The 72,089-nt window shown below is 31.5% G+C and overlaps 4 protein-coding genes and 3 pseudogenes across 4 annotated transcripts in view; 2 read left to right on the top strand and 5 right to left on the bottom strand.

Moving 5' to 3' along the window:
* Window positions 1-1,902: 1,902 nt before the first annotated feature.
* On the bottom strand, window positions 1,903-4,742 carry LOC120135031. Its single transcript, XM_039151401.1, has 8 exons — window positions 4,534-4,742; window positions 3,794-3,896; window positions 3,369-3,703; window positions 2,801-2,924; window positions 2,579-2,715; window positions 2,426-2,485; window positions 2,267-2,335; window positions 1,903-2,178 (listed from the first exon to the last, which is right to left on the bottom strand). The coding sequence occupies exons 3-8, from the start codon at window positions 3,564-3,566 to the stop codon at window positions 2,101-2,103; spliced, it is 666 nt and encodes a 221-aa protein (XP_039007332.1). The 5' UTR covers window positions 3,567-3,703; window positions 3,794-3,896; window positions 4,534-4,742; the 3' UTR covers window positions 1,903-2,100.
* A 27,573-nt stretch (window positions 4,743-32,315) lies between these two features.
* LOC120135162 lies at window positions 32,316-36,506 on the bottom strand (annotated as a pseudogene).
* Window positions 36,507-47,952: 11,446 nt separating this feature from the next.
* Window positions 47,953-49,805, bottom strand: LOC120135045 (zinc finger protein CO3-like). The gene is made up of 4 exons (XM_039151412.1): window positions 49,218-49,805; window positions 48,469-48,654; window positions 48,237-48,365; window positions 47,953-48,130 (listed from the first exon to the last, which is right to left on the bottom strand). The coding sequence occupies exons 1-4, from the start codon at window positions 49,764-49,766 to the stop codon at window positions 48,026-48,028; spliced, it is 969 nt and encodes a 322-aa protein (XP_039007343.1). The 5' UTR covers window positions 49,767-49,805; the 3' UTR covers window positions 47,953-48,025.
* Window positions 49,806-52,324: 2,519 nt separating this feature from the next.
* LOC120135047 lies at window positions 52,325-53,902 on the bottom strand (annotated as a pseudogene).
* A 1,080-nt stretch (window positions 53,903-54,982) lies between these two features.
* Window positions 54,983-55,754, top strand: LOC120135048 (annotated as a pseudogene).
* A 2,587-nt stretch (window positions 55,755-58,341) lies between these two features.
* On the bottom strand, window positions 58,342-61,536 carry LOC120135046. Its single transcript, XM_039151413.1, has 2 exons — window positions 61,418-61,536; window positions 58,342-60,974 (listed from the first exon to the last, which is right to left on the bottom strand). The coding sequence occupies exon 2, from the start codon at window positions 60,683-60,685 to the stop codon at window positions 58,637-58,639; it is 2,049 nt and encodes a 682-aa protein (XP_039007344.1). The 5' UTR covers window positions 60,686-60,974; window positions 61,418-61,536; the 3' UTR covers window positions 58,342-58,636.
* A 9,749-nt stretch (window positions 61,537-71,285) lies between these two features.
* The window catches only part of LOC120135010 (ethylene-responsive transcription factor CRF2-like), a 1,759-nt gene continuing 955 nt past the window's right edge, over window positions 71,286-72,089 (top strand). The window contains exon 1 of the mRNA XM_039151376.1: window positions 71,286-72,089. This exon is cut by the window's right edge and continues 955 nt beyond it. Coding sequence (XP_039007307.1) covers window positions 71,862-72,089 — 228 coding nt within the window. The 5' untranslated portion in view covers window positions 71,286-71,861.

The following is a 72,089-nucleotide window of genomic DNA, read 5'->3' as shown; positions in this document are numbered from 1 at the left end:
AAATCAATGTCATCGGCTGTTAAACAAAATTTAAAAAAAAAGTTGAATTGATTAATAAAATTGACACAAGTTATACCTAAGAAAAAGAAGAAAGAAGAGGGAAAAAACGGCTAAGGTTTAGTGAGAATGCAATTTATTATAAATTAAGAATACAATAATTATAACATATACATTATTGGTTAAACAAAATTTAAAAAAAAAAGTTGAATTGATTAATAAAATTGACACAAGTTATACCTAAGAAAAAGAAGAAAGAAGAGGGGAAAAACGGCTAAGGTTTAGTGAGAATGCAATTTATACCCAAGAAAATAAATTCCTCGAGGAAAAAGTTTACTATAGTATTTTCAACCTGGACAAGGATTCGTCCGATCTCTATATAATAAAACCCATATACTTGTTGTTTGTTTATGATACAATTTTCGATTAGGGTTTGGAGTTAAACCTCTTCATTAATTCGTCGGTGCTCGGCCTGCTTTCAACAATGGAGGACGAGAACAAGGAGAAGCAATTCATTGCTTGGAATTTCATGTCAAAAGCGAAAAAACCCAGATTCCGAAGAGAGCAGTGTTTCATTGGACAAGGGAAAAGAAGAAATTTGTTACGATAAACTTGAACATACGATTATGCTCTGCATGGAAAAGAGCTGCACCGGGGATTTTCCGTCGGGATCAAGCGGTGCAGACGTTCCGATAGAACTCCCTCTCTTCTTTGATCATTATACGAGGGAACTGGATCATGCAAATAATATGCAATATTGCTTGGAGAAGAAGATTAGTCCACCGGATCTGATGAGTACAGATATGAATGCCGATGTTTTGACAGAATTGTCTCTTTCCATTGGTAACTTGTCCACCAAAACTACTAAAACTGACGAGACAAAACATGCGGTTCAATATACACTGTTGTGTGTGGAGAAGAGCAGTGGCGCTTCTTTGTCAGAGCCGACCGAGACCGAGACCGATGTCGATATTTCGTTAAAATTGTCTCGTTGGGATCATAAACCTACTGATTATCTTACGTCGGGGAAGAAGAGAAAAACAATGGAAGAGAACCGGGAACCTTGGACCACAAGTAACAAGAAGAGTAAAGAAACTATGAGAATGACCGAGTTGAGGCCGGGCAATGACCATGGCCATGGCGATGATCATGATCCTTGGCGCATCAAAAAGAAGCTTACCAGCAGCGATCTCGGCCACATGTCGAGGCTATTATTGCCATCGAAGTCGGTGGAATCCCATATTCTGCCGCACTGGAACGCAGATCAGGCAGCAAAGATTAACCAAGGGTTGCAGGTTTCATTCTTGGACTGCGATACCAACACTGAATATGATGAGATGCAGTTCAAACGGTGGAATAACGGAGCGTACGTTCTGATTAAGAACTGGACAGCGGTTGTGGAGGAAAGGCAGCTTGAGAAGAATGACGAAATTAGACTTTACTGGGATATTCATAACTCAAGCTTTAATTTTTCTCTTCTTAACCGAGCTCCGACGGTCTAATTTTTCCATAGGAACTTCAATTATATGGTGGTTATGTTCTTGGATGTGTAACTAGGGATAAACTTTTACACATTAGGTGTAATTTTTCCATATATTTGTCTAGGGATGTTATTGAACTTCAAAGTATAATTTTTTCCATTAGATTAACTTAGAATTTCGATATTTTTAAGGGATTGTAGAGTAAATTTCCCATTTTAGGAGACCACATTATCCATAACCTTCATTATTTTTTTCATTCCAACGATTTTAATGTTTCATGGTACGTTGGTATCCATCTTTTTTGATGATAGAAATCAGATTAAAGATGATAAACTAAATAAGTTTATCCCGGAATGAACATCATGCTACCATTTTTCGAGAAACTCGGAAGAGAAATTCACAGAACATATTAACGAATCCATCCGTTCTAACATCTACATATATGTGCACTACTGGAATGGTAGATATACTAGAACAGTAACAAAGGCCACAAGCTATATATTACAAGGTTAGAATCCCTGGACGACATCCGGGTGGTCCATCGACTACTCCCCATTAGTCTTTTAATTGGATCTAATCCGATGTTAGAATAAGATGTAGAATATAACTACGATGTTGCTCATTACACCGACTCGTCGGTTTTCATTCTCTTAGCAGCGGTGATGAATTCCATGATCACCTGAACGTCGTTGAGCAGTGGCTGTATCGAATAAAGGATGTTAGATACAGATAAAGGGAGCTTAAATGCGGCGTGTTTATACATATTTGCTCCCAGAGAAGGAATTCACCTGCGACATAAAATGCTGCTGCACAGTGTTAAGCATTAGTTCCCTTGGTGAATAAGCATCGATGCTACCCTGCAAATCAAAATCGAACCCCTTGCTTTAGATAAATATCGTTTTGTCAGTCGAAGAAAATTCATTGCAGTCAAAGTTTGCAGTGAATACGAGTTTGAAGTGCCTGCAATATTTTCTCAAGGAGTCGGTGTCGAGTGCTGCCAAATTTACCTTCAGAATCAAGAAACACATTACGAAAAAGGATTAGGTGCATGGTGTGATACGTTATAGGCTTAGGTGCACACTGCAAAGTTTGATACTAACCAATTGAGGTGCACGAATAATGGATTGAACATCTCTGTAACTGCTGCGATTGGCTGCTTTCAAGGATGCAGATGGATCCCATGGTTTCGTATGTTGAACTCTTGGTTTAGCAGGCCTGTGGAACTCAATGCTACTAGCTGTTCAAAGCGAAAAAGAAAAAAGGTTCAATCCCAATGCTGAAAGTACATGAATAATTTTAGTTGGGAATGTCCTTGTTCTCACCAATGTCCGAGCCACTGCTCGAATTATCAAACTCATGATCATCGTCTACTTCGTCCCCTGTCGGGTGTTCCAGCACACTCAAAGCATTCCTTTGCAGCTTTACTTCAACTCCATTCTTTAAAACCTTTGAAAACAAGCACCAGTCAATACAATTCATCGACAAACTTGGCCATAAAAGGTTCAACCTCGAATACATCAAAAGAAAAGCTAACCAAAAGTTAAAGCTACAAATTCTGCACAACATAAATTGAATGAAATTGTTTAACAACGAAGAGTCGAAGACATCAAAAGTATCATAAAGAATCCTACATTGGTCGAGCCATGGATTTCAACTTTTCTCGAGTGTCCAAATATTCGATCTTCGTAAAATTTCGAGCTTGAAGCAAGTTTGCATAATCGAAGTCATTCATGAATCATTGATCATAATAAGTTTGGTGGCTAAAACCAATAGAACTCTAAACATAGGCCTAAAAATCCAGGGCTCTATAAGTTAAACAGTATTAGGTACTTAATTATAAACAATCGACCAACAATCACATATGCAGATATGTATGGTTAAGGAGAATACCAGCCAATGCCAACCACCGAGGCCGACCGCCTTCTTGACGACGCCTTGCAAACCGACCAATACCGACTTTGTTCGATTGTTTCCGGTGATGATAACTTTCGTGTGTCTAGGAAGAACCGAAAGCTCATCATCACCGACATCCTCTCGAAATGGCGACAAAATCCGAGAGGAACACAGTTCATGCTGCTGCTGCAACATTTTTGTTCAGGATGTTCAACTGTTAAAACTAAGCTAACTTGATACTCCCTTAATCAAATTCCCAGAGTCTCAAAAGAGATATTGACTATGCAAACCAATAAGTCGTCAGCTCGATCACATTTATTTCAGTATTTTGCCTGTAAAAAGAAGGCAAGCTTTAAACAAAGTACACAGATAAAATCCCAGATTTTTATAAACAGTGATTGATTTGAAAGCGAGTCACTAACACGAATAGTTTGAGGGATGAGTTGACTGCCGAGTTTTGGCTGTGGAGAATCCAATGACTGATTCACGGACTTTGATTGAGTTCAATAAATGAAACCCAAAAAACTTTAAAAAGGAAGAAGAAGAAGACAACGTTATTTCATCATTAAGCTTTGCTGATATCAACTGAAACAAACACAAGTGAATTGAAAAAAAAAAACTAATTATTAAGAAACTTGAAATGATCAAATCTGACGAAATGTTTAATCAGCAACACGTGAAAAAACAAAATGAAAGCTTTTTAAAGGCTAAATTGTGCACCATATCAAAAGCCAAAGAAGAAAATAATTCATGTCTGGTTGCTGAGAGAATTTTAGCCGATAAAAGGAAATGGAATTCCAAACGAAAAGAAATTTTTTTAAAGTGAATAAAACCCATTTTACCATACAAGGTAAGCATAAGAAATTTTAGCTCCAGAACAAGAGATCAATAATGGCAACACAGTAATATTACAAAAATCCCATTATTTTTTAAAGAACAAAAACAACAAGAAAGTTAAAGAATAGCTAAAAAAAATTCTCTTTGCTGCATTTTCCGGGAAACTAGTTGAGGGAAAAAATTGAAAAAGGTCAAAATATTGGCATGAAAAGAGCAGTATTTGACACTATAAATTTCTGCTCAAATTAAACAACACTTTCATTGTATTATAAAACGGAATCTTCCATTGAATAAAAAAGAATAAACCCAGAAAAATCTAGTGTACCTGCAAATGAGAAACGATTCAAAGAAGAAAACAGAGTACGAGGAACTAGGGTTGTCGGGTCGGAAAATATTTGATTTGAGGCCAACAGAATCGTGTCTTGTAATGGATCTGAATTCCGAAATGAATGTTGTTCTTTATAAAACTAAGAATGGAATACAGAGGAAAAGGCTTGGTGTTTAATAGAGAGAAACTGGAAATACAAGAGAGAGAAAGAGATGAACTAATGAGAAATGAATTACGAATGAAAAATTTAATCCTGTTGGGAATTTTACCAATCCACTTATCTCGGATAAAATAATTTTTGGCCCCTGAACTTTACAATTTAATATATTCTGGTACGAACCCACTTAGTCCATATTAGTACTTAACTTCACATTGTGTCAAAAAAAAATAGTCCTCAACTTGACCAATTAATTGAGTAGATTAAGATATTTCAAAAAAAATATTGAGTAGATTAAGACTTCTACTCTTTTTTTATAAAATTTAAGTTTAAATATATGTGTCTTGTAAGAGTGTGTATTTCCAGTTTAATAAAAAGAACTAAATAGATAATATTATCTTATAATAAACTCGATTTTTTTTATTAAAAAAATCCTTAATTTTACTATGTGAATGAAATAATCATATTGAATATATATATACCCACAGAATTACTCAAATTCAATGACACGTAAAATAAAATTATATTATTAATTAATGAATTCAAATTATATAATAAATAAAGTATATAATTTTGATGTCTTGGTGATTAAAGAAATAGTTGTTATTCTTTTAAATTTTGGGTTTGAAAACCAGTAACTGAAACATAGGTGATTAAGCGTTAATTATTAAATAGTTAAAATATTTAAAACAGATAATACTTTGAAGTCATCATAACTAAATCAAATAATAATAATTTCGATGCCAAATTACGGAAAGTAAAAATAAAGTTTTTAATATTTTAAAAAATTAAATGGAAATGTATAATTTAAATATTCATTATTTAGTTAAGCATGAGAGAGCCTAAAGAAAAACAATCTAATTTAAGGTTAAGGAAATACGTGACGAAAAATGTTATGAAACAAATAATAATTTCGGTTAAGCACAAACTAAAATGTTAATTTTTTCTTAACGTTTTTCGGTTGCAAAACTTCTTCACAACAACATTTTCGGTTGGCAACAAAAAATATTGTATACTTCATAACATTTTCAATTTAATAAAAAATATTAAAAAGTTAACATTTTAAGTTGCGCTTAACCGAAAATATTATGATTTTTATATATTTTATCTTATACCCATTTTTTGTATTTTTTTAATCTTATATTAGACTAATATATATATATATATATATAGAGAGAGAGAGAGAGAGAACCATGTGGCATAGGCTCAGTCCTTTTGTTTTCATTCATATATCTTGTCTGCTTCTGGTATTATACTATTAGGGATGTAAAATCAGGTAATCGTTCAAGTTTCAGTCGGATTCTGTCTGGTCGGGTAAAATTATATACATGTCAAGTCAGGGTAATTTGATGCTTCGAGTAGAATCAGGTCGGGTCCAGGTCAAATCAGGTCGGGTCATTTTTCAGGTTGATTTGACATCAGATTCAGTTCGGGTTACTTTTAGTTCGGATCGATGTCGGTCATGTCAAAATAGTTCAGGTCCGGAGCAGTTAAAGACCAGGTTAATTCAGTTCGGATTGACTTCATGCGGATCTCGTTCAGATTAGGTCACATCTTTGGCAGATAAAATTTAAGTCGGATCTTTATCAAATACGGATTGAGTTCAAATCGGGTCAATTTTTATTTTTGGATTAATTATTTCTAATCTTTCACGAACGTTGAATTGCAATTTGTAATTGTATATGATTTTGAGTATATTACTAAGAATATAATAATCATGAATCAATTTTATGAAAAATATAAATTTAAGGATAAAATTGAACAAATATGAAATTACAAATAGAAATTTAAATAAATTAAACAACACGCATTGATGAGGGACCAAATTGAAATAATTTTAAAATGTGAGGTTGAAATTAATATAAAAGGAATAAATTATTCTCATTTAAAAAGTTATGGGCTAATTATAAAATAAAAATGGGTCAAATCATGCAACTATAAGTGTAATGACTAAATTGAATAAATATGAAAATGAGCGAATTAAAATTTTAACTAAAGTAAAGAACACAAAAGGATGAAATTAAAATATGTTGAAAACATTTTGATGTTTCGATATAACAAATTTAAATTAAAAGAATTTTAATTTTGAAAAAGATTTTTTCTAAGCATATTCGATATATTAAATCGTATATCAAAATATTACTCAAAGTATTTCAAAGTTCATTTTAAATCCTTACTTAAGTGTAAAATTAAGTTTTAATCTTAAAATAATTTCAAAACGATTTTACAAAATATTTCGAACCATTTAAAAGCCAAATATTCCAGATTGCTCAGAGGGAATCAATTCCCCCTGAATGTTTTGGCTTCGAGAATTCCAGTATGCTCGGAGGGAACCGATTCCCCCCACTGTTCAACGGTCGAAATATTTGAATTTTACACTTAGGGAACCGATTCCACATTAGGGGTACCGATTCCCCCCACGCTCTAAGCAGAAATATTAATTGTTTTCACACTTAAACGGCTCCAAAAACTTCATTAATGATCCCCAACGTTCAGAAGTAATTCAAGGTGCATTTAAGCAAGCTTAGAAGCCATTGATCAATAACAAGAAACAACAAGCAACTAGAATCAAGAGAGAATCAAAGAGAAAGCATCAAACCTCAAGTTTGAGCATTTCAAGCCTATTTTTCATTCATTATTCATTTTTCTTTCAAGAACACTTATTGTGCTCAATTGTATTCATTCTTGAGTGTTCTTTTCTTTGTTCTAGAATTGTGCAAACAATCTACCTTGTGAGGATTTCCTTGTAAAGTTTGCAAATTTGTATTATTCTCTTTGGGAGAGAGTGTTCTCAAGAATTTGGGGTATAATTCTTGAGGGTTTGTAAGGTTACTCTTTGTCCTCAAAAGAAAGACAAATTAGTGAATTTGTGGAAAATCCTTAGTGTGGATAGCTAAGGTAGTGGACGTAGACTTTGGTTGGGAAAGTCGAACCACTCTAAATCGCTGTGCAAATTTCTTTCAATTTTCTGCAAAAGCTTCCACTAAAATTTTAATTGCCAATTCACCCCCTCTTGGTCATATTCGTCAATCGATTAACTCAACAATTGACATCAGAGCCTAACTTATTTGAAGGTTTAATCGCCTCTTGAGTCGATTTGGGAAGAGTTACATCGATAATCAAAGTCATCAATGGCCTCTGCTTCAAACATCGACTCCGGTCTCGATTCGATGCCCGTCAACAAGCCTCCTTTCTTCAATAGGGCTAACTATGCCTATTGGAAAAATAGGATGATGTACTTCATTCAAGCAAGTGACATGGGAGCATGGAATGTCGTAGTAGAAGGATACATCAAGCCTCTCACTCATCCAAGATTGTGGAGTGAAGGAGAGACAAAAATGTTCCAGCTCAACTCCAAAGCCATCCATATCATATTTTGTGCTCTTAGACCAGATGAATACGGAAGAGTTTCATCTTGTACAACCGCCAAAGAAATATGGGACAAACTTCAAGTCACTCATGAGGGTACCGATGAGGTAAAGAAATCTAAAATTAGTATTCTAACGCATAGCTATGAAAATTTCAGGATGAAACCAAATGAAGATATCAAAGCTATGACGGATAGATTCTCAACGGTTGTCAATGGTCTCAAATCATATGGAGAGATCATTTCAAATGAAAAGCTTGTGAGGAAGTTAGTCTACTCCCTCCCAAAATCGTGGCAATCAAAGAAGACGACAATCATCAAGTCTAAGGATCTAACATCCTTAACTCTTGAAGAGCTAATCGGTTCACTCCTCACTCATGAAATGATGCTTGAAGATGAGGTGGACCTTGATAAGATTGAAGAGACACCAAAGGAGAAGGAGAAAAAGAAAAACATTGGAGTTGCTCTCAAATCCACAAAAAAATGAGAGTGATTCGGATGAAGATGAAGATGACGAGGAAATGACATTGTTTGCCAAACGATTCAGAAAAATGATGAGACCTTACCGAGGAAGAAAATTCAAACGAAATGAAGGCCTAAAAAATGAACCAAAAGAGAAGGACTCGATCATTTGCTATGAATGCAAAAAGTCGGGGCATGTCAAGTATGATTGCCCACAATTGAAGAGAAATGGTCAATCAAAGAATAAGCACAAGGCTCATGTGGCTATATAGAGCGATGAAGAAGGTTCCGATGAAGAGGAACAAGAAGTAGTAAACTTGTGCTTGATGGCATTCGGGGAAGATTATAAGGTAACCTCTAACTCATCTGATTTTGATGATTTATCCTATGATGAGTTATTAGAGGAATATAATGGGTTGGCTTCGTATTATGAGAAATTGTTTTTAAAATATAAAAATGATGTTTCAAAATTGAAAAATGAAAATAAACTCATATCCAAAACCAACAACGATCTTGAAAGTAAAATCAAAGATTTGCAAATCAAACTAGAAGAGTTTGAAAAGAAAATTTTGGATTTGCAAAATTTACTTTCAAAGGTCAATGATGATCATCAAAAGAAAATTGATGATCTTAAAGCCTCTTTTGATAAAGTTGGAACAAAACGTTTTGAAAATGGAGAAAATTCAAAATCCAACTTTGTTAGAAAAAGTTTTAAAAACTACAATCATAGAGGTCCCCAAAGAACCTCTAATGGAAAAATCGTTAGAAGTATATGGGTTCCTAAAGAGCTCATTACTACTAAAGATAAGGATATCCTACACAAATGGATACCTAAGGGGACTAGGATTTTTGGAAACTAATGAATATGGACCCAAAAGAATTTGGGTACCAAAAATTAGAAATTAATCTATGTTTGTAGGAAAATGAGCATTGCTACAAGGCACGGGAAACAAATCCAAATTCATGGTACCTTGATAGTGGATGTTCAAGACACATGACCGGAGACAAAAACCGGTTCATTGAGTTTAATGACAAAAATGGAGGAGAAGTGACTTTTAGTGATGATTCAAAAGGTCACATTGAAGGTATTGGTACTATTGGTAATACCTCTTCCATACAAATTAAGAATGTTTTATATGTGAATGGATTAAAGCATAATCTATTGAGTATTAGTCAATTTTGTGATAAGGGATTCAATGTTATGTTTGATATTAACGGTTGTAAAGTCATTTGACATTGCATCTAATAGGATTATGCTTGTTGGTCATAGAATAGGAAACATATACATGGTGCATTTAGATTCTATTGATATGACTAATTTGTGGCTAATTGCTAAGGATGAACATGATAGTTGGTTATGGCATAGGAGACTAGGACATGCTAGTATGAGTGTTTTGAAACGGCTAATTCAAGGTGATTTAGTTCGAGGGTTGCCTAAGCTTAAATTTGATAATGATAAAATCTGTGATGCTTGTGCTAAAGGAAAACAAAATCGAGTTTCTTTTAAATCCATTAATGACGTATCAACTAGTAGAGTATTACAATTGATCCATATAGATCTTTTTGGGCCAATTAGGACTACTAGCTTGGGTGGAAAATAATATGCATTTGTCTTGGTAGATGACTATTTTAGATATACTTGGGTTCTATTCTTAAATACTAAAGATGAAGCATTAGAAAAATTCATCACGTTTTCAAAAGTAATCCAAAACGATAAAGGTTACTCTATAACTAGTGTTAGGAGTGATCATGGCACTGAATTTGAAAATCTTGGATTTACTGAGTTTTGTAATTCTAATGGTATTAGTCACAATTTTTCAGCACCTAGAACCCCTCAACAAAATGGAGTTGTTGAGAGGAAAAATCGAACTTTAGAAGAAATGGCTAGAACCATGCTTTGTGAAAATAATTTGCCAAAATATTTTTGGGCGGAAACCACAAATACCGCTTGTTATGTTATAAATTGAGTAATGATTAGGCCTATTTTAAAGAAAACTCCATATGAAATTTTCAAAAATAAAAAGCCTAACATTAGCTATTTTCATCCTTTTGGATGTAAATGTTTTATTTTAAACAACGATAAAGAAAACCTTGGAAAATTTGATGCTAAAAGTGATGAAGGAATTTTTCTGGGTTATTCCTTAAATTCTAAAGCTTATCGAGTATTTAATAAAAGAACTTTAGTTGTAGAAGAGTCTATACATGTTGTTTTCGATGATAATCCCCTTCTGAGGAAGGATTCTTGTGTGAATGATGATGTAGGTGTTATAAATACAAATGGCGTTGGAGAACCATCATCAAATGAAGAAACAAAAAATGAGGAAACTCATGATCCTCTTGAAAATCCAACCATTGAAGAAAGGGAAATATCTTATCCAATAGAGTACAACTATATCAATGATGGTGAGATTATAGGTGATCCATCCAAAGGGGTAACAACTCGATCTTCTCTTAGAAATATTTGTAATTATATTGCATTTATTTCATGCATAGAGCCTAAGAATATTAAAGAAGCATTAAATGATGAACATTGGATTATGGTTGTGCAAGAAGAATTAAATCAATTTGAGAGAAGTAAAGTATGGACATTAGTTGAAAGGCCTAGTAATAAATCTATTGTAGGTACTAGATGGGTATTTAGGAATAAACTTGATAAGAGTGGTAATATAGTGAGAAACAAGGCTAGACTTGTTGCTCAAGGGTATACTCAAGAAGAGGGCATAGACTATGATGAAACATACACTTCCGTAGCTAGGATGGAAGCAATTAGAATGTTATTAGCATTTGCATGTTTTCATGAATTTAAATTATATCAAATGGATGTTAAAAGTGCATTTTTTTAAATGGTTTTATAAAGGAAGAAGTGTATGTGGAACAACCTCCAGGTTTTGAAGATTCAAAATTTCCGGATCATGTTCTTAAATTGAAAAAAGCGCTTTATGGTTTAAAATAAGCTCCTAGAGCTTGGTATGAAAGATTGCCAAACTTTTTAATTGAAAAAGGTTTTTCAAAAGGGAAGGTTGACACTACAATGTTTTTAAAGTATAAAGGTAAAGATTTATTAGTAGTTCAAATTTATGTTGATGATATAATATTTGGTTCTACTAATGATGTTCTTTGCCAAGAATTTTCTAAGCTAATGCAAAGTGAGTTTGAGATGAGCATGATGGGGGAGCTCTCATTTTTCTTGGGACTCCAAATCAAGCAAAGAAAAGATGGCATCTTCATCAATCAAGCTAAGTACGTCAAAGATATGCTCAAAAAGTTTGGACTGGAAAATGGCAAACCTCACGACACTCCAATGAGCTCTTTAACAAAGCTTGACTTAGATGAAGGAGGTAAATGTGTAGATGTTAAATTATATAGGTCAATGATTGGCTCTTTGCTTTATCTAACTGCAAGTAGACCGGACATTATGTATAGTGTTTGCTTATGTGCTAGATTTCAATCATGTCCTAAGGAATCACATTTACTAGCTGTTAAGATAATCTTTAGATACCTTAAGGACACTCCTAGTTTAGGACTTTGGTATCCTAGAGACTCTAGCTTTAGCTTGCATGCCTTTTCTGATGTGGATTATGGAGGATGCAAATTTAGATAGGAAAAGTACCTCTGTACTTGCCAATTCCTTGGAAATATGCTGATTTCTTGGTTTTCAAAGAAACAAAATTGTGTTGCATTATCTACCACTGAAGCCGAATACATTTCAGCTGGTAGTTGTTGTGCACAAGTTTTATGGATGAAACAATAACTTTTTGATTATGGAATTGAAGTATGTATCCTTCCTATCAAGTGTGACAATACTAGTGCTATTTGTCTCACTAAAAATCCCATCCAACACTCTAGAACTAAGCACATTGAAATAAAACATCACTTCATTAGAGACCATGTCACTAAGGAAGATGTAGTTCTAGAATTTGTTGATACTTTGCACCAATTAGCGGATATCTTTACAAAACCTTTAGACAAGGAAATATTTTGGACACTTAGGAGAGAATTAGGTTTAACCAACCTATCTTCACTTAGTGTTTAAAATAATTTTAGCACTTTTAAGACTAAATGAAAAATGCTTAGAATAGTAATTTTTGATTGCATTCATTGCTATTAGTTAGGGAGAGTTTATGATTCTTGATGAAAATTAACTTTATGTTCAAATATAGTTTAAAGATTAATTTGGTTGTTTGAACGTGATTAATTTTCAATATATGAGTTGTCAATACCACTAGAGAAAATTAATTTAGCATTTTGTGTGTTTAAAATCGGATTTTAGCATTTTGGTGCAGAGGGAATCGATACCCCCATGAGGGAACCGATTCCCCCTTTGAAGGGGAACCGATTCCCCCTAGGGGAATCGATACCCCCCTAGGGTTCTGGATTTTAACACGGGCAGAACACCCAAAAATCCTAAACCCTCTTCTTCTTCCTTACCGTCGTTTCCCCTCTCTACTCTCTCTATCTCCATTCTTGCCTCAAATTAACGTTTTTAATCGGAATTCTCTTCAAATATCATCTTCTAAACCTGCTAGCATCATTAAAATCGTGCAAACAACATCAAAATCCACTCAATCTCATCTTTCAAGGTAATTTTTTCTAAACTCTATATTTCATTAATTTTGAACATAAGACTAGTTTTAAATAGAAATAGTGATCGGGCATTGCTTATTAGTGTTTAGAAACTAAATTTTTACAACTAATTTCATCAAAAACACAAGATTTTTCCGAAATTTTTGAAATTTTTGAAATAAAAAAAATTATGTTTTGATTGAATTACGTTGTTATTATAAAAACTATACATATATTGATTTTTAAAATCTTATTTTTCAATAGTTTTCAAAAACTTTGCCCATTAGGATTGGTTTAGAGAACCTTGAAATATTGAGGACTCAATTGAGTTTTGGGATTGATTGAATTGCATACATGTGTTTTCTAAATTGCAGGTTATCCATTTTATTCTGACTTCCTAAAACATGTCCAATCCTAAACGTGCTAGGTCATCATCTAGTCGCTCACACCGTCAACCAAATCCACCTCCAAATCCTCCTCCTATTCCTGAAATTCCAATTCCTAATCCTAATCCTATTGATCCTAATATGACTATCCAAAACTCATGCTTCAATCATCCTGGTCCTAGAAATCATCGTTTTTGGTATTATCAACATTTTGACTCTTACAAAATTAGAGAAGACCGTATCCCTTCTCGTCAAGCTATGTTAGATATCGATTTTAGATATCTTTCTCTTTTACAAGAGTGGAAATTTGATAAACTTTGTGACATTGAACCTATAATTTACCATCAACTTGTTCCCATCTTTTACTCTAATGTCGTTTGTGTCAAAAACCGAGCTCAAACTGAAACCATATAAGTTCGTTCCTACCTCCTAGGACAATTCTTACATATTGACTTGGCTTACATAGCCAAAGTATTAGGATTAGATAATGATGGTATATCAAATAAAAAACAGGTTTTAGGCTCTCGTTATAAAAGAAGGGATAGTGCGATTGTCTTAGACCTTCAAGATCGTTTTCTTCATCTAATGATTTCTTGGTGGTTTCGACCATCCGGAGGTCGTTACTCTACTCTTCGTGCTTTAGATCTTTGGTGGTTACATTGTTTCCAAAACAGTATTAAAATAAACCTACCTCATATTATTTTTGTTAAAATCGTTGAAACCGTAAATCTTGTTCTTAACAAGAAACTCTGTTCATCTCTAGTTTACGGTTGCATTCTGAGTAATCTTTTTTCTAAAGTCGGGCTTAGAATAGGTCTAGATGTCGTGTAATATCCCTAAATCTGGGTCAATGACTAAAATGAGAATTTTTGAAATTTAGTGATAAAAGTAAAATAGTTTAATAGTTTAATGACTTATTGGAAATATAGTTGAAGGTTGTTTGGTAATTATTGAATGAATTAAAGGGCAAATTGGTCATTTGATAAGAAAGATATTTTTCCCCTTTTATAAGAATGAATCACGTGGGGGAAAGAAAGAGTTATCTGTGAAACTCTCTTCTTCTTCTTCTTCCTCCCGTATCTCCAAGCTAAAAGGTAAGTTTGTGATTTATTGATTATTTGTTGATTTAAAGGTTGGGTTATGATCACTATATGATAATTAAGCTTAAGGAAAGTTTAATTTGTTCTTAAACAACAAGATGAAAGATATATGAGAGATTAAAGATTTTGAGTTCTTGAATGAAATCTTGGAATAGAGTTCATTACTCATATTGGAAGACAAATTTGACTTGTCATCCACTTAATTAAGGGATATGAAGTGATGGAATTGAATTTAGAACAAGTAGAAAATTTAGTATGATTCTTGGATTTCATATGGAAGATAGAATTTTGAGTTTAAAGAAGTGATTATGGAGTAGAAGTGAGTTTAAGTATGTATATGAAAGTTAGGAATATTAAAGGAGGTGAGAGATGAAGAATTAAGCAGAAAGAGAGTGAATTCGTGCTTAAAATGTAAATTTTGGGTTGTGTGCATCGATGCATCTTCAATGTTCATCGATGCACTCTCAAATAATGAACATCGAATGCAATCAGTGCATCGATGCATAAGGAGTGCATCGATGCATCTGCTTAAAATATAAACATCGAATAGGATTTATGCACCGATGCATGGATAATGCATCGATGTACCTGTCAAGGGATGCATCGATGCATGGTGTAGTGCATCGATGCATCCCTTCATTAAAAGATAAAAATAGCTTTCTTATTAGCCTAAGGAATGATAGTTTAGAATATATCAATTAGTATATTGATATGTATCAATGTATTAATATGTATATTTAGAACGTGATCTCGTTCCGAAATAATTGAAGGATTAGAATCAAGTCAAGCAAGGCTAAGGTGAGTACATATTAGAAGTATAGTACAATAAGACTTGTGATAAGCCTAATTCATATATTGATTTTCATAGCACAATAGTTATGAACATGCATACATGATAATTATTATGATATATGAATAAAGTATATATGTTCATATGATTTGATAAATGATATATATGAGACCCAAATGCACATGTGATATGATAAGTGATATGAGCTACGTGATCACAAGAGAAATGACATGAACACGTGAACACATGAAACATAAGAATAATGCCCATGGTATACGATATGAGAGCTATATGTATAGTTGGCATGCCAAGAGTCGAGGGTTCTACGTGGTCCTTCGGGACATATATGTATCATTTGGAACATTTACAGTGTCTTTTGGAGACAGATCTGATCCACTAGAATATATATATGGTTCTTAAGGAGTGGTCCTTCGGGACAAATACAGTACATAGGTCCTTCGGGACAAATTTCATAGCCCCTAGTGGGACCCATACGAGCTGTGGTGATAGTATAGTGCACAACCTCAATGTACTCAAATACCTTGAGTTCTCAAAAATGTATATGGGCCTATAAAAGGTTATCAAAGGTAATTACATGGTTATAGTTATATGTTATCATATTATTATTGTTTACATTGAATTGTATACGACAAGATTGAATGGATAGATTGCATGTTCATATTCATACTGAATGCATTATTGTTATATTTATATGTCTCACTAAGTCTATGACTTAGCGTGTAAGTGATTTACACGTAGGTACCAAGAATCAAGAAGAGGGGAAATAGGGTTGCAAGAACAACATCACTGCTAGAATATCAGATCAGAAGTAACGGATAAAGTATGTCTTTTGTCGTGTATATGGTTGGCATGTAAGAAAAGTGTCTGTTACAAATGCTTTGATCAGTTTTGTCTTATTTTGGTTAACTTGTGTAAAGTAACAATGTTATTTTAATGAAAGTTTTAAATTTCCTTGATTTTTCGTCAATAGTCAAAGTTTGAAAAATCAATGTGACACCTCAGACTCGTATCTGGGTCGGGTACGGGTTGAGGGTGTTACATTTAATGGTATCAGAGCTACGGTTTAGTCGATTCTCAGCATAAACCGGAGTCTAGAGTGTCTTATAAAGTATTCATGCCAACAAAATAGTGAAAACTTCTTATATGATATAATAGTAAATATGTTGTTTTGCTAATAGAACGATATGGTTATGTTCTTATAGATGTCCGGACATGGTAGCTCTAGAAGTGAAGCGGGAGATGATAGGCCCGCTGAAAGTAGTAATTCACCTGCCCTGGCCAGGCAAGGTGAATAACAAGCACCTTCTGGAGTGCCTGTAATTGATCAAGATGTGTTATTTAGAACATTAGATACGGTATTGACACGTTTCTAACCTTCTGCTACTTCAACTCCGAGAATGAATATTGCAAAAGAGTTGAAGGGTTTAGGAGCTCCAGAGTTTAAAGGTGAAGCTGAGGAAGGTCCTGTTGTTGAAGACCTTTGGCTTAATGATGTAAAAATTATGTTAGATGGTCTCCACTGTTCTAATGTAGAGAAGTTAGATGGAGTGATCTCCTTGCTTCGTGGGTAAGCGAGAGTCTGGTGGACAAACGTCACTCTGAGAATGACAAGTGATGAAGTGACCTGGTCCTTGTTCTTAAAAGAGTTCAAAAATAAATATATAGGAGATCAGTTTATCAGGCAAATGAAACAAGAATTTTTGAACTTGAAGCAATTGGACCGCACTGTATATGAGTATGAGTGCGAATTTAATAAATTAAGTCGCTTTGTTGCAGAGTTAGTGCCTACAGAGAAAGAGGCTTGCGAGTGGTTTGTTGAGGGCTTACGCCCAAGTTTAAAAGAGATGCTGATAGTGTTGAACTTATCCTCATTTCAAGAGGTAGTAAATCGTGCTAAAGCCTTAGAGAGAGCTCAAAATGAAAGGTTTGGGAATCAAAGAACCCAACCATCTAAAAGAACTGGGGCTTCATCAAGTTTTGCACCACCTAAGAGAAGTAGAGATTTTGATTTCTGATCTCAAGCACAATTAGAGTCGATGGCATCCGTTGCAAGGAAATCAAATCAGATGAGAGCTAGACAGACTCAATCTGTAGGGTCTGGTGATGGACGAGCACAGCAGAGTCAAATTAGACAATGTGAAATTTGTGGAAGAAGCCATAGCAGAACGAGTAGGGTAGTTACTGGAGCTTGTTTCCGATGTGGTGAAGTGGGACATTTCATGAGAGATTGTCCATTGGGGACAGGAGAACCAGTACAGTCGGAGCGATCTGCTTCGATGTCTTAAAGGAGAAGAGGTAGAGGAAGAGGTAGAAGTCAACCTGAATCCTCTACTCAGCAGGAAATACGCTCCACTGCTCGAGTGTATAATATGAATACTAATGAAGATTTTGATGATCCAAAGATTATAACAGGTACTTTTTATTATGTAATAGATATGATATTGATTGATCTGGACTTGCATATTTATATATTAGTAGTGAATTGATGTGAGAATTAAGAATTCAATTAGAAGTTATTTATAGTGATGTGGAAGTGACAAATTTATTAGGGTACAGTATTGGGATAAATAAGATATGTTGAGAATGTTCCATTAGAATTTAGAGAATTGAATTCCCTGTTTAATTGATGGAATTACTATTCAAATGATTTGAAGTAAGATTGGAAACTGTAGAATTAGAGGATCTTTATCGTTCTGAAATAAAGAAGCTTCTTTACTTCAGTGACAAGATAAGGTATAAACAATGGGTGTTATTAGGGGAATATTAAAAGAATAAGTGATTAATACTGTTATTTTGGGAGAATTGGAAAATATGTGCATCAGTAATCAATTTATAAGACAAAGGTAAATGGAATGTTTGAATGCAAACCAAGGAAATTGTATTATGGATAAGTGAGAATGAAGGTTTAATAAGTTAAGGAAATGGAGGAAGAATTTTTTTTTTAGGAAGAATGTATAGTATATGAATGGTTTGATGGTGGGGTATGTTTTATTGGAAGAAATGAGTTTAATAATAAAGTGGTATGATAGTGATTTATAAAGGAGTAATAGATAGAGAAATTAAATGACAAGGGTGTAAAGTGTGAATTATAAGTGGATATGAAAGTAAGGAAATGGTAGACGGTGTTATGAAAAGATTGTTTGATTCTGTAAAATGTATGTGTAATCAAATTTGAAGAAGAGTTAAGGTTGTGCTTTGGTCAAATGATGATGGAATAAGAGTTTGAGTTATTATTATAAGGTAATTAGAGATTAATGAAGAAATAGATTGATTTATGATATAAAGTGATGAGAATGGAGGCAAAAGTAAGTCATTGGTTGGAAATTGATTTTCAATGGTCAAAAGTAGGTGTATAACCAAATAAGAGAAAAGATCGAAATGGATTGAGTTACTTGGAAATTGAAGGCAAATCATTAGTTGCAATTGAGTAAGGAATAAAATGGAGACAGCAGCACGAGAACATTAAAAGATATATTCTTATTAATATGTTCAGTGAAAATTCGAGAACGAATTTTCTTTAAAGGATGGGAGATTTGTAATATCCCTAAATCTGAGTCAATGACTAAAATGAGAATTTTTGAAATTTAGTGATAAAAGTAAAATAGTTTAATAGTTTAATGACTTATTGGAAATATAGTTGAAGGTTGTTTGGTAATTATTGAATGAATTAAAGGGCAAATTGGTCATTTGATAAGAAAGATATTTTTCCCATTTTATAAGAATGAATCACATGGGGGAAAAGAAAGAGTTATCTGGGAAACTCTCTTCTTCTTCTTCTTCCTCCTGTATCTCCAAGCTCAAAGGTAAGTTTGTGATTTCTTGATTATTTGTTGATTTAAAGGTTGGGTTATGATCACTAGATGATAATTAAGCTTAAGGAAAGTTTAATTTGTTCTTAAACAACAAGATGAAAGATATATGAGAGATTAAAGATTTTGAGTTCTTGAATGAAATCTTGGAATAGAGTTCATTACTCATATTGGAAGACAAATTTGACTTGTCATCCACTTAATTAAGGGATATGAAGTGATGGAATTGAATTTAGAACAAGTAGAAAATTTAGTATGATTCTTGGATTTCATATGGAAGATAGAATTTTGAGTTTAAAGAAGTGATTATGGAGTAGAAGTGAGTTTAAGTATGTATATGAAAGTTAGGAATATTAAAGGAGGTGAAAGATGAAGAATTAAGCAGAAAGAGAGTGAATTCGTGCTTAAAATGTAAATTCTGGGTTGTGTGCATCGATGCATCTTCAATGTGCATCGATGCACTCTCAAATAATGAACATCGAATGCAATCAGTGCATCGATGCATAAGGAGTGCATCGATGCACCTACTTAAAATACAAACATCGAATAGGATTTGTGCACCGATGCATGGATAGTGCATCGATGCACCTGTCAAGGGATGCATAGATGCATGGTGTAGTGCATCGATGCATGCCTTCATTAAAAGATAAAAATAGATTTCTTATTAGCCTAAGGAGTGATAGTTTAGAATATATCAATTAGTATACTGATATGTATCAATGTATTAATATGTAGATTTAGAATGTGATCACGTTCCGGAACAATTGAAGGATTAGAATCGAGTCAAGCAAGGCTAAGGTGAGTACATATTAGAAGTATGGTACAATGGAATAAGACTTGTGATAAGTCTAATTCATATGTTGATTTTCATAGCACAATAGTTATGAACATGCATACATGATAATTATTATGATACATGCATAAAGTATATATGTTCATATGATTTGATAAATGATATATGTGAAAAGACCCAAATGCACATATGATATGATAAGTGATATGAGCTATGTGATCACAAGAGAAATGACATGAACACATGAAACATAAGAATAATGTCCATGGTATACGATATGAGAGCTATAGGTATAGTTGTCATGCCAAGAGTCGAGGGTTCTACGTGGTCCTTCGGGACATATATGTATCCTTTGAAACATTTACAGTGTCTTTTGAAGACAGATCTGATCCACTAGAATATGTATATGGTTCTTAAGGAGTGGTCATTCGGGACAAATACAGTACATAGGTCCTTCGAGAACAAATTTTATAGCCCCTAGTGGGACCCATACGAGCTGTGGTGACAGCATAGTGCACAACCTCAATGTACTCGAATACCTTGAGTTCTCAAAAATGTACATGGGCTTATAAAAGGTTATCAAAGGTAATTACATGGTTATAGTTATATGTTATCATATTATTATTGTTTACATTGAATTGTATATGGCAGGATTGAATGGATAGATTGCATGTTCATATTCATACTGAATGCATTATTGTTATATTTATATGTCTCACTAAGTCTATGACTTAGCGTGTAAGTAATTTACACGTAGGTACCAAGAATCAGGAAGATGGGAAATAGGGTTGCAAGAACAGCAGCACTGCTAGATGATCAGATCAGAAGTAACGGATAAAGTATGTCTTTTGTCGTGTATATGGTTGGCATGTAAGAAAAGTGTCTGTTATAAATGCTCTGATCAATTTTGTCTTGTTTTGGTTAACTTGTGTAAAGTAACAATGTTATTTTAATGAAAGTTTTAAATTTCCTTGATTATTCGTCAATAGTCAAAGTTTGAAAAATCAATGTGACACCTCAGACTCGTATCTGGGTCGGGTACGGGTTGAGGGTGTTACATGTTGTCTTTCCTCTAAATAAACAAATTAATCTTCTTTCCTTAACGAGAGCGGGATGGATAAATGATAAGGAAACCGGTGAATGGGTTCGATCTTCTGAAAATACTCCGGGTGCTAGTTCTTCACGATCTCCACCAGAAGCTGACGACGATCCCGAGCTTGAACAATTAATGCGAGACATCGATGAAGTCGAAGATGAGCCTGAGCAGCCAGACGAGCAAGCACAACAAACAAATCAAATGCCTCCATATTTTTAATCTTTTATGGAGACATTCGATTTCCGATATGCTACCATAGATTCACGCTTTACTTCTATAGAGTCCCATTTATCCACAATGGGAGCTCAACAATTGGAAATTCTTCAGGAGATGCGTGTAAACAATGAAGCAACCAACGCTCGTATTAATGAACTCACTCATGAGATGACCGCTATGCGAGCTCGTTTTCCTCTTCCCGATCCTCCTACGGACGCTTGATTCTTTGTTTTGCTTTAGAACTTTGAACTTAAAGCTTATTGTTTCAACATTTTGAATATTTTGGAATGTTTGATTTTTGTGGATTGTTAAACTTTGGATTTGTTTGGATGTTTGAATATTTGGTTTAGTTACATTTATTGCATCATCATTTACATTATTTTAGCAATATGACCAATTTTGTCATGTCACATTATTTATAAATATTGATTATGAAACTAATGGCTAACGTTTCTCTTAATTGTGATCTTAGCAGCTTAAACTATATATATAATCAATTGGCCAAATGATTTCAAAATCTTGTTTAAATTCTTTTACGAATCTTTTTGATTTAACAAAAAGGGGGAGAAATGTTATTAAATTAAAAAAGGGAGTTTTTGAAGAGGAGTAGTGTTAAAGTAAGGGGGAGTAGTATTTTTCAAAATCAAAATTCATTTTGAAATTAGAAAATCTTAAAATGTTTTGTTATATCAAAAAGGGAGAGATTGTTGAAAACATTTTGATGTTTCGATATAACAAATTAAATTAAAAGAATTTTAATTTTGAAAAAGATTTTTTCTAAGCATATTCGATATATTAAATCAAATATCAAAATATTACTCAAAGTATTTCAAAGTTCATTTTAAATCCTTACTCAAGTGTAAAATTAAGTTTTAATCTTAAAATAATTTCAAAACGATTTTACAAAATATTTCAAACCATTTCAAAGCCAACAATTTCATATTGCTCAGAGGGAACCGATTCCCTCCCAAGTGGATACCGATTCCCCCTGAATGGTTTGGCTCCGAGAATTCCAGTATGCTCGGAGGGAACCGGTTCCCCCCAGGGGGTATCGATTCCCCCCACGCTCCAAGCAGAAATATTAATTGTTTTCACACTTAAACGGCTCCAAAAACTTCATTAATGATCCCCCCAACGTTCATAAGTGATTCAAGGTGTATTTAAGCAAGCTTAGAAGCCATTGATCAATAACAAGAAACAACAAGCAACTAGAATCAAGAGAGAATCAAAGAGAAAGCATCAAACCTCAAGTTTGAGCATTTCAAGCCTATTTTTCATTCATTATTCATTTTGCTTTCAAAAACACTTATTGTGCTCAATTTTATTAATTCTTGAGTGTTCTTTTCTTTGTTCTAGAATTGTGCAAACAATCTACCTTGTGAGGATTTCCTTGTAAAGTTTGCAAATTTGTATTGTTTTCTTTGGGAGAGAGTGTTCTCAAGAATTTGGGGTATAATTCTTGAGGGTTTGTAAGGTTACTCTTTGTCCTCAAAAGAAACACAAATTAGTGAATTTGTGGAAAATCCTTAGTGTGGATAGCTAAGGTAGTGGACGTAGACTTTGGTTGAGAAAGCCGAACCACTCTAAATCGCTGTGCAAATTTCTTTCAATTTTCTGCAAAAACTTCCACCAAAATTTTAATTGTCGATTCACCCCCTCTTGGTCATATTCGTCAATCGATTAACTCAACAAAATAATTATAAAATGTAAAGAAAATCTTAAAAATAATGTAAATTACATTCATTTCAAAAGTTAATAAAAAAATTAAAATAATTATAATATATTAATATACATATATAACAAGTATATATTATTATAATATATATAAACTATATAATTTATATTTATAATTTTATATCTTGTTTATAAACTATGTAATGTATATATGAACTATATATAAACTATATTATATATATATATATATATATAAACTATATGGTTTATTAATATATATATATTAATAAACTATAAAGTACATGCTTTATATACTTTATATAATTATATTAATAAACTATATAGTTCTTTGGTATATATAAACTATATATTATATAGTTCATTAGTACATATAAACTATATAATTTATTGTTTATTAGTATATATAAATTATATATTATATAGTTTATTAGTATATATAAACTATATAGTATAGAGTTCACTAGTATATATAAACTATATAGTATATAGTTTATTAGTATATATAATCTATATAGTTCATTAGTATATATAAATTATATATTAATTTATTAATATAAACAATTTATTAATTTATTAATATATATATATATATATATATATATTAATTGAAAGAATTTAAAAATATATAAGGATCAAATTGAACAAATTTAAAATATGAAGCTTAAATTAATAAATTGCATCATTAAATCTAGACTAAATTGTACAAATTTAAAACTATGGTACAACGCTACAATGAAAAATGAAGTTAAAAAACATGCGCACCAAAACCCAAACCCGAATTTAGATTGGACTCGTATATAAGCCAATATTTTTCCAATTTCAGTCATTTTCCTTTTTTTCTCATTTTGTGATTTTGCTCTCTCTCTCTCTCTCTAACTCTCTGACTCTCTAAAAATTCTTTGACTTCTCTATAGAAATTCATCCGTGTTCATCCCATAAACCTTCATTTGATCTTCACAAACACCAAAACCCAAACCATTTCTTATTATTTCCGATCAAACACCCAAAATTTAAACTGTTGTTCATCATTGTTCATCCTAAAAACCCTAATTTGATCTTCACAAACAACAAAACCTAAACCCATTCTTTTTTTCGATCAAACACCAAAATTTTCAACCCTTGTCCATCCGTGTTCATCCTTGATCTTCCCCAAACCATTCTTTGATCCTTACGAACACCCAAAACTTAAAACCAACATGTTTTTTGAGCAAACCCCAAATCTAAACACCAATTTACCCATTTTCATCCCAAAACCCTTATTTGATCCTTATAAGCATCGAAAACCAAAATCCAAACTATTTTTTATATTAAACCCACCATTGTGCACCTTCTTTAACCTAAACCCTAACTGAGCCTCTTCACTTTCTATCTCTATTCATTTTCTCTAATCTTAAACCCTAAATTAGTCTCTTTATCTTCTATATTTGTTCATCTTCTTTAACCCCAAACTAAAATTAAGTCTCTTTATATTATATCTTTGTCCATCTTCTTTAACCCTAAACCTAAACTGAGCATCTTTATCTTCTATCTTTGTTTATATTATATAACCCCAAACTTAAATCGAGTATATTCATCTTCTCTAACCCTAACCCTTACAGTTCATTATCATCTTCTTATTTTTCTGTACATATTCTCTAACCCTAACCGATATTATTCATCATCTTCTTCCTCTGTCTCTGTTCATCTTCTATAACCCTAAATATAACCAAGACTGCTATAAACTATTCAAAACCTTTATTTTTTACGATTTCATGGATATTTTGTCTTACGAGTTGAATTATTCAGGTATTTGTCATTCCTTTTTTATTTTTATTTTTTATTTTAATATTTGAATTAATATATTCTTCATTTGTTTTGTACGAGAAACCCCAACATATCAGAATAAAGAACATTCTGAAAGAGGTAAACTACCCATTCCTGTTTTTGTATATGCTTTATTTATATATATATTTAAAAAAAATTAATTTTGTATACTAACCCTAGTTTTTTTCCCAAGGTGATGTAAATGATCTATTGTCCGAAGCAGTTGATGTCAATAAATCCTCTAAGAGGAAGGTTACATGTTCAGCCGAGTTCGGGAGAAGAACTTCTCCTGTTTGGGAGCATTACATCTTCATCAAATCTGCCGATGGTTTTGTTTATGCCGAGTGTAAGTATAGAAAAATTAAAAGATATAAAGTTGATTCTTATATTGGCACATCTAACCCTAGAAGGCATACTGAGAAATGTCAATCCTATAAGGAACATCTTGATGAAAATCTTGTTTTGGTAAGTTATTTTGATCAAAACAAATATTGTGAATTGTTTGTTAAGGTTATTATGTGTCGTGGTTATGCATATAGTATTGTTGAGCATGAAAACTTAGGGATTTGCATCATTACCTTAATTCTCCTGTTAAGGATATATTTAGGTATAATATTACTAAGTATTGCATGTTAGAGTATGAAAAAGAATAAAAAATTACTACTTGATTCAATGCATTCTGTTTCAAGCCGTGTTTGTTTTACATGTAATGGTTGGTCTACTTGCACTTCACGTTCTTATTTTGCTATTATTGCTCATTATGTTGATAATAACTGGAAACTTCAGTCTAAAATACTTAATTTTTATCGTTTTCCTCCTCCTCATGATGGTGAGTCAATCTCTAAGTTTGTTAAAAAGATGATATGTTAGTGGGGTCTTGGAAAAAAAATTACCATTACACTTGATAATGCTTCTGCAAATGATAAAATGGTTAAGAGACTGAAAGATGATTTGAACGTCATTTATCCTCATCCCTGCAATGGTAAGTACTTTCATATAAGATGTGATGCCCATATTTTGAACTTGATAGTTCAAAAAGGTTTGAAGGTAATTGATTATTCTATTATTAAATTGCGTGAGATTGTTAAGTTTATTGATTATTCTAACTCTCGACTTTGTGCCTTTGAATTAACTGTTAAATATTGTGACTCTTCTTTCTCTGGTAAGGTAGTATTGGATGTTCCTACTCGATGGAATTCTACTTACTTGATGATTCATAGGGCACTTGAGGCTAGATTAGCAATTAACATGTTTGTTAATAGGGAAATGAGTTGGATATCACTACCGATCATGAGTGGGAAATTGTTCAAACAATCTATGATTTTCTTGAGCCTTTTTATAAATTTATTACTTTGTTCTCTGGTTCTAAGTATCTCACTTCTAACTTGTATTTGGCTAACATTGTTGCTATTGAAAAATTATTGTGTGATGCTCATAATGAACCTTGTTAAGGTACTTCTGCAATGGCAAGACCCCTGTTAGAACTATATGAGAAATATTAGTCTGATCACTCAATGATTATGACTTTTGTTGTTTTACTTGATCCTCGATATAAATTATACTTTTGAATGAGTTGTATAATGTTCTTTATGTTGATAATGAGGTACAACGAAGAGTAAGTCTCATTTATAATGAGTTTCTTGAGTTATATGTAATTTATTCAAAAAATGCACCTTGTGGTTCTTCATCTTCTTCTTCTGTCCAAAGTAACACATCCTTAGACAAAAGTCATTCAAGTTACAATCAGCCTCGAACATTTAGAAAATCATATTTATTTCAGGTTAGTTATTATAATTTTGAGTTGAATTTTATCTTATTTATTTCCTGTTTTCATTTACAATTTTTTGTCTTTTATTTTTCAGAATTTTGATGCCAATTTAGTTGCTTCAAGGAGTGGACGGTCCGATGTTAACTCTTACATCAGTTTGCCCCTTGTCCCTCATACTGGAGAATCTAACTTTGATATTATGGAGTAATAGAAAAATCAAAGTATTTCATATTCGGTACTTTCTCGCATGGCGAGAGATATATTAGTTATTTCAATTACTTCAGTTGCATCTGAATCGTCCATTAGTATAAGGGTCAAATTTTGAACGAATTAAGAGCTAAACTCTTACCTAAAAATGTTGAGATTTTTGTAACAACACGTGGTTGGTTGTATGATTTTGAGTCGGAGGATAAGGATGAAGAATACCTTATTATGGTTAATGAGTCTTCTACGTAAATGTATGTCAGATTGTTTTATTTTTTATGTTAATTTCATTAATATTTCAAATATTTTTATTATTTTAATTTTAATTTTAATTTTTTAGGGTGATTAACAGTAAGTGAAACCATTGGAATTGAAGATTTTGTCTTGTTTCTTCCCTTTACATGTAACTTCTATTTACTAATGACTTATTATATTTATTATGTTTAAGAGTAACTGAAACCATTGTTTAATAATGCTTCTGTTTTTTGTAGGGTACCTTGCAAATTACAACAAAGCATCATTCTAAATGCTTCTTACTATTTTTTTCTGATTCTGTTTGATATTGTTTATGTTATTATAAACTATGTTGAATACTTAATTCTGTAAGGGTTTGGTAAAGTCAAAAATGGCATTGTTGGCCATCGTATACCCTTTTGCTTTACCACTTACTGCATGCTTGTTTAATGCACAAATGTTGGTTGTTGGTGGCTGTTGGTTGTTGCTGCCAGCTGTTGCCTTGTAATTTATTTTGTTGTTATGACTTAAATATATTGTTATAACTTGTCATTTTTTCTATATTATTACTCATGTTAAATTATGTTGGTGACTTTAAAGCTGAAAAAGATGAAAAGTTGCCCGTAATTTAACAATGTTGGCAGCATGTAGATATTTTGATACAAAAGCTCGATGAATAAATTTCTAGTAGAAAAGTTAGGCTTTTAGTCTTATAAAACTTTTGTTATAAGATCTGAAAGCTTAAAAACACTTTGTTTTTGTTCATTTTATTGTATTCAACTTTGATAAATCAAATGTTATTCAAATTTTAGATCTTAAATTCATCTTTTATATTATGTTATATATATATATATATGTTATAATTGTTAGATAAATTTTCTACATAAATTAAACTATATAATTTACATTTAAAATAATTTTATTAATCATGTTCAATGCCAATAAATTATTCTAACTTGTAATCGTTATAATTAATTTAATTAATAATGTTCAATATATAAATTACTTAATAAAATAAAATTAATGATTATATTGAAGATTTATAACATAAGAATCATAATATAAGGATCATAATTAATTTAATAATTCTATTTATTAATTTAATTATCATAATTAATATTTTATTATAACATTTAAAAATTAATCATATTAATTAATATGATTAATTATAAACTCAAAATCTCACAATTTTATTAAAATCTTATAATTTCATCAATGATAATATATAAATCATGTAAATGTTAAGTCAAGTAAATATCATATCAGGTCAATAACAAGCCGGATCATTTACAAGTCAGGTTGAAAACATGTCAAGTTGAAAACAGGTCGGGTAATACCAATTATTTATTAGGTCAATTTCGGGTTCGGGTTGATATTACTCGGATGCAGTTCGGGTTCGCGTATCATATTTTTGATTCAATTCTGGTTCAGGTTGTTCTTAGGTTAGGTGCAGGTCGAGTTCAGATCCACAATTTCCATGTTCAACTCAGGTTTAAGTCAACACCAATTCCGAATTGAGTCAGTTTCTGATCGCCACAGCGCAGGTTAAAAACAGTTTTGACTCGAGTCGATTTTAGTCAGTTTTATAAGTCTGGTCAGCTTTTTACACCCCTGTCTATTATTTACTCTTGTTTTCTTCTTTATGGATAAATCACAATTTGCCCCTGAACTTTTCCGCAAAGATGAACTAACTTAATTTTGTAGGGTAGAAAGTTAAAACAATACTTTAAAAGGGTTAAATTAAATAATAATTTTTAGGAGGGGATTAAAACTATAAAATTCTATTTGACTAAAGTTATAAAATAATTAAATTAGATGTTTAATATTAGGGTAAACTATAATTAAAATTATTCATTGATATATAGGGGTCAAAGTATTTTCTTACCCCTAATGTATCTGTATTTATATATATTTTTTAATTTAATCATTCAACCTTTTATTTACATTGATCTTTAAATTTAATTTTTTATTATTCAATGACATAACATATTATTATTCTGCCATCTCAACATTAATATATATATAGATAAGGTGATGAGATGATATGATATCAAGGTATTGGGTCATGTAAAGGACCACAAACTTAAGTATAGGCCCTGATTTAGAAAAGTTTCGAGATTAAAATGGACTAAATATATAAATGAACAGAGTGTTTGACTAAATATTCGTGAATTATTCATGTAACGTTTGTTTATATTCGTTTATTAAGTTAAATAAATGAGTATGAACAAAATTTATATGTTCATTTAATAAACATAAATAGAGATATTTTTTGTTCGATTATGTTTACAAACAAGCTCGTTTATAAATTCATTTACTTTATTCTTTTTTTACATTTTAAATATTGATGAAGATAATGACTAAATTGAAAATAAGGTAAACTTAAGAGTTGAAATTGTAAAATCTAACAAACTTAAGAACTAGTGACGTAATTTCACCACTTGCAAAGGAAAGGATAAAAACAGTGTTGGTTCTCAAATATTAATCGAACGTTAAACGAATATGTTCATGAATATTAAAATAAACATGTTCATGTATGTACACTAAACGAACACGAACACCTACCAAAACAAACAAACAAACACGATACTAGAGATTTAAACAAGCACAAACCAAACTTGAACACCTTAAAAATAAACAACCGAAAATGAACGTAGTTTTGTTCGTTCTGGTTATTTACACCCTTAACATGGACCCAAACAAAAAGCTTTTAGAGGGCAAATTATAACAATCAGCCAAATTCAGGGGGGTAAAATGTAAGTTTATCATTTTTTTTCTTTATTTTCAGCTGGGTTAGCGGCCAAGACCTAGTGGAGCGGGTTGTAATTATTGGTTTTCTTTTTTATGTCAGCTTGTATTATTTTTGGGGTGGGGCCCATTCTAGCTAGGTTTGGCGCTGATAATATCTTGTGGGTCCCCTGAGAGCTGTTTACGAGATATCCGACAACTATTTTCAACGTCTGAGATTTACCAAATTCTCTCTGACACTGTGTACGTACCTCACTGTCATCTATGTAGAAAGAGAATGGGTCATAAGTTAATTTAAAAGTTTAAATTTAATTTTATTACTAAATTATTTTAAATATATAAAAACCAATTTCTAATTTTTAATTATATATTGAATATCTAAATTGATAAAAAAATTAAATCTATTAAAATAATATAAAAAACAATGCTTGAATATCTTTAAAAATTATTTTTCCAGAATTAAAATATAAATTAAAATAAAATATTAATTAGAATATAAAATTTTAAATATACAATAAATAATAATTTTAATATCTAAATTTAAAATTCAATAAAATTTCTAATATCTAAAATTGCAAGAATAATAAATATCTAAATCAAAATTATGTGCACTTAATAAATAGTCTAAAAACACAAATTAAGTGACCTTAATAATAAAAAATTTATTATTATTTCTTTTAGATTTGAGTACTATATATACTTAAAATGTAAATATTTAATATCAAAATATTAAGAATATTTAACCAACTACTGGCTTATACTTACGTAAGATTAATAATAAATAAATGGTCTAAAAAGACCAAGCGCAAGCTGCTGGTTTATCCCCCAACAAAGCCTAGCCAATAACCGGTTTTATTTCATCAAAAGAAGGGACCGTCGATTTACACGTGTCATAGATTCAGCTGTGGATCTTATCCTATCCTGCCAACAAAAATATCGTACTTTCATACTGTTATTACATATTTTTATTTATATAATAAATACTAAAAATATAAGAAGAAATCCATTTTAACAAAAAAGAAATTGAATGAAGTTGGAATTTGATTTGAAGTCCGCTCAGCTGGATCGCACTTTCAATCCCCGCTTCCGGATTTTAGGATTCAAACTGTGGGCCCTTTTGCCTAGCCCCACATATCCCACCCCCTCTCTCTTTGTGTTGCCTAGCCATTTTCTATTTATTTTTAAAACAAAAATTATTTAATATATAAATTACATAAATTAAAATTATTTAATATTAAATAGTTTATTTGGAATTTAGTTTTGATAATTTTAAGATTTAAGATTAAACTAGGTCATGCAAAAATTATTTTATATAATTTATGTATTAAATAATAATATTTTAAAATAACTGATACAATTTTTTTATAAAAAATGTAAGTTTTATTTACTCCTTCAATCATGGTTTTCAGAACCGGACCGGTTAGCGAACTGGCTATGTTACCGGTTCACTGGTTCAACTGGTCGAACCGGTTTGATCGATCGAAAGAACCGGACGACATCATAATTATTTAAAAAATTAAATAAAAATACCAAAAATATTTAATAAAAAATAATTTTTTATATCACAATTCATATTCAAAGCAAGTCATAACATATATATGTTAAAAACCATAAAATCAAGTGAAATAAAATGATTCAAATTAACTACAACATAATATTTAAGGTAAAGCATATTAAACAATAAATATAATTATATAACTATAATTAAAAAAATAAATTTGGGGCTAAAAAAATCATAACAAAATGATATTGTTTGGTTTAATTTTAAAAAAAAAAATCACACATGGCTAAGAAACATAGAAGATCATCCCAACTAACTTCTATAAATAATAGAGGTAATTTGGTATTCAAAATCATGGAGCCTTTTGGTGAGCATTGAGTAAATTATTCTTTCACTTCAATCAAGCACGAATTTTAGGCTTCAATCGAGCTTCTAATTTTTTTTTGAGTTCAAGCCTTTTCGAGTTCAAGTTTCAATATTATATTTCGAGTTCGAGTTAAACTTGATAATTTTTAGCTCGTGAGTTTGAGTCGAGTTGAGCTTACTTTTAAATTTTTCAAGTTCGAGTCGAGCTCAGCAATACTCGAGTTCGACTTGGCTCGTTTAACAAACGACGTCGTTTGGTTTAATTTTTTTTAAAAAAATAAAATTGGCGGTTTTTTTTTGTTTTCAGTCGGTCCGATTTGAACGGTTCAGCGGTTCCGGTCGGTTCACTAGTAACGGTTCAACCGGTCTAGATTGAACCGGACTAGACAACGATTTCCGGTTGAACTGACCGATCCAGTCCGATTTTTAAAACACTACCTCCAATCATTGCTTCATTCACTAAACTTGACATTCAAATTTCAAACAATCCCGGCAATGTCTAATATGCTCTAAGTACATTATAAAATGATAAAATCTTGTGTATTATTTATTACTTAAACTCAAAACTCGAAAGCCTGCTCAATATTGTAAAATTATTTGGCAGAAAATGACAATAATGATATAGTTAAACTCTCTTCAATAAGCATGTAATAAGCAGCCATCAATCGAGTTTAACTCAGACCACATTGACACAACACACTTGAAATTAATAGTCATATTGGAAGAGGAGATTAGCAAGAATGTGTGACAAAATTTCGAACGAATACTACAAAATAACACAAAGGGAACAATCATGACATGAGGAGTGATTCGATGGATTCAAAAAACATGGGTGCCATCTCAGGATTTGGTGTCTTGATTGCACATTTAACACCGGGGCTTCCGGTAACCGTCGTAAGTTTATACCTCGAGGGATCTTGGCAGAGAAGTAGAACACATCTTGATTGGCGTTTTTGCGCTTCGCTATAAAGAACATATTCGATGCAGCTAGCCGGCCTAGGATCGGTTCAGCACTGCTCACCATAATGCCTGGAATTCCTTTTGGACCTCATTGGAATCGGGTATCGACGACCATGTCTGCATAATGGGAAGAAATCGTTCAATGTAAATTGCTTTCCGTGGGGATCATTCTTTCCATCAGGTCGGGCTTCGCCGACTTCATACCATAAGAAACCAAAGTGTCAACTTCTTACCTCGAGAAAACTAGTTCGTTCCATTCTGCCATCCTCTACAAAGAACACGTGCAACAGGATTTTATCATTGAAGTACCATACCGGCTGCTGATTCACGGCAACCTGCAGAAGAGAGTCAGGAGGACCAGCAGACAGATTCTGGAACAATACCATCGGCAGCAATGTCATTGCCGATGCTCACGGTTGCAAAGGAGGAACCTAAGAGGCAGTACTAGTTATAAACCCCTGTAATGTAATAATAAACTCACAATTAATCTACAACCTTATTCATGCTTATTCATGCACTTTTAGATGATTTTAATCATCACTCATGCTTGAAAATTAATCTACAACCTTAATAACATAAAAATCTTCTATCAAATCTTCAAAATCAAACATGTTCTTCAACCACCCAATTTATAAATCTCAACATCTAAGCATGATTTCCATATAATTTTTATATCAAATGATAGAGAATTTCAAGAGGAATAATTCTCTATATAATAGCTTAATCCAAAAATCAATCGAATAAGCTTAAAAATCAATTTGAAAATCTTACCCCTTTAACCATAGAGGTTCACGGCAGCATTGAAAAAGATAGGCTGATTTTCTTCCTTTTGTTCCAATAATTATGGCTTAAAACACTTTGCATAAAACTAATATAATTAAATTTAAAATTTAATTAATGAGAAATTCCAACTTTGTCATTATTGAATCATGATACTTACCAATTGCCATTAAAATGTCTTTTATTATAAATTAACTTGAAGTTGACTTTCTACTTTAACCATGTAATTTTTGAAAAATGTAATTTAGTCACTTAATTTTCCCAATTTCAGCTAAATAGAGAAAATTAACTTCAATTCTACTGTTTCATGCTAAATTTCATTGTTTTAAATTATGGAAATAATATTTACAACTGTTATCTAACATCTTTCAAATTTTCGTAAAATTCCGGTTCGATCCAATTATCTAATTTCTTTCCGGATTTTACTGCTTAAACAAATCCCGAATCAAAATTCCAATTCCTACGAAAATTCTTATTTCGAGACAAACTATTAATTTACATGTCAAAATATATAAATTTTAAAAATAACATTCTTGGTTTAGATTTCAAAATTTATACTTTAGTCATTAAACTTTCAAAACTTATATTTTGGTCACTACTAAAAATTTTGGGGTATTACTTCATGGGTCGAATTGTAGGTCGCTTTTGTACTATTAGGTTGATATTCCGTAATGCAACATATTGTATTTCAGGTTCTGAAGAGAGTAATGTCACAAGAAATGGAGCCATCATTTTGCAAAGATTTCGAAGATGAAATTCTCACCTGCAGCAACTTTAATATATGATAAAGAAATGATTCTACCGGTTTTATTATTTTTTTTAACAAAATCAGTAAAAAAATTATCTAAAATATTATTATTTCTATCGGTTTTGTTATTATTGGGGGTTTTACCGGTTTTATTAACAAATCCGATAAAGTGCTACCGGTTTTGTTATTTTTTCTACCGATTTTATTATTATTAGGCACTTTACCGAAAATATTAAAAAATATTAATATTTTAAGTAAAAATAATAATATTTTAAATAATTTTTACCAATTTTATTAAAATAAATATAATAAAACCAATAATATTTTTCTTAATCATATATTAAAACTGTTACAAGGTAAAACTCCCCCAACATGTGCTAGAGATAAGCTCCATTTGTTGAAGAATCATCTGCAAGGCAAAAAGAGAAATGAGTAGGCACAAAATCATGACATGCTAATAAGTAGATTGATAAAAGGCAGTCCTGAAGTTTAAACGAATTATCAAATGGAAAACAAAAACACCTTAACAACCAAAAGTACAACTGCACAATTAGCATGTTGAAGTCGTGGCGTAACTCTCTCCACTATATTTTCAGCTTCACGAGCATCACCTGCCTTGTATCTAGAGAGAGAATCAAGTATAAAAACTTGACCCCACCTGACATGCACCATTATCAAAATGAGATGTGACAAGCATATGGTTCACGGCCAAAAACCCACAAGAGAAACAGTAACTAGGCTTAAGCTGTGCTGTTGGAACATTACAAAACAGCAACATGTCCATCTCAAAGAAAGCATAATGTTCAAAAAACATGAAAATATAAAATGCCAAAATATCTATTAATGTCTACTTTGCATAGCAATTAAGGCAATGCCCTGATTGTAGCTACCCAGTTTTAAATTATCAAATTAAAGGGGGTGAAGCAGTGCCATACTTTTCAAACCATTGAACTTACTCTGCATTCATTAGAGCAGTAAGGAGCTTTGAGAGTGTTGGAGGAGTGATCTCAAATATTGGTCTACAACTATGCTCTTGGATCTCAGAAAGAGCTGCCACAGCATTAGCTACAACCATTGGAATGTGGTCGGATATTAAGTTCTTTAGAGAATCTAGGAACCCCCTATCCTCAACTAACTCAGCGTTTGTCATAAAGTTTAGCAACACATATGGCAGCTGTCTTGCGAACATAAGGATCATCATCCTGTTCAAATATTAAGCAGAGTAAGAATAATACATGATAAAAAGAAGCAAAAGACAGAACACAAAAATATTACTAAAACTTGGTACCATAATATAGCAGAAGTTGACCTTGAGGCACCTCTGAAGGGGAACACACAGATATTCTGTGATTTTATCAACACGGAAGCACCCTATAGTCCGAAAAACCAAAGCACGAATGAGAGGATTTGGAACCTGTGAGTCCTGTATATAAACTCAGAAAAAGTAAAAGTTCATCAGAGATTCATAAAGCATCATTACAGAACCTTAAAATGAACATAAGGTATCACCCTAGCACCCTATCATGATTTACATCTTTAAGGCAGACACAATGAGAATATGCAGGTCAGACATGCCAATTTTTTAATCTCTTCTTAAACATACATAGTCAACCACAAATATACTTGCAAGAAATTTTCAAACACTCAATGTGCTCGTAAAAGAGACATCTTGCATGAGAAAAAGAATCTTTAATGCACAAGAACCAGGAGAAAAGCTGTAACAAGCACATTACGAACAACACTTATTTTAAACTAGAATGATAACAAACTTTCTCTTCTCATACAAATATAATATAATCAGCTCAAGTAACTAAGGGAACTAAAAGGACAAGAGCTTTATATTTTATTTACTCGTCTACGAAACTCGTTCTACCCTGCCACTTGCATGGATGTCTTACGAGAAGAAAAATATTTGGCCTCGAACGCAAAACCCACAAAAAATATATCCACATCCCACAAATGGTTGACTATCGCTTTCATACTGTGCAGAATCCTTCACTACAGTCCTAAAAGGTTGTAGGCTTAGAAATTAGAATACAAAAATTGAGCATAAAAACAAGTCAGTATCTTAATCAATAACTTATTTCTAATTTTATATGTTCATATAACGGCAGCAATAGCAATATCCATGTAAAATGAATATATACATATATATATATATATATGTATGTATGTATATATATATCTTTTTAAACTGTAGTAAATTGTAAAGATGAATCGCTTGATAAATTGCAAACCTTTACAAATGTATTTACAGCAGTCAGCAAGAATTGCAAGATCGGGCTGGCTTTTAGCATAATTTATGAGATACAAATACACATTCTTTTTCAGCTCCAAATTCTCAGTTTGCATGCAACTCACTACATCTGTGAACAGAGACGACACATCCTTTCCAACTGTCATCGCAGCATTAACCTTCTTTACGGCATGTTTTCTTTTATCCACAACAAAGAAAAGGACATGATTACGTTCCAATAAAATGCAACACGAAAATATAATAGCAAAAAAGTTTCCCGTCTTTTCAAATGCTGATAACTACAGGACTGAAACTGGCTTAAACCAAAAAATAATTCACCAAAATCATTTAACTACAGGAAAACCAAGACAATTGAAATTGTATAATTTGAATTACGGTTAAAGTTCACTGTGGACAGGTAAAATATAAACTATTACTAATGAAAACTAGATATAAGGAAAACCATAATCAATGCTCAAATCGAATATCATTAAATCTTAATGAAGAAAACTTTCGGTTTATAATTATGTACCAGTACCATTATTCGCAATTAATACAGAAAAAGAAAACAAAAAAAAACTCACATAACTACGACATAATTCAGCAAATTCACAACTCTATAAAACAAAAGCACAAAACGATAGATCCAACGAGAAAAAATAGAGTAATCAAATCAGTTAAAATGATTCCAAATTGAAAACGAAGAGAATAAAAAGAATCAGATCAAGAAACGTAAATAGGATCGATATATGTTGGTACCTTGTACTGAGAATTGAATTCTTCCTTCATTTCAGGGATTTCTCCCTTCTTCGTCGTCGACAAATACTTCGAATCGTGTCTGCTCCTTTCTCAATGTTGATATCTCCTCTTGCTGGTTGGAGTCGACGAAGAAGAATGAAGAAAAGTAAAATGGAAACGAATCAAACAATGCGCGAATTGCTAGAGATTCGAAAGCTTATGGGGGACGTAAACAACTTGTAGCTGATTCAGTATCTAATTTGATCAACTGATTTGATCAGATTATTTGAGAAATTAAATTGATTAATTATTTATATATAAGTGTTAATAAAATTTAGCTGATAGTTGATATAGGTGAATTGACAAATAAGGATACGATACATTTAGTTGTGAAATACATATATGTTGTATAATATTTTAGTCTTTATTACGGTAAAATTATTAAGATAAAATGCTTTTGACAATGAATTAAAAATTCCTATATATTTTAATTTTAATATTTACAATATTAACCTTGTTAGATTTGGTTAGTGGGATGTGGTCCTAGATTTTTTTCAGCAATGTCAGGGGTTAGAATCCTGGCGATTGCGTATGGAGTAAACTGAGTTGGGAGGGTCACCCCAATGGGCCTCTGCAAAACTCGATCTGGATTAGTCGGTCAATAGATCGGATACCGATGGTTAATTAAAATATATATATATATATACTAAATATCAACACTACATTTTTTTCATGATGTGATATATTTTATTAACTACAATATATTTGAGAATCTACAACTAAAAAAATAGAATAATAAAATAAAATTTCACCAATTTATTAGTAGACGTTGTATAAAATTCATTATACACAAGTTCATTGAAAATAAATTTAGATTACATAAATATACAAGAAAGAGACACATATCCAAACAAGTACAAACAGATATGAATATTTAAGAAACATGATGTGGTCGTCTAGCTGCTATTAAACCGGTCAAATATGTCCAAGTGGATTAGGACAAAGCTATTTCATTAGATTGAGTTTTATGAAAAGGATGCAATTATGGAAATAATAAGGTCGAATATGTCATTTAACATCTTATTTTGCAATCAGCTCTCCAAAACCGTTGGATTTTCTAGCGTTTTTCATTTTCAACTTATTTTGCACAATCAGTTCTTTCAAAAAAGTGTTTACCAAACTTTAAAAATGGAGAGTTTGACTACCAAACAGCAATTCATGCTCAAATAACCTAAAAATTTTCAAAAAGTTATTTACCAAACACCTCGTGTAATTTTTGAAAACCGAACTACTTGTTGGCCCAATTCGGTCTTTTGATGTTGAAGTGGGAGATAAAACGGTTCGGTTTTTAGTTAGCCCTTAATTATATAACTTAACCCAAACTCCAAACTCAAGTTTTTAGGCTCAAGTGTTCGTTGGTCCGGCCTGGCTGCAACCCAAATATCTTTATTCTTTACCCGATGAATGGACAAATTGGCTCTGTTCTATTCTATTTAAAACAAAGATATATATATTTGTGAATTGATAATGTATAAATTTATTCACGTTTAATGAATCAAAAGGTGATGAATTTTTAGTATTCGGATAATATTATTTTCACTGTAAACTTTTATGATAATGAAATTTGAATTAATTTGATTAAAACGTCATACATATATCAATGATTATTTTAAAAAATATATGATATATTATTAAGAAATTAAAGTTAAATTCAAAACGATATACTATCATTTTGTGGTACTCGTGCATTATTTGTTTCACTTCTGAATTTTCAAAATCAATATTGAAGTTGTATGACTCGAATTTTGTTTGGTTCAGAATGTAGAAATAACATTCCCGGCAATAAGCCTCAAAATATTACTGTTGAGAATGATTTATTACCCCATTGGTAATCCTTACAATCCAAACATGGGTATTACATTTCAGAAAAAAAAATCCCCCATTAATGTAACATTTCACCATCCAAATGGCCCCTTGAAGACTAAAAATTGCATAAGTCACACACAAATATGATCGACATAAATAGTTCAAAACTTTGATATAATTTCCCGAAACTTAGTGAGAGCATATTATAATATAATATACATGTAAGTAACCATTATAATTATTATTTGAATAAAATTTATTTGATGAGTATTTTACTAACAATTTAAAATATTAATGAATAGATGGATTCTTCTATGCGGCAAATTAGAATTAATTAATTAATTGACAATGCCAAAGACCTAGGGGGCTTTAGCATTTGACTACTTTTTTAGGGACATTCCCTTGTGTCCTTTAGATGATTATATAATGAAACCCCACTTTCATTTAAAAGGAACCCCATTAATTTAATTTAAGTACAATTTTATAAACTACACCACTTTCATATAATATTTACATTATTTATAATTTTATTCTAATTTAAAATAATTATATTTAAATTTATGTATTTTTTTAATATCAACCGACTTAAAATCTAATTGAATTAAATATAGAATTGACAGATTTATATACTCTATTGTATTGGCTATACAAAGAAAGCAAAAGCCAACCTCTATAATTTAGCAAAAAGAAAGAAAAATTTCAAGTCAAAGAAAAAAAATCATGTATCCTACTGGATACCAAACACGAATGACTAATTTTTCTCTTTGGGGATTCTTTCTTCTAAATATTATTGTTTACCATAAAATCATTGTTTATAATATTGTTTTTAGAATAAATTACTTATAATATTATAATGATATATTATATGGTATTTTTTCATTAAAATATTTTAAATATTGTATTTTTATATACATGTTTAAGATATATATATGTCAAACACGAGAATGAAATGCATATCAATAAAAAATAAAGAACTAAAATCAGGAATAAATGGAAGGGGTTGACAGGACGGTCGTTCCTCTAAAAAATTTAAAATTTTCAAAGAATTTAGATATTTTTTCTATTTTTATTGATAATGTATTTTCGTCCCTAAAAATTATAATTAGTCCTTCTAAAAGTATATAAATTCACCTGTTGACATAAAATCATATATATATATATATATATATATATCTATAATATATATATTATATATATATATATATATAGAAAGTCACTCGTTTTATTAAAAATATAAAATATCCAAAATTACAATACAAATTTAAAAGCATAATCGTAAATCTAAAATATAATTATGACATTTTCCTATTACCATTGAGATAAAAACTAGCCACCTAGATCACATAAGGACCAAAGAAGAAAAATGTTAAAAAACCTAACCAAAAAACTCGAATAAAATAAAGATACGAACAAATTTAATTGCATCAGTAAATAAACCACAAAAGGTGATGAAGCTACTGAAAGACCACCGACAAATCGCAAATCAGAGTCAAGCGGTGTGAGAAAACTATCCATGAAAGCAAAACGTGTATTCAAATCAATTCGAGGGTCCAAAGCAGGGAATATCATCATGATAACAAATAAGCGTCATCTCGATAAGTCATGGCGATGTCAAATCCAATCCTGAGAAAAAAGAGAAACAAAAAACAACAACAACAAAAAGACATAATCTACGAAAAGGCTGAGAAAAAATGTCATAAATACGGAAATAAACGTGTCGTAAAGGCAGAAAATGTGTCACAAAGACATAATTATTCTTATTCAAAAAAAAAAGATAACCGACAGGTGGCAAGTAGTATTAAAACCGGTGTCGTTACCGATTAAATAAAATTAAAGAATAAAAAGTTGGATTGATTAATAAAATCAATACAAATTATAAAAAGGAAAAAAAAGAGAGGAGGAGAATAATATATCTCTTATTAAAATATTTTATTAGACGGTGCCTATATTATTCAAGTTAATGTAAAATTAATATACGATTATGTCACATATGAGTGTTAACTTGACATAAATAAATAATAAATAAAATACTAATATGCAGTCAAATATGGCTAAGAGAATCTAATCATTCTGAAGTCTCCAATACAATGAAAATAAATAAATAAATAAATACACTGTTCGTCACTATGGGGTAGTGGTAGTGAATAAAAAAGGGGATGGTTCAGGTGATATATATTATATTATATATCATACCACTATTTCTTATGATGTATGATATTCTATTTGTAGGGAAACAATAGTATAATATTTGTAATGATCGAAAAGAAAAATTGTATAATAATTGTAGAAGGACTTGGAGCTTTAGATGTCCCCTGCAAAAGTCCTTTTCTTGGACTGACAAAAGCACTTCTAAAGGGGGGACAACTTAACCCTCCCTTGATTCTATTCTCAGCATGCCAAAAGAAACTAAAAATGTCTTTTAGGGTTAATTTTCAAATAAAGCCCAAGGAACAACATGCAGTCGATGTAAAATTTAATTTACGCAACTCTTATACCAATGTAAGTATATAAACTTAATGTGGAAAGCCTCTTTCCCGAAAAAAATATCATTGGCAGAAGATGAAAAAATTCACTATGTCAAAAAAGAGTATAAGAAAATTTGTGTCTAAACACTATTAAGATAATCAACTTGCTTCTAAATCTTAATCCCTAGTATCTATTTATAGGGATCACTTTTTTATATACAACTAAAAATGTCTTTTAGGGTTAATTTCAAATAAAGCCCAAGGAACACATGCAGTCGATGTAAAATTTATTTACGCAACTCTCTATACCAATGTAAGTATATAAACTTAATGGAAAGCCTCTTTCCCGAAAAAAATATCATTGGCAGAAGATGAAAAATTCACTATGTCAAAAAAGAGTATAAGAAAATTTGTGTCTAAACACTATTAAGATAATCAACTTGCTTCTAAATCTTAATCCCTAGTATCTATTTATAGGGATCCCTTTTTTATATACAAAGTAAACTTACATATAAAGAAATCTACTTAAATCGAGTTTTCTACTCTTCATCAACGCTCAAAGAGAAAAGTAGAGTTCTATAGGTATTGAATTGTTTTCATATCATCTTAGATCCGATCAAAAAGTGCGTTTGAGTCACACAACTTGAACAACTCTGTTTATTTTAATGTTGTTCGTCATATTTAGACTTTATGATTTTATGATTTAGGGTTTATGGGTTGATGTTTAGGATTTAGATGTTAAAATTTATGGTTTAAGATTTAGGGTTAGGGTTTAAGAATAACATAGATGAAATTGAGTAAACTATATTTTACATAATTAATATAATTAATATATAAAAACCCAGAATTTATATATTTAGTTAGCAATGATATGATAATAAAAGTGGCCTAATTTTGAGAATAATTCTAACAACAATGAGTTGGTCAAAAGTGAGGTCGGAATCTTCTTGTTTTAGTGCTTCTATCAACATATATGTGATAATGATTTGAATTCATTCCTTTTAATATAAATCGAAATCCCCGTTAACGTGAGTTGTCTTTCTCATCTCTCACTCAGGTACACAATGGAATGTTTGATCGGAAGTACCCGATGCCCTAGATTCTCTTCCCTGTCAAGCTTTTTAACACATTTTTTGTCCCAATTTCTCCCTTATAACATGAAAAATGTTGATTCCAACCATAGCATAATTATAATTATCTCTAAACCCTAAAGACTAGACCTTAGAATTTATAACATAACCAGTATGTCATTCACTGACAGTGGAAAAACAGCACTCTACAAGTGTGCTTGTTCGAATGTCGCTGACATATTTTAATAACTAAACCTTAAACCTCTAAACCTAAAATCTATAAAATATATTCTTAAACCCTAAATATTAACTACAACGTACAAATGTATTCAAGCCCTGTTTATGAAATATCTTTCACCATCAATATATAAGATAATATTTTTGATATACCAAATCTTCCTAATATATATGTTCTAAATCTTCAGTTTGTTGAACAGGTTGACAGTGACACCTGGGAATTTCTCTTTACAATGCTTTACTTGTGCTTTTATTTTTCTTATATTGGTTTAGGGTAGTCGTCTTTATATATATTTATATAAATTAGCACCACTGAAGAAACTTTATTACAGATTTAAGAAAAGCAGATCAAATAGTATAGTTTCTGGCTTCTTAAACAAGAAAGTGCAGACTAGTACAAACAGGTCTAATCTCTTTGGATTTTGATACGTGGAGGTCTAATTATGATTTTGATCCCTTTCCTATACCTAAATTCATGGTTTAATCCTCCTACTTTAATTTCATATGATTTGATCATTCTACTTCTATAATATCATTGGTCATTGTATTAGTTAAAATGTTAACGTATTTTTTTCTTGAAAAACAATATTTCTACCTCTTCGAATTCATCATATCGGCATCGACATGAATTCTTTTGCAACGCTGAAAGGGTATTTTTTGTCCATATGTAAACAAATCCTGCATCAGTATTGTTGTTGATTTTAATTATTTAGACTAACCAATGATTTTATAAAAAAAAACTTTGGAAACCAATGATATTATTACAATATAGACCAAATTACAATATATAGAATTAGAAGGATCAAAATCATAATTAAACCATAAAATTGAGGTTTAAATTGCCAAATTTACCTCTGTATCATTTGACCAATTCAACAACAAGTATTCAATTAAAAAGAAAATGAATAGCACTTTACAGCCTTTTAACTAGAGAAAATTACTGCCACCATCCATTATCACTCGGTGAAGAATAAGATATAAATTTATTTATTTAGTTTTCCACTGGAAGTTAATCATATGAAATAGAAATTATCAAAAAGGTGGGCTTTCATTCACTGAAATCATGCCATCCATTATCATTTGAAGCCATGGATTTGACAGCACTAAAAAGAGTTTAGAAAAAACATAAATTAATCCTCTAGCTTTGGAAACTTGTTTGACCTGTTATTTGATTGGGTGATGCATTAGGGTTTTATTTTTTAAATTATTTTTTTGAAGGGTTTTTTTTAATTAAGTGAACTATAAAAAGGGCTGATCAAAGAAATATAGAGTAAAGAGGGGTTAATCGGAGAAATTGAAAAAAAAATATTCGATGAATTTGACTTATCATATTATTCGTGGTCTCAGTAATAATATTTTTTCATTTGATTTTTAAGGTAAATTTTCATTTTTTTTCCTATGTATAAATAAAGAGTGGATAATTATTTGGAAGTTATTTTAAAATCAACATATGTGATTCACTAGGACTATAAACGGCGTAGTGAGTCGGATCCATGACAATGAAGTTATAGTAAATTTGAGAAATTTTAAAAAGAATGAAAGAAATAAAAATATTAAAAATTGATAAATATTACATTATCATTTATGTCTTTTCAGAAAGATCATTTTGAATAATTGATTTATATCGAGGGATGGATCGAGAGAAGAGTAGATGATGGCAGTTGTCTTTATAAAAATTTTAAGTTTTTATATATTTTAAATATTTTCTTCATATGTTCATTATTGATATATCAAATAATAACTCTATATATAATTTTATGTAAATATGAAAAAATGAAATTTTATTATCATTCTTGTCACTCGTTGCTTGAAAGTAGTAAAATATTTTGTGAGGAACAAAGGGTATAAAAACATTTAGACCAAACGTTTCCCATTATTAATTTTAATAATTAAGCATATAGCCCTTAAAAAGGCCTACTAATAGATGTTAGAACATATTCCAATGGGTGATTTCCCTTTGTGGTAACCAATCACTAGTAAATTCATTTTTTTATTGTTAATTTAGCAAGTAAAGTTTGCAAGTTGCCCAACAAGTTGTGTTGATTTTGATTGAAATTGGTTAGATATATATACCTTTGAGGAGAGAAATTAAGTTCAAAATTTTAAAAATCTCATTATTAGGAGGAATGGCCACAAATCTTAAACATAAATCATCGAATTATCATAGAAAATATTATAATACGATCCAATAATAAGGAAGAAATTAAAAAAAATTCTTCTAGGTGCGACCAAAGTTAAATTATAATTTTTTTGAAAGGTCAAAATACATTTATCATTGTTTTAGCTTAAAATCATCTAACTTATTATTATGATTAAATTGAAATCTATCATTTGTAGCTGAAATATAATTTTATCATTGTTTTAACTTTAAAACCTTGAAATGTAAGGAGACTTAGAAGGTAATTTAACCATTAAGTGGCATATCGCCTACCACCCCGCCTATATACCCTGAAATCTGAATTTTTTTCGGTTAATTCCTTATTTTATTGAAGGTCCTTATTTTATTGAAGGTGTCCACACTAAAATATTATTTGTGTCTATCCTGAAATTTTAATTGTGCTCACCTATTCAAAACTTTGTGTTGTTAGTTTATGTGTGCTTACCCTAAAAAATATTTATGGATCCACCATGGCTTCGCCCCTGTCTAGGGCTGTAAACGAGCTAAGTCGAGCTCGAGTATTGCTGAACTCGACTCGAATCAAAAACTCTGAAATGGAACTCAACTCAAAAACTCGCGAGCCTAAAATATTCAAGCTCGATTCGAACTCAAAATCATAAACTGAATGTCGTAAAAGCTGGAAAGGCTCGAAATGAAAAAAAATCTTAAAATTAACTTGATTGATGCTTAAAGCTCAAAATCGAACATGAACCTTAAATACATGAAACTCTTTTACTGCATTTTTAAAAAATCAACACATAAATATTAATATTATTACTATTTTTGTAAAAAAAATCTTAATATATATTATATCACGAGCTTTTCGAGATGAGTGTCAAGTAGCTCGTTTTGGCTCGTTCAGAACTCGAGTCGAGTATTTATCGAATTTTGATCGAGTCGATCTCGAACAGCTCGCGATATGACTCGTCTCATTTACAACCCTACCCCTGTCTAGTAATTTTGAATATATTTATCACCAACTGACCTTTGTTCATTTGCTCATATTATATATATATATAGATATATATATATATATATATATATATATATATATATATATATATATATATATATATATATTCAAAGTAAGAGATGCAATTCAACAAGTACGGTTGCTCGACATGATCATAATATAATATTATTTAAACTTTTCAAAGTGTAAATTGATTACTGGCACTAATGAACTGAAAATCTCCCAATTAATTATGTTATTCGCGTTCGCAAATGAATTATTAATATAATATTTAAAAACATATCATTTATAAACAAGAGTAAACTACACTATCAGTCAATAAATTATTAATTTTATCAAAATTGATAAAGAAATATTTTATTCTCAAACGAAGTGAACAATAACCTTAATTGTTCTTCAATTTTAACCATAATTTTAGCTAAATATTCGTTTGATTAGAAACTTAACAATTACTTAATTTGGTTTAGTGGTTACATATTGCTTTTAGCAATTTTACATAACTTTGAGGTTGTGTACATTAACGTAGAGTCGTTTCAGACATTTTCGGAGTCATGAACGAAAGCTTAAAAATATGCCTTTATAGAAAAATGAAAGTATATTCCATTACTTTGAACAGTTAATTTAATATTACATAAATAAATCATAGAGAAATAATTAAAATTTGTGAAAATATATTATTTGTATTATTTTATCAAGAAAACACCTTAAAAAAACAACTAAAAGAGAATAAAAAAATTGAATACATGTATGATACATAGATCGATTTTGAATAATAAATAAATAAAAAGAATTGTTTATTTTATTGTTAGATTGAGATTGAAGAAAACTAAAAATTAAAAAATATTTGATAAATTGAAGAGTAAGATTGGAAAAAAGAGAAAAAATGATTAGATTTAGTTCAAAATTGAATGAATAAATAAGAGAAATGGAAAAATAGGGTCAAAAACTAAATATTTTATGAAATTATAAAAATTAGGGGCCCGAATTATAAATATAAAAATGGTTAAATTTAATTCAAAATTGAATAAATTAATAAGAGAAATGAAAAAGGAGGATCTAAAACTAAAACTTTAAATTATAAAAATTAAGGGTCCCAATTATGAATGTAAAAAATTGGGAGGCCTAATTATAAATATAAAAAATTTGGGGGCCCTGAGTGATTGCTCAGGATGTTCCCCCCTAGAGCCGCCCTGCATTTACGTTAAATACAAATTTAGTAAACTTATAGAGCTTAATATAGTGGTTAAGTGCTTAACCTTTTTGCACGAGTCACATGTTAAAACATGAGTTTGACTAATAAGATTCATGTTGATTTTAGATTTTATAGATTCGAGTATCAATAGGATAATTGAACGTTTATTGTTAAATAGTTAAAAATATTTAAAACATATATTATTTTGTAATAAACAAACTAGTAAGATTCGGCCGTTGAATTTGGGTCTCTCAAATGGTTGGTATTAGGGATGGACATGGGTCGAGTTGGGTCGGGTTTTTGGTCCACCCGACTCGACCCGAGAACAAGGAGTCCTCCACCCGAGACCTGACTCGACCAAAACAAGTTTTCATCCAACCCGACCCGATATATAACTTAAAAAACTGATCCGACTCGACCCGAAATAATAATAAAATTATTTTTTATTCAACAAAAACAGTGACTTAATTGAAAAAATAATATATAGAAGAATATTATTATAATTATTCCTAAATATATTAGGTAAAACTATATATTTTTCGGGTCGGATATTTTTTCAACCTAAACCCGAACTCGACCAGACGCGACCCAAATCTAATTTTTTTTTAAAAATTCGACTCGATCAGATCAAATCAAAACCCGTTAAATTCGGGTCACATGTACATCCCTAATTGGTATTCTACTTGAAAAGAATGACTTCTTTGATGAATACATCAAACATCATTATTTGATAAAAAGTAGGCTACAAAGATTCCAAAGCTAATGATTACAGCAGCAGCCACCACTTAATTGTTCCATTACTTTTTTTTTTCTCTTGTATAATTTATGACACCAAAATTATAAATTTCATTCTTCAATCTTAAATTTTATTGATTCGATTTTTCATTTTAATCGAAATATATATATTTAATATCGATACCTAACATTTAAATCCGAATCTCAGTAACAAAAATACTAGAAACTGAACTATACTAGAAAATGCTCCGCCTAGAAGTAGCCATGGTTAAATTGAAACTGAAATTGGCCGTCGAAACTGTTCATAAGAGTTCCTCCGGCAGCCATTGCTTCATCCTCAACCTCGTGCAACATCACCTACATTACAAAAAAATAAATGCATCGAAAAATTAATAATAAAAAATTCGATATTACAGTTCGTTGGACGATATTTAAAAATTTACGAATCAAATACGATAGATACCCATAGGTTGTCTTCGTCTTCATCTCTAGTCGAACATGTAGGTTGGGGACTCTCGACGGTTTCGTCGTTTCGTGCGAATCGGCCACGGATTCGAGGACGGGTGTCGGCTAGCGTTTTCCGGCATGCATACTTTTACAGCAACAAAACAACGATTTAGAACATGAACAAGTGTAGTAAATACCAGGAAATTCACCCCTTTGATTGAAATAAGAAAACAAAAAAGTTAAGGAACCTTGATTGTTTTGTTGAAGTTCCTTTGACTTCGCTTTGCTTTGTACTTTGAGATCTTCTCTTGTCTCTCTTCAGCGTTGTAACGCCCCACTTTAAATGGCGATTCCTCCATTGACGAGTTGATGGAGTTTTCCATTGTTGATGGGGTCGAAATTGACCTTTGGGTGTTGTGAACGTTTCTCATGCTCTAAAAATAAGAAAACAAAGCAGTTGATAAACAGTTACACATCCAAAAATATTTTTTTAGGATAAACACGTATTAATAATGATTTTTTTCGTGTGAGATAAATACAAACAAAATTTCAAAATAGACACGTTCAATAAAATACACAACATACCCACCCTGAACACTATATACATCCGCCAATGTTGTTAAATGTGTTATATTAAAATTAACATTCTCGTATTCCGAGACGAATATAATATTTTATATTAACAAATAAACTTATAAAATTTTAAGAATAAAAGTTATTATTAATAAAAACTTATGAAAAAAATTCTCCAATTTAGGTTATATGAAAATTTTAAGAAAACTGCTGTCAGCTTCCCTTCGATTCATTACTGCTTAGTGACGAAGTTATGCTTTTCCCGGGGTTACTGCCCTCCCGTGTTTTTTATTGTTAAAAAATTAAATGAATATATATTAAATTAGACCTTTACATTTTAGTTTATTTTGATTTTATTTTTATCTTTTATGATTAATTATATTTTAACCATTGTGGATATCTAAACCAAAGAGATGAAACAAACCTCTAAATCGCCGGTGCTCGACACCTTCCTCATCTGACTAATGAAGAAGCTGTTCTCCGGCAAGCTCAAGGCTTGGCCGTGAAAACCGTGCGATTCCATGAGAGAATCAAAAGGAGGCCTAAATGAAAAACTAGACTTTCCTTCAAAGCAATTGCTACTAAAGCTTCTCTGCAGGTACTTCCCGCCATTGTTATGAACATCAGCGTAACCAGAATCGAAATCCACTCGAGATTCTTCGTTCTTGGCTTCCAAATTCCCGTACCCATTCTCCGAATTCGGACCAAAACACGGAGACGGAAGCTGGGCAGTTTGACAAAGGCTGAGATTTTCAAGCTGATGCGAAGGGAGCAAATCAGCGAACACTTGGTCTGCACAACCGGATTCAACAACCGAGTTCTGCTGAACGTCGTAATCAGTCGTTGAATCGCAGAAAGAAGGGAAAGGAAGATCAAACAGTGACTGATAATCGATCGAATCAGTGGAAACCATTTCAGGAACCCAACGATTGAAGGAAGAAGAATCATCGGAAGCAGAAAGATCGTAAGACATTAGAGTGAAATCGGAACTGAACAAAAGACCTTCGTTCGTTTTCTCTTCTTTGATGGTTGAATAACGTGGAAGAACACGACAAAGATCTTCGACCTTCAAACGACACAGATATATATATATATATATATATAATCTCGAGCGTGGACAAACAGAGTGGAATTTACAACTATGATTGGCTAAAATATTTGGACCTTGAAACACTTTAATTGTGGAATTAGATGCTGGGTTTTTTCAATATATAAAATCGTACAATCGTTGTATTATTTGTCTGTCATCTTTAAATGACAATTTGAGATAAGGCCAGCTGCAGAAAAAGGAAATCGTTGAGCGGACCGCTTATATCACTCGTCGACGAAAATCTTTTCAATATTGTATTCAACTCGTAGTTTCTGATGATATATTCTTTCAGGATAATCTGAATTTGAATAATATTATTTATAAATTTATCTAATTATGAGAAAATAGCATATATTACAGTAAGATCATAACCAAGTGTAATAAAAAGATAATCTTTAACATGTTACCGTAATAAAATTAGCTGACACTTATTCTCATATGTAATGGGATAAAGGAGGTAAGATAGTAGGATGTTTCCAACACCAGATTGAGAGCAGCTTTCGTGGGAAACCTTCAAATTATGAGATACTCTCCGTGGGACTCGATCCCACGACTTCAAGATTAAGAACCTTATGTTCTACCAACTGAAGTGGTATTAAATAATCTTTAACTATCAAATTTTACATCGAATACTCTAACAGATGTAGCGAAAAGATTAAACCACCCGACGGTAATTAAAAGGGGAAGAGTGGGTCGTTGGCTTTATAAGGGGACAATGAACAACTTCTCAAGCTCCAAAAGTGTGTTCCAACGCAAATTAATTGCAGCCAAGTGTAAATGTTTAAAAATTATAGTGACTAATTATGGTTGTAACTTTCACTAATAGGATGTCAATTGTCATATTCCAGTTATACTTGTTTCAATGAGATATATTAATTTTTAATTGTTAGTTAAATTTATCACATTTTTGTAATTACAATCGGGTAAAATTGGTCAGGCTCTGGGTACAAAAATTTCCTCGGTTAATTTTCCCACCAATTATTTTCTCAAATAGAGCACTTGTTATTGTACCACAAGAAAGACGTCCGGACCAATTGACGAAATCAAGAAGACAGGACTACCACACATCTTCTGCATGAACCTCGTTTGATGTTAGACCTGTAAATGAATTAAATGTTCAACGAATCGTTTATAAATTGTGCGGCAGGAATTCATTTATGTTTGTTTATTTATTAAATGAACGAACATAAACAAGATTTTGCGTTCGTTTAATTAAATGAATGAACATGAACAAAGGGCTCGTTCATTCATTTACGTTCGTGAACGTTCGATTATATGTTCGTTCATTTATGTTTGAACAGAGGCCAAATTGAATATGTTACGAAGATTATTGAAGTTGTTTGGATTTCAAGAAGATTTTTTTGTTGAACAAATTAACTTTAAGACTTTATTATGTTCATATAGCTTATTTATGATTTATGTATGTTTTTGTCGTATTCAAACAAATTAACTCTAAAGTTCTAGGTTATATTAATGAATTTTAAGTTGTTATTCTTGTTGTTTACTTTTTTACATTCATTTGTTGTGTTCGAATAAGTTTGTTTTTTTTGTGTTTGTGTTGTTCGTTATGTTTGTTCATTTGTGTTCGTTTATGTTCGTTCGTTTGTGTTCGTTTATGTTCATTTATCATTTAAATGAACGAACATGAACGAACATAAACAAGCTATATTCCTTAATGAACGAACATGAATAAAAAAAAATTTATTCGTTTATATTCGTGTGCGTTCGTCTAAGACCTTAGATAGAAAAAGTTTCTTCATTACATTTTTTTGTCAATTACACTTATAGATTATTTTATAATTTTTTATATTGTATAGGTTCTTTAATTAAGATATAAATTTCTTTTATTATTAATCTTGAATTTATAAAGTATTTATATAGTTTCCTTATTTTCTTGAATAATATTGTTTTAAATTAATTAAAATATTTAATAATTTAAAATTAATTTAAAATTTAAACAATAAATTAAGAACCTTAGGAACCAGTAACTTCATATGAATATAGGAATAGTTAAATATTCATGATATCAATTTTTTTTCTTTAAAATTCGAATTCGAATTAGATGAAGGAAGAATGAGAGTCATATCGGGTCGACTTATCTATTTTAAATGAAAATGTTTAGGTCGGGTCGGATTTTCAGACACAAAACAGCTCGATTTAGGGGAAAGTGGAACCTCCTCAACATGGATCAGATCGGATATCAGGTGAAGATATATAATATTCAGTTAGTAAAAACCCGAATACGGGCATCCGGATGTCACTCGGTTAGTAAAAAACCCGAATGTGACCATCATCCGGGCGCCACTCGGTTAGTAAAAACCCGAATATGACCATCCAGGTGCAGTGGCAGAGTAACTCTCTTTCAACTGGAAACAAAGAATTCAGTGCAACAAAGAACCAAAAAGCATGGGAAATACGAAATAGATATATCGAGAACTTGAGAGCAACAAACATCACAAAATGTGCTTATAAATCAGGGCAAAGAAAAGATTTAAACTCCCCTATGAAATAAACAAAACAGAAGCAGCATAAGACAAGTACATCTGTAAAAGCTACAAAGGCCGCACACACCTAAACCGACAAAACTATCCGTCGCAAAAATCGTCCCTTTCAAGGAAGACCGGCACCATCTGCGGATCCAGCACCGCCATATCCACCACCTCCGCGACCAAAGGCAGGCCTTGTACCAGGGCCCTGGATGTTCATGAAAAATAATTAACCTCATTGAAACAGAAATAACCGGGAAAATTTTGCAAGCAATTATATGGAAACTACATTCTTCAAAGTGAAATAACATCATAGTGTGAAAAGCATTCAAGCATTAGTATCTTAGCTACAAAGCATAAATTTTCTTCATATTCGAAACTAAGCCAGAGCAAGTGCAACAGAACACGGGAACCATGTAGCTCCAACCCTTCATTTCGTCCTTGAAGTACTCGTGTCTAACCTCTATGTCGAAAACATTTTCATTTACGAATACAGGGATATATAATGGCCCTCCGAATACAGGAAAAAAAATTACAAACCAACAGGAATTCCGATAATTTCGTAACTGATTGAAACTAAAAGAACTAAGAACTATTGTAAGAAACCTAAACACACAAGCCTAACTTTGCAAACATTAACACAATCCAATTGATAACAAACAAGCTGATCATGTAACCCTTGTCAGAGGAACATTACCCTGAATGAAGGCTGATAATCAGCCGGAGCTCCTCCCTTGTCACCAAAATCGCCGCCTCCTCGAGGACCTCCACGGTAGCCATCTCGATCACCAAATCTCCTCTCACCGTCACCAAAGCGTGGTGGACCACTGGTTCATTAACAACACAAACATCAACAAACCCATATATAAACAAATCATGTTTAAGTAAATCAAAGAAAAAACAAAAAAACCCAAAACCCTTACCGTGGGCGGTCACCGGGAGGTCCCATGGGACGACCGGCAGGCCTAGTTTCTTCAAAGTAGCGGGAACAATCTCAGAAGGAAGATTAAGGTAAGTCCTCAAGAATTCAATGCCATCATTTGTAAGGTACCAATAATAATGCATCCAAGCAAAAGTTTCACGCACATATTCCTTCGACTTGAAGCTCTGCATTAGCTTTATCACTTGAAGATTCGGAACATCGATTTCTGGGTGTTTTGCCAAATTATAGTCTTTCTTTGCATAGCAAACGCCCTCTGCTCCAAAAATAATCATAAAACCCATATCTTAAATCCAAATATCTAAATCAAATATCGAAAAAAAAGGTTGAAATGAGTAAAGGGATTTATCATTTGGGTACCTTGGAAGAGGTACTTGGAGATCTCGCGGCGGTTTTCTGGAATGATCTAACAGTCATAAGAAAAATCCAGTATATTAAACACATTTCCATGCAAACATTTTCTTAGAAACCAAACAAAGGGCGAGGAATTACCATGATTAGGATGAGATCTGCAGCAGCAGCAGCAGCAGCTAAGGCAGTTAGCTAAAGGCGAGGCTTATGTTCTAAACTGTCTTGCCTACACAGAGAAACCCTAACTTACGGTAAGTGTGTGGTTTTATAGTAGTATTTGTTTTATCTGCTTTTGAGCTTTTTTCTTTTAGCTACAGCCCAGAGAAAATGGGCTTTCGAAATTTTACATAAAGGATTTATTATGGGGTTTTATCCCTCTATTATGCTAAACTTTACATTTTTAATCTTTGGCAAAAGGTTAACTTTTATATTTAGTATACTCAATTTATCATTTTCTCCCATGTCGTATTATCGTATTAATTTATCATTCGAAATTGTTTAATTGTATCATTCTATACCCTACCCCTAACTTAAAAAACTATAACCCTAAACTATAACCCCATTACCTCTAAACCTTAAACATTAAACCCTAAACACTAACTTAGGATATATAATTTAGGATTTTAAGTTAGGGAAGGGTATATAATGATGCAATTAAAAAACTTTGAGTGCTAAATTGATGCGAAAATACGATAAGGGCGAAAATGAAAAATTGAGTCTATTACATGGGCAAAAATAACCTTAATCCTTTTATTTTAATTATGTCTTTATATAGTTGAAATTAATAAAAATTAGATGACGTGAAATTCTTTTAAAATAATCAATCATTTGAATGATATTTTTAGTTAAATCAGTTGGTCTATTAGGATGAGACACTAGATCCCTTAAACAATGTTAAGACTTCAAATCATGGCGATTGTGAATGGAATAAACTGGGTTGGGAGGGTCGCCCTTGCATTTGCAGTACCTGATCCAGATTAATTGATCAATAGATCGGATACCGGTGATTATAAAAAAATATGGTTGATTAAATTTTTATGTAATTTTGATTGTGTGATTAAATAATAATTTTAAATATTAATGTCATCAATTTAACTATAATATCTAATGACAATATTATTATAAAGATAAAATGATCGAATTATGTTAAACTAAAATAGATGAATTGAACTTGACTAAAGCAGTAATTAGACCTTTAAAGAAACAAGTAAAAAAAATGATTGGACTGAAAATTCTAAAAATGATTTTTAGAAAATAATTTAATTAATTCGGTTTAAACCGGGTTTAACTTCGTACTTATCGATTTATATATTAGCCCTACAATTTGGGTGTGCCGATGGTTTTTATGATCATATCAATCATTGTTTTGCTGTGGGGAACTTTGGTTACTGCTTTTAGTTTCAACACCGATGAAGGTCAGCAATTTCCTTTCCTGTAATCTTATTTTCCTCCCAGTTTTTCTTACCAAAACATTCGATCCTTCTTCATGTTTCTGTCTGATTAATTCATGCTCGGTTTCATCTTGTTTCTTCCAGAAAGTTGTCTTGAAAATGGATTTACAAGATGGCAAAGATAAACGGAAAGCCATGAAAGCTGTTTCTGCTCTCTCCGGTGCTTAAAAGGATCCCTTTTGTTATGTAATATTGTCTGATATCAGGGACTCGTCTCCTTCAATTTCTCTCTCTCTGTGTTTTTTTCTGTAGGTATTGATTCTATTTCGATGGACATGAAAGACAAGAAGCTAACAGTGATCGGCGACGTTGACCGGTTAACGTAGTGAGCAAGTTAAGGAAACAATGGTACACCGAGATTTTATCGGTCGGGCCAGCCAAGGAAGAGAAAAAGGACGGCGGAGCCAAGAAAGACGAAGGCGGCGGTAAGAAGGCCGGAGATGATAAAAAGAAAGAAAGTGATCAGATTGCGGAGCTTGTTAAGGCTTACAAGGCCTACGATCCTTACATGGCCACGCATTACCAAGTCGTAAGTGCCGAAGAGAATCCGAATTCGTGTGTTGTTTGCTAAACTTTTTCCGATGATATATAACATAGATTTGGACTATTCTTCAATCATCAGTATGGTGCTTATGGTATATATATATATATTTTTTGATATATATCCGAACATGAGTATGATATTAAATAGAGTGAAGGAGACTCGTGGGATGATGATGAATTGAATGATGCATAGAGGGCGGTTTATTTATTTGGAACAATGTTGAATAATCAACTAATCCGATTAATAAAATACCGAGGAAAGATATCATTCGTTGATTTTTATATATAAATTAAATTTTATGGACCTTTCATCGATCATCGGTATGTTGCAGCCAATTTTGACCTGGAAATAGAACCAGAGAGTTTATTTGTCGAAGATCATAATATGTGTCGACCGTCTAATAATAGTCACTATTATATATATATATATATATATATATATATATATATATATATATATATATTTGCTAACAAGAAACAAACACTAAGAACTACTGCGGGTAACTCTCTAGCCAAGCATCCAGGTCAGAGTGAAGGAGACAAAGCACCTCCTGAGGAGGCTGGTCAAAGCAGGAGATAGCAGTATTTCCACGCTGCCCAGACGAGCAAGGCTGTCGGCAAGTTTGTTGGTTTCGCGGGAGCAGTGGTGAAACGAGACCTTCCAAGGTCTACTTAGGACTCCTCGGATCTTCCGAATAAGGGTAGATTCAAAAGGCCAAGGAGCTGCATTAAGGATGCGCACCAATTCAAGGATATCGGTATTAACCTCGAGTACACGAATATTGCGGCTCCAAGCGAGCTCGAGGCCATCGTATATCGCCCACAACTCTGCTTGAAAAGCAGAACAGTGCCTGATTTTTCATGTTCGTTAAAATATGTATTTACAGTTCACCTCAAGATCCTTACACATGTTTCTGGTCAATTTTCTTTTCCAAATTCCAATCTCTTCTCTTCCTAATTAGATTTTTAAACTAGAGATTTATATTTTCATTTAAAGCGAGTCAAAAAGTAAGTTAGCTGTAATCTAATATGGCCACGTGAAAGTCGACTAAACGTATCACATCAATCTTTCGTGATTGAAAAATCATTGTACGATACTAAATAAATAACATTAATAAGTCTCTAATTATGTTTTATAATATTTTAATATAATAAATTAATGTAAAATATTTTTGAATTTGATTGAAATTATTTAAAGTTTTCAAAAATAATTCGAAGTTCATTGAATTAAAATTTGAACACAAAATTGTTTTATGGATAAGTAGTACTGATACTCTTCTTACAGTATCGATATTGTTTATGTAGTACCAATATTAAAAGTAAGAGAAGTATCGATACTCTTTAAGTAGTATCGATATTACCAATTTTTTTCTAAATTATTCAAATTTCATAATACAAAATAGGTATAGATACCTAAAGGGGTACCGATACTACTTTATACAATAGTATCGATACCATGAAACATAGTATCGATACTGGTCAAGCCTAACGGTCTTTAACGGCTAGTTTATTTAAAAATTACAAATATAGTATCGATACTCATTAAAGGAGTACCGATACTCCATGTCTTGGACAGTTTTATTTTACAGAAAATTAATCCTCAACGGCTTCAAAACAACATCTCAATGGCTAGAAACGGTCACAAACTCATTCCAACATATAAAAATAAGCTGAGGACACTTGACGAATGTTACCAATACCTATCCAAACATTCATACCCAAAAGAAAAAAAAAATCAATCTTTAGTTGCGTTCTCTTGTAAATATTTGTGTTTTAAGTTTAATTGTATATCCTTAGATTTTATTTTTGTGAGCTTAAATCTTGTGAACACTTTATTTTGAAAGATTTTCTTGTATACTTCTTTTATTTATTGTAAAGAAGATTGGTTCTAGCTAAGCCTTTGAAAGTTAGGGAGTTGTAAATGTTATCTCTTTATACTTGAAAAAGAAAGAACAAATTAATGAATTTGTTGAAAAATCATAAGTGAGAAGTTTAGGTAGTAGATGTAAACGTGGTTAAGAAATCGAACCACTATAAATCATTATTTAAATTTTTCGTATCTTTTTTTACTTATTACTCCCTAAACTTTAAATTATCAATTCAGCCCGATTGTTAATAGGAGCTTCTTCTATCACAACAATAACTATTTCATTATTTTTAAATACTAAAATTAATTATACTTTAATGATTATTTATAGGATTTACTTTTTCTTTGAAAATATGTACTTATCTATTTAACAAATTGATGAACTTTGTAAACGAGCATAAATATTATATTTATGAGTGTTTTATTGTTTAATTTCTATTCTTTAAATTTTAATTATTTAAAATTCAATTTTTATTACGAGACATTGACATCATTTGTAATACGAGAATAACTGAATTAAAATTTAATCCAAAAGCTAAAAAAACTAAAATTCAATTATTAATTAATTCACTTATAAAGCCATTAATTAATCAAATAAATTAATTAACTAAAAATATTTAAAAAATTAATACATATTATATATATTTCAAGTCTAAACTCATTGAAAATCAAAACTTAAGACCCGATCAAATTTTAACTCGAATGAAAAGAGTCTATTAAATCCAAATTAATCTAACTGAAAGTAATAGTAATTTTAACTAGGTTAAAACCAACTAAATTAACCAAACTTTATACAATTCAATTGATCTTAAAAAATAGCAAAATGATAAATAAGACCCCCAAAGAAAAGATTTATTATAAGCATAATGTTCCACAAACTGACTGGACCTTACAGGCACTAGCCTATATATTCACAACAACCTGCTGGAAATATGTGAAAATATTTACAACAAATGGTAACACCGAACAATAAAGCACTTTCCTTGCAAATCTAAAACTAATGAATGACCAAAGGTTTCTAACCTACCAAACTTGAACGAAGGATGCAAACAACAAGCAGGGAAACTAGTTATAACTTCCACGAATAATTTTATGATAGTTGAGAAATAATAAACTTACATCCATTTCTGGGGGGGCTTAATAGATTTGTTTGGCTCCGATGCATCACCGGCAAAACCTGCGGTGTTGACTGAGGCAAGACCGGAACCGCCTGCTAGCATTGCTATCAAACTCCCACCATGAACCCTACCTTCAGGAGCATAAACAGAGAAGCCTCCTTTGTCGACAGAGCTAGAAGCATATGGAACTCCATATCGATTCAAACTAGAACAAGTTCCGCCTTCAGAAGGTTCTATGCCACTCCACATTTTCATAGTGTCGACATTTATGCCCTCAGGAGTAGCAATCTCTTTCATCTTCCCAGAAATGGAGAGTTTAGGATCTAGGACAATTGGCCCGAGTGTTGCACCTCCATGAACCCTCTTATCGTGAACCAGGCTGCTGTGGAGTGCACAAAGACCTGTTTTGCCCCTTGCAAAAGAGTTGCAAGGACCAGAAGGTTGGTTTCCATATTCTGACCCAGGATGGCCCCAGGAGCATCTCTTGCCTCCGCCGTGTGCCTTGCAGAAATCCGTGCTACCTTGTGCACTTTTGCTGCACCCTTCAGACTTGCATCTTTTACCTCCACCGTGTCGAACACAATAATCAGTACGTCCCCTTGCACTCTTTGTGCATTCAGGCACGGCACACCTCTTGCCTCCTCCGTGTGCTACACAAAAGTTGGTTCCTCCATGCACACTCTTCGTACAAACCCCACCACCTTCAAATGCACATCTTTTCCCCCCTCCATGACCCTTACAGAAAGGGGTACTCCCTTCAGCACCCTTGTTGCACCCTAGAAACGTGCACCGTTTTCCACCACCGTGTGCCTTGCAGAACATGGTGCTCCCTTGTGCCCCTTTTGTGCATCCTATAAATTGGCATCTCCGCCCGCCTCCATGTGAGATGCAAAGTCCTGAGAGGCCTTCGGCACTCCTTGCGCAATTTTCCTTTTGACATCTCTTCCCACCACCATGACGAATACATAGTCCAGATTTGCCTCGGGCAGCTCGAGTACAACCATCATGGCTACATCTCCGACCACCACCGTGGGCAATACAGAAATCAGTACGACCTTCTGCACTTTTTGTGCACCCAAGAAATTCACATCGTCGACCGCCACCATGGGCCTTGCAATACACAGTTCGGCCCTCTGCTCCCTTATGGCAGCCAGGCTTTTGACACCTCCTGCCACCACCATGAGAGATGCAACGGCCAGAGGCACCTCTGGCCCCCTTTCCACATCCTTCAACCTGACATGTCTTTGAACTAGAACTGCGGTGTTGTGGCTGTTGTTGCTGCATTATCCCGGAAGTGCAAGTCACCGAGCTTTTTGGTGTAGTAATCACGCTTGAAGATAGCTCTGGAACAATGGGAGAAAGATCAATGCTTCTTGGAACCTCCTTGAAGAAGACACTAGTCTCTTTCACTGGTAAACTCTGAAATGCTGGCGAACCAATTCCAGGTTTCCAGTGACATGAAGTAGATCTTTCATCTGCATTTGGAGGCCCTTCAACTGCTATCGGCATCTTCGTACCTGGTGTATCGGGAGAAGAGCTGAGATGGACACCAGTGATATCAGATTCAGAAAAACCAGTTGACAGGCTTAACTCCAGGTCAACGTTTAGTTGCAACCCCATTCCTTTCGGATCTGAACCAGCAGGTTTCTTGGGGTTGATTACGTTTTCATTTCCAATATGGAGGGTAAAATCCAATTCAATGTCCATTGAGGACTCCACATCAGATTCTTTGGCTGAAGATGTGGCAGTACAAGCAGTTGTTGAACTTCCCTTGCTGTCTGAGGAACTCGAATAGCGGCCTAGCCGAAGAGCCAATGATGACCCAACTTGCTCACACACAGATCCATCCATCAAACTCCACTTCCTCTTGATTCCTTTTGATGTGGACATGTAAGGGATTGAGGAGCCCGGGGAATCAAGACTTAGAACAGTATCTTTTCCATATGCACCACCAGTTCCTCCAACTTGCATCGAACTACCCGAAATATTGAATTCATTCAAAGAAAAATTAGCAGGGAACCCCAAGTTTGAGGACCTGGAATCCATATAGCAATAGCAGAAAACTTGAGACAACAATATGCAGAGCAGATCCCAAATGCAACAGAGCAGTCAACCTGACTTCCGGGTGAAGACAATTAGCCACAAAAACTAGGGTTAGAAGATGCCGTTGAGCGAGTAAATCCCACCCCCACTAACGAATCCTGAAGTGTCACAGCGATCCATTTCTATCGAAAAATGATTCAATCCAACCCGAAATTGAGCCAACTGGTACTAAAATAAGACAAATCAATGCATCCCAAACACGTTTACAACAGCATCACGCTGCTCCATCAACCTGTTCCAAAATAACAATAACCAAGTTGAATCTAAATTAAACTAGAACATTAGTCAAACAGAAGTAGCTTTTTATCAAGCTATATCTGCCGATTTCTTTCTTAAAAAGAAGGCAATCTGAAGTATCGGGACTTATTTTTTCCTTCATGATTGGACAAAAAAGTTTTTGACTTTCAAGTCAAGTAAGAGAATGGAAACGAACTTCATAGCAAGTTTCAATTTTCTCGGCAGCCAAACAGAGCCAGATATTAACAGATTAGTAGCACACTTAGTTAAATAAATCAATAATGAAATACTCTGAACCCGGACGAGATTTGAAACAAAGTAAAGAATTACCGTGAACCTGGACGAGATTTGAAGAAAAAAAAATTAAGCAATCGAAATTGAAAATTGAAAAGAAAAGCAGGAAATTGTTGATGTAAAATAATGGGGATTGTGAATTACCTTGAAATCGGATTGAATATAATCGAAGAGAAAATGAATTGTTGGGACGAGATGAGGGAGCTTCAGAGCTTGGGGAGTGCCGGCGAGAAAGAGAGAGATGGAGGAGATAGTGGGTGAGACGGAAATTAAATGGTGGAATTTCGTTTCATAGGGTAATCGCACGTGTCTCTGATGTACGTGCACGTGCTACTTGATTATTTTACAGACATAAATTAATCCGTGATTATCTGTCACTTGTTTGAGTCCGCCCTTTTTGGTTTTAATGCATTAAAAAACAAAGATTATTTACCATATAAGAAAAATAATTATGGTTTATAGTAATACTTTTTTATAACATTTAACTTAAATTATTTGATAAATACATTAAATACAATTGTTAAATAAAGAACTAATATAATATTATAAGGACTATTTAGTTGAATGGGTAATAAAATTTTCTTATATCCGGATATTTTAGTTCAAAGTTTTAACATTATAAGCTCTCAATTATTATGAAATGATATATTTTATTAATATCTTTTTTGGAAAAAGTACTGAAATATTTTTAACAAGGTAAGCTCTCAATTATTCACAAATTGCAAAGAAGGAAAATATTGGACAGCGTCAACTGATTAATTCAAGTGGTAAGCAGTTTGATATCATTTGAACAGATTTCAATTTCAAATCCTTATATATATATATATATATATAAATTCCTACTAAAATACTTATTTGTTAAAATTACGTGTGCCTAAATCGATATAATTAGTCAGAGTGAAACATTAAGAATTAAAAGATAGAAAAAATATTCCAGCACCAAAAGTGAAAATATGACGTAATCAGTGATGCCATCAAACATAAAGGCATGCGGCGGCTGTCGTGTTTCCATTGTTAGGTTCGCCTCGTGACACGATATCTGACCGCCACGCCCCAACATCCTCTAACCCTAGGCTTAGTCTACACCACAATAAAATTATGGGTAAACTACATATTTATTTAAATTATTAATTTTGATTAGTTTTAATATATAAATTATACTATAATAAAATAAAAATTTAACATTAGGTATGATTTTAAAAAATTAAAAATTTAAGTAATAAAATATATTAAAATTGATAATTTAGGTATTAAACATGTAATTTGTCCTAAAATTATAATTAATTTTTATAAATTACATATTTGATTCATGTAACCTACATATTTCATCAAAATAATTTTGATTTTAAAAGAATTTAATAAGTTTAATTTTTTTAATCAAATAATAATAATATATATACATATATTAATATTACGATCCACTTCACCACTTGAGTGAATAAAAAATGAACTGAAGAAAAATGATATCAAAAAAGTCAAATAAGGGAGTTTAGGGATACGCTTGGGCACAATAATTATTAGATCAAATTTCATATTTGGTATTTGTATTATAAGATTTTATATATCTTATAATATAAATCTAACAATTTATTTATAATTTATGTATATTAACTGTAGTTGATGTATGATCTTCTTTTATATATTGTGTCGCTCTGTCACATGTTAATAGTTATTGATTTGCTTAACATTATTTAAATATATTAGTTTATGATAATCTTAACATATCAAACAAATAATTTAATCGATAAAATTAAAAAATTAATGGAGAAATTAATTCTATTTAGGGGAATGAAAATTCTACGAGAAAAATATGATTGTTCCTAATGATCTTATAAATAAGCACTAATTTAAGGGAATGTAAGAAGATAAAGTCGAATATTTTAACCAATCGATCAAATGTACTTGTTCATATTGATAATAATTTATTTTTAATAATTTTTAAAAATAATATATTAACCGTGCTTTTAAATTTTATATTTTAGAATTGTGTAGAACTTAATAAAAAATACATTGGGCGTAACATAATTAACTATTATAAACATTAACGAAACTTATTTTAAATTTAAATATTTAAATTTAAATAATTTCTTTTATCGAAAATTTATTTAACTCAAATTTTATTTAAATAAATAATAAAAATTACAAATTAATTAGATGTAAATATAATTAAATAATATTTTATATAATAAGGCAATGTTAAAGTAAAAATATAACCCATTGAACATTAAAAAGATTCCCATCAGCCCGCTTAAAATAGAAAAGGAAAATAACATTTAGCAAAATTCAAATAAAAATATCAGTTTCGTCTGACAAATCAACGTGGCGCAATCTGTGTGTGTTTGTGTTTTTTTATGATTGGCAGCGGCTCGTCACCGTTCTTTTAATAAAGGGTGAGAAAAAACCGTTTGCTGTCCCCTCGGTTTGCCTTCTTTTCTTACGGCGGCGGTTAGCGTTTTCTCCGTACGTTATTTGAACCGCGTTTTCCAAACAATCTTTTATTTTGTTTAAAATTTTCATATTTTTTTAGGATCGTTAATTATGGAATATCTTATAAATAATATTATTGAATAGAATTCATTATTATTATTAAAAAGTGAAAAAATTTAAAATTATAATGAAAATTTATAATTATTATCGTAAACTAAATAAATAATTTTGATATTTTTCTATAACATTAAAACTAGTTGTTTTATATTATATAAGGACTATATATGGAAAATAAATTAAAAACTCAACCAAAATATTCAAACAAAAAATAGATAAAAATAAATCTGGTTATATCAGTAAGTGAAACACAAAAGAGGATTAAGCTATTAAAATACCATCGAGAACTTCAAATTAGAGCCGAACGTCGTAAGAAACTATCAGTGAACATAATATCACATATTCAGAGTCAATTTGAGGGCCCATAGCATGGAAATTAACAAGATTACAAATAAGTACCATTTTAATCAGTCGTGTCATCGTCAAATTCAACCCTAATAAAACATTAAAAAAAGAACGATCAAAAGAGTGATAATAACAAAAAAAAAAACATGCCACAAAGGTAGAAAAAAAACGTATAATAAAGATATAATTATTCTTATTAAAAAATTTAAAAAAATAGAAAAGAGAACCTATAGTCGGCAACCAACATCAAAATTGATGTCGTCGTCGGTTAAACAAAATCAAAAAATAAAATTTTGATATAGCTCTTGAGGAGAAAAAAAAACGAGGAAATGAGAGAGGGACTAGGGTTGGCTTATGCTCTATAATATTCATTATTCAATCTAATTATTAATCAAATCAAATATGTTACATTAATAATCTACAACTTATTTAGACAAACATAAACTAAATCCAAAATATCAAACCTATCATCTAACGTTACCTTAGTAACTAATTTGCCAATCAAATTCAAAGTGAGGTTTTTATAACAATTACAATATTAAAATAAATATTAAAAGAATTTACAATCTCTAATATCTTAAAAAAAATATGAGTTCGTTAATATAAAAGTAATACAGGGACATCAACTTTAACCTTTAGGTATCCAAACCTATTCCATAAAAAAACCTTCGAACTTATTCTATTAAAATCAAACTACTAGCACGAACCAAACGATCTCAGTGGTAAAAAATTGTTGTTATTCTTTGAGGTTCCGGATTCGAGCACAAAAAATAATAGGAGTGTGAGCGTTCAATGTCAAATTGTTGAGAGTTGTTTCATGACTACACAATACTCAATTAACTCAAATTCGCAAAACTCTTCTTGTGGTTTATTATACCTTTAAATCAATCTCGAATTTACTTATAATTTTAGAAATATATTTAAATTATGTCATTTTATAAAACGTGGCGTTATTTTATAGAAGGTTGGACCAAAATAGAAGAAAGGAAAATAAGATGCTAAAAATAGAAATATTTAAATACTTGAGAAAATCAATATCTAAATAATATGAGATTCGAGTATCTCATCGTCAGTGTTGTTGAGTTTGAGTTGTGGAAAATATACCTTGATTTTGTTTATTATTATCTTCTGCAATACTCGAGATTTCAGTATCCAAAAATTTATTTGAATGTCGTATTGATACGAGTCTGATCAAATTCATGATTTGTGTTTGACAGCTCAAAATCATCACGTTGGTTATGAGGTTCTTAATTTTCACACTCTTTAGATATATTTTTTAAGAGTTTAAACCTATTCTTTTAAATATAAATTTATTGAGTGGTTGAAGATAAAATCTATACACATTTATCATTGTCATACGACTCGACTTGTGCTCGTGTTTATGTAAATACGTGTCTTCGAAGTGACCATACGTATTTCTTAATTTTAATTGAAATTCATATAATGTTTTCACGATTTTCCTTTATTTTTCTTTTTATTTATTTATTTTAATCTAGTTTTTATTAGTTCTGGTCGAATTCTAATCACATAAACAAAGACACTTTTATTAAAATGTTTTTCAAAAACATGTCTCTGATATGAAATATCTTTACGTTACGTGACATAAAAGAATATTAATTCGATATTTTTAATGATGTTTTGGTTTAAAAGAAAACCAAAAAAAAGTTTGAAAATGGAAAATTATTGAAAATTCAAAAGAGTGGTGCTGAAAAAAAGAGAGCGGCGATAAAATGTCAAATGTCGTAAGAGTACCCAAAAACAAGTCAAAAGAATCAATTCCCTTATCTCTAAATCTCCTAAGCCAATCAGATAATAGACACGTGTAAACAGTCCTTACTATTTACCGTCTGATCTTCATCTCCAAGAAAGGTTCCTTTTGCTGGAAAGTCATATATGTTTCCAAATCTTTGCGTTTGTGATCTTAAAAAGCACTCAGAAAGAACATATCATTTATTTATTTTATTCAAAAAAAAATCATTTACTTGATAAGATATTATCGAAGTTGAATTTAAAATATTTCAAATAATTATAATGAAAATTTAAAAAATTTATTTATTAACGAAAAAGACAAGGAATGGTTTTAATAAGATGAAAGAAATAAAATATTAGCATAATATCAAAATCAACCCTCAATATTTATTAAAATCATTATTTTGACTCTTAACTTTAGATTATTTTAGCCTAATCATTTTATTTTAGGTAAAAGGTCCTTAAAGTTTGATTTATTAGTTACTTTTACCCTCATTATCTTTTATAACATTTTAACCCTTAACATTTTATTTATGATAAAATATCTCTATTTTGAAACGTTAACTATTTGTTAACTTGCTTAAAAAATTTATTTGTTAACAAGTAATTTTTATCTACGAACGAGTCTTTTATCTTAAAATAAAACGTTTGATGTCAAAGTAATTTAAAAAATAAGAATTAAAATAATTATTTAATTAAATATTTAAAAACACCTAAAATAGCTTTTAATTGCCTATGGGTGAAAGGTTTTAGTATCACAAAGATAGCAGCGGGGTTTTTTTTTAATGTTTTTAATGTCGTGCAATTTGAGAATATTATAAGATTATTTTATTTTTCATTAATTATTAATTTGGGACATTGTTTAAAGACTGTGTAGTGGGGCAGGGCAAACTGCAAAGGCAATCAAATTAAAAAATGGAGTTTTTTTTTTCCTTAAATGAAGAATATGCTGTTTAATATTCGGTAATTTTATTATTCCTAAGGTGCACGTGTGATGGTACCAATTTTTTTAAACGATTTAATATAATTAATCCTTAAATTATGCCTTTCATCGTTACTATTTTGTGAAAAGTGTAACTTTTTAAAACAATTGTCGATATTTAATTTATTATTTGATTAATTAATATCAGATAATACAAAGATTTATTATCAATATTTTCTTTAAATTTATCATTTGTTTGAATATTATTTTTCTTTTTGATTAGTGTAAGGTGATGACAAAAATAATATCTTTTTCGAAATATTTTCAATCATCTGACAATGAACACTCAAACACCCTTGTAAATCATGTGTTTGAACCTAAAACTTTTAGAGATAACAACCATCTTCTTTATCGCTGAGGACGTTTGATTCGTGCTTGTTCAAATACATAAATAGAATCATATTGAAACACAACTAAACTAGTAATTATTTTACTATTAAGAAGATGGAATTGTAGGAGGGAAAGTATACGTGGAAAATGAGAGGTTAATGGGGAAAGTGTTGTTGGGGGGGGGTTCACCACCTTCACAATCATCCTTTTTAGGATCCCTTTTTGATTCTCTGGTTCACAAAAAGCTTTTCATTGATGGCCCTGGGTCTTCCACATCAACCAAATTCTGCTCCATATTATCATGGGACTAAAATATTCGAATTTAAATGATATATTCAACGCATATTGACCTATAAATAATAAGAGAAAATGACAAATTTCAAAATAATAAATAAAAAAACAATATCATTTTAATAATTACAGCCAGTTTTTTGGTACATATATTCCGGGAGGTCTGGGAAACGGATCCAAAGCGATTAGCGTGATTGGGTAAGGTTGCGAAGTACGAAAATCCAAGGTCCAGGGTTGAACAGTGAGATATTGGCCGTAGACGATCCATGGTCCATCGGCCAGGACTTCAACATCTTATACTTTTCTATACGCAAATAATAAAAACGATGAGCATTTTATCTAAGTTTTATATCAATAAAGAATTTGATAAGTGTACCTGCAGATTGGTCGTTACATAGAACTATTGTTTTACTTTTTTTGTTATTGAAATAAGGTCCTGTTGCTGAAGACATGTTTCATTGGCAAGCAACTATTATGGGTCCTCCAGACAGTCCATTCGCTGGTGGAGTGTTCTTAGTCTCCATTCATTTCCCTTGGGACTATCCATTTAAACCACCCAAGGTATTTAATTGTATTCTTTGACCATCTATTTTTCTTTCTTTCCTGCTCTTTTTGGTATATAGTGTATTTTTTTCACCTTTCTCGAGTATATATTTACTGTAATCGATTGCCTTTTGCTTCTGTAAACTGCTGTTATGTCACCAAGTGTTCTGAAGAAAATTGCTTATCACTTCACATTCTGCAAGTTCATTATGCTCTCGGAAATCCGATACTGCTGATTTTTTATATGGTCAATGTCCCTATGCCCAATTTACATTTCAAAGCTTGAAGGGATATGTATAGCATAATTGTTTGAAGTCTTCATATTATATAGCTAATTCCTTTCCGATAACACTGTGGTGATGGTGTCTCTACAGAGCTAATGGCTTGTGCAAACTTTGCTTGGCATGCACATACCTGCTGAGTGTCTAATGGTTTAGTTTATGCATTAAAGGATATTGTTGGGTGGTTTTCTTCAGTGCCAATTTTGGTTATACTTTTTTAAACCTTTTCAAGGTAAGTTTTCATTGTCGCATGCATGTTTAGTTATGGCATGTAACATTTACTGTATGCATGTTATTCATGCAAAAGCATTTTAATGGATGCTATGGCCTATAGGAATATATTTACAATTTTATGTGATAGCAATGATTCGTATTCATTGGGGGATAGAATAGAACCAAATTTATTGTAAGCAGTGAACAATGGCATGTTGATGCCGATGATGCGGAGCCAGACTCTGTAATCTCTTTTATCATGCTTGACTTTTTTTTACCATTATTTTGCCTTCTGTTCAGGTTGCATTTTGGACAAAGGTCTTTCACCCTAATATTAACAGCAATCAGGGGCGGATCCACCCTTTTTCTTGCCAACCTTAGAATCCGAATTTTCTTCAGTCGGTTATTTATTTTATTGATTCTGTCCACCATAAAATTTTATTTGTGCTCACTTCACGCGAAAAATGTAAATTTTGTGTTTGGTACTTAAACTATCAGTTTTGGTTTATTTTAGTACCTAAACTTCAATTTTTTCAAAATCATACCTAAGTTTAGTTTTTGTTTCATTTTAGTACCCGCCGTTAAAAACTTTAGTTTTTGTTTCATTTTAGTACCTCTTTCAAAAATTTAACATTAAGCTTTGAAAATTTTTGAAAGTTTAAATATTAAAATAGACCAAAACTAATAGTTTAGGTACTAAACATGTTAAATTTTTAACGGTGTGGGACTAAAATGAAATAAAAACTAAAATATTAGGTATGATTTGAAATAATTAAAGTACTGAAACGGATAAAAATTGAAAGTTTAGGTACTCAATGTGTAATTTACCCCAACTTAAATTATCTACAAATTGTGCCAAAGCATGCGTCGAAGAGGCTCAATTTGGATATTGGCATGCCCAAGCCATCATTTTCAAGTTGCAAACACATGTTCAAAGAGGGAAATTCCCATTAATATCAATATCATAATATTGATTGATGTCAACATTTAAATAAAAAAATTTGTTGAGAGAGTGATCTGTCCATATGTAAGGTCGGGTTGGTTCGTTTGCATAGTGTGTTTGTTATTTATAAATTAATAAATATGACAAATATATTTTATATTAATATTTATAGTTAATTTTTTTTAAAAAATATTAAAATTAAAGTCGAGTCAGTCACCCAAGCCTAGAGATGGTAATTAGAATTTTAAATGTGAGATGTTAGAATTACTATTCGTCGTAGGTTATTAGAGGATGTTGAACGTGGATGGATAGTCTCAAATATTCATTATTCTAATTAACATCATTTACGTAGATACAAATTTTGCATTTAGATATATGAATCTGACTTTAAATAACAAAAAGGATAAAATTTAAATTTATAGATTGATTTACATAATTTAAAATTTAAACTTATAACAGGTTCAAGCACTGAGTGAATAATAGTATTTAATTTAAATTTAAATGATAATACTAAAATAAGTTGTTGGTAGATAAACGTATTCAAATTTATAGATTGATTTACATATTCCAATATTTCAAAAAATATCTAATCTAATTTGGATTGAACTTGCACGAACCAAGTGATCTCCGTGGTTAAGGGATTTGTTGTTATCCCTCGAGGTACCGGGTTCGAACACTGCAAATGTCAGGGGTATAAGCGTTTATTGTCAAATGATTGAGACTCTTTGAATAAATATTGTCTTATATTTACCCTATAAAACATTATATCAAATTTGTTAACATAAAAAGTAATGGAGTATTTATTTTTGAACAAGGTGATTACAATGTAAGTATATGTTCTGAAGATCTTTCTTAGTCATTGTCAATGTACGCACACCCTACAAATGTAACTAAATATTCCTAGAGTGAAAAAATCAGTATTAACTTAACATCATAATGTTTAATATATTAACTTAACCCACAAACTATATTTATTTCTCATTTTAGTACTTATTTTTTTTATCCTAGAGTGAAAAAGCCAGTATTAAGCACAACTTAGAACAAAGCCATTAAGCTAATATTTAATAACTAGTTATTCAAATTGTTGAATTGGATGAACAAAAGATGTAAAAAAATAAAATAAAACCATCAACATTGCATGAAATTTGTACACATGTGAAAAGATTAAGTATTCAAAAGTTCAAAGATGAAATAAATAATGCTGTGATGGTCAAAATTACTCATCAACTTCTCTAAAAGGTCATGCACTTGTGGAAATGATTTTAAAAATATTCCAAAATGATTGAAATGTTTATATCCGATTGATTAAAAGATAACAAAAACAAAAATATCTGATCAAAATTAATCAAATAATAAATTTAATATTAGTAATTAATATATATATAATCCTTCTAAATACTCTATATTTTTTTATTAGTCAAAGGCAGAGGATTAACCTCAGCGACCACTGTCACGTGACGTAAATCCCTGATTTCAAGATGAAATCTTTTGCCCGAGTCAGCATTCTCCGGTTCAATCACCCTTCCCTCTTGGCCTATTTCCTCGGGGATTCATCCACGTGTCGATATCTCAAATACCCATCTTACGCGACGCCTCGTTAAATATCTCCGGTGATCGGAGCGTCAACCTCGCCGATATTCCCAAATCCAGTGAAATATATAAAAACCCGTGTTTTTATATATTTATTAAATCATTGAGAAAAAGATTTGTGGAATTAGTTGAACCGGGTGAACCAATTATGGGTTTTGGGATCCTATAAAATAGCTAAAACTTTCCATTTACACTTCAAAAAAAAACTCTTATGATTTCATTCTCCCATCACAAAAGGACTCTTCTTTATTCGCTTATCATTTTCTGGTTCTTTTATAATTTTTTTTTTGATTTTCTGGGAATAAAGTATCATCAGAAAGTTGGATTCTTGGTCTCTTATCGGACTTTAGATTCGAAAGTTGCCCAGAAATAGCAAAGCCGTGCTCTATTTGACTGAGTGAAGAAAGTGGCCTTTTTTTAGCAGTATCTCCCTTTTCTTTTGTCTGGGTTTTACTGTCTTTCAATTATTTTCTGGTATTTTCTCTGCACACTTTCTGTATGGGTTCACTTTCCTTGAAATTTCTTGCTGTTTGATGAACTTTTTGAGTAAACCTTTGAAGGAGGATAAATGGCGGATTTTTTAAATTTTCGTTTCCATGCTTATCTTTAACGTGTTCTTTCTCTTTTCAACCCTTTATTCTCCTCGTGTCTGGTCTCAAAGGGAATATTTTCTTTGCTTATTTTCTTTTTTAATTCCACTCCCTCCTTACGTGTTCACTCTGCGATCTCAATGAGAAGAGGTGGAAGAATCTGAAAAAAAACCCCAGAGAATCACAAATGATGAAGAAAATGGATTGTTTCGTTCTTCGTTCGATCAAATACACCGAACACCGATATCAAACGACGCTCTTTTCAGATATCGGACTCGAAAATCAGCGGGAAATGAAGCGTCGGGTTGTTAGGATTTCAGTTACAGATGCCGACGCCACGGATTCCTCCGGCGACGAAGAAGAAGAAGAAGCAAGCCGGTGTTGTTCTCGAAACAGAGTGAAGAAATACGTCAAC

Source organism: Hibiscus syriacus, unplaced genomic scaffold (genome assembly GCF_006381635.1).
Source record: "Hibiscus syriacus cultivar Baekdansim isolate YM2019G1 unplaced genomic scaffold, ASM638163v2 tig00110602_pilon, whole genome shotgun sequence".
In the NCBI taxonomy this organism is placed as follows: Eukaryota; Viridiplantae; Streptophyta; class Magnoliopsida; order Malvales; family Malvaceae; genus Hibiscus; species Hibiscus syriacus.
Note: the sequence above shows the minus strand (reverse complement) of the source record. Positions and strands in the feature narration are given on the sequence as shown.

Coding starts and splice junctions, on each gene's coding strand:
- LOC120135031 (XM_039151401.1), bottom strand. CDS start 3,566: ATGTTGCAGCAGCAGCATGAACTGTGTTCCTCTCGGATTTTGTCGCCA. Junction 2,925..3,368: donor TCGGTGGTTGGCATTGGCTG/GTATTCTCCTTA, acceptor TTGTTTTCAAAG/GTTTTAAAGAATGGAGTTGA. Junction 2,486..2,578: donor TTATTCGTGCACCTCAATTG/GTTAGTATCAAA, acceptor TTGATTCTGAAG/GTAAATTTGGCAGCACTCGA.
- LOC120135046 (XM_039151413.1), bottom strand. CDS start 60,685: ATGGATTCCAGGTCCTCAAACTTGGGGTTCCCTGCTAATTTTTCTTTG.
- LOC120135045 (XM_039151412.1), bottom strand. CDS start 49,766: ATGTCTTACGATCTTTCTGCTTCCGATGATTCTTCTTCCTTCAATCGT. Junction 48,655..49,217: donor CGAGCACCGGCGATTTAGAG/GTTTGTTTCATC, acceptor TCTTATTTTTAG/AGCATGAGAAACGTTCACAA. Junction 48,366..48,468: donor ACTTCAACAAAACAATCAAG/GTTCCTTAACTT, acceptor TTGCTGTAAAAG/TATGCATGCCGGAAAACGCT.